Source organism: Carya illinoinensis, chromosome 5 (assembly GCF_018687715.1).
Source record: "Carya illinoinensis cultivar Pawnee chromosome 5, C.illinoinensisPawnee_v1, whole genome shotgun sequence".
Taxonomy (NCBI): domain Eukaryota; kingdom Viridiplantae; phylum Streptophyta; class Magnoliopsida; order Fagales; family Juglandaceae; genus Carya; species Carya illinoinensis.
In genome coordinates this window covers 49,503,510-49,573,655 of record NC_056756.1, presented here as the reverse complement: position 1 = coordinate 49,573,655, position 70,146 = coordinate 49,503,510, and the positions used below count along the sequence as shown (strand labels likewise).

General features: G+C 37.1%; 3 protein-coding genes and 2 pseudogenes across 14 annotated transcripts; 2 read left to right on the top strand and 3 right to left on the bottom strand.

The window, feature by feature from the left end:
- Positions 1-16,527: 16,527 nt before the first annotated feature.
- Positions 16,528-23,973, top strand: LOC122310650. 3 transcript variants are annotated; one of them, XM_043124739.1, is made up of 11 exons: positions 16,528-17,080; positions 18,713-18,908; positions 19,332-19,465; positions 19,877-19,921; positions 20,007-20,060; positions 20,707-20,808; positions 20,900-21,103; positions 21,196-21,281; positions 22,460-22,629; positions 22,702-23,349; positions 23,433-23,973. In XM_043124739.1, the coding sequence occupies exons 2-11, from the start codon at positions 18,713-18,715 to the stop codon at positions 23,543-23,545; spliced, it is 1,752 nt and encodes a 583-aa protein (XP_042980673.1). In that variant the 5' UTR covers positions 16,528-17,080; the 3' UTR covers positions 23,546-23,973. The 3 variants fall into 3 exon arrangements, with proteins under 3 accessions (XP_042980673.1, XP_042980674.1, XP_042980672.1); XM_043124738.1 differs by having other exon boundaries at positions 16,538-17,080; positions 22,460-23,349; XM_043124740.1 differs by lacking the exon at positions 18,713-18,908 and having other exon boundaries at positions 16,536-17,080; positions 22,460-23,349.
- Positions 23,974-37,837: 13,864 nt separating this feature from the next.
- LOC122310470 lies at positions 37,838-39,994 on the bottom strand (annotated as a pseudogene).
- A 431-nt stretch (positions 39,995-40,425) lies between these two features.
- LOC122310467 lies at positions 40,426-45,069 on the bottom strand (annotated as a pseudogene).
- Positions 45,070-45,334: 265 nt separating this feature from the next.
- On the top strand, positions 45,335-46,057 carry LOC122310466. Its single transcript, XM_043124340.1, has one exon. The coding sequence runs from the start codon at positions 45,335-45,337 to the stop codon at positions 46,055-46,057; it is 723 nt and encodes a 240-aa protein (XP_042980274.1).
- A 6,582-nt stretch (positions 46,058-52,639) lies between these two features.
- Positions 52,640-69,473, bottom strand: LOC122310862 (SKP1-like protein 21). Of its 10 annotated transcripts, none has more exons than XM_043125072.1 (11): positions 69,336-69,438; positions 65,251-65,359; positions 65,112-65,159; positions 64,170-64,391; positions 63,656-63,847; positions 63,466-63,576; positions 63,043-63,121; positions 54,543-54,607; positions 54,233-54,414; positions 53,284-53,387; positions 52,640-53,131 (listed from the first exon to the last, which is right to left on the bottom strand). In XM_043125072.1, the coding sequence occupies exons 2-11, from the start codon at positions 65,281-65,283 to the stop codon at positions 53,115-53,117; spliced, it is 1,053 nt and encodes a 350-aa protein (XP_042981006.1). In that variant the 5' UTR covers positions 65,284-65,359; positions 69,336-69,438; the 3' UTR covers positions 52,640-53,114. The 10 variants fall into 10 exon arrangements, with proteins under 10 accessions (XP_042981006.1, XP_042981005.1, XP_042981009.1 ...); XM_043125071.1 differs by having other exon boundaries at positions 53,272-53,387; positions 69,336-69,437; XM_043125075.1 differs by lacking the exon at positions 65,112-65,159 and having other exon boundaries at positions 53,272-53,387; positions 65,295-65,359; positions 69,336-69,471.
- Between the last annotated feature and the right edge of the window lie 673 nt (positions 69,474-70,146).

Below are 70,146 nucleotides of genomic sequence, written 5' to 3'. Positions count from 1 at the left end.
GATTTTTACATTAATTACAAAAATACATTAATTTCGGTCAGTACACTAAAAACTAGCTGGTATTGACTAAAACGCACATGTATGGCCGATATTTGACCCAATATGAAACACATACTTCCCCCATGCTGGTTAGTGTTTCAGCACGGTATTCAAAACCTTGCTTAAAACTCTCCGTGTATCGTATATGTATCTTGCAACAAATTATTAAAATATGATGAGTTCCTTCATTAAATCGGCAATTTGCTACTGCTCTGCAATATTGCCCATCAATTAGGTCAGATATTCCATTTAGTGGCAACCAACATTGACAATTTCTCAATGTGAAATGGATTTTGCGACTCTTCATTGGACCTGCAGACTCAACAATTGGGTCTCTACAACCAGCTATAGGTATTTATCTAGGTCCTTGCTTGGTGTCATTTGAGCTGCCAAAGAGCAATTTGTGGGACTTGTTTTGCTACTACAAATGCGAAATATCGGGTTATGGCTATTGCACTTACTAAGATATACGACTAAGTTTGGATGTTGAGGTAATTTCATATAATCTATAAATGGTAGTGAATAATAGCAAAATAATAGTGAATGTCTAAGAGGAATTGAGAAGAGGGTTGTTATTCTGGGTTGCTGAAGTGAAGGAGTTGAGGCAAGTTTGATGTGTAGGCAACGATATTAACAGACTGAAGGGAGAAAATGTAGCATTTGATTAAATGAAGTTGTGTGTTTTATATGGGCAATGGTATTAACAGAAGTGGAAGTTCAATGCAGTGCGTATTAGTTTTTAGTGAAACAGTGCGTCTTGAAGATGGAGGGAATGGAAACAAAAGGTTCGATGGCTGCAGTCTTACTTTCATTACAATGTCATTTTTACTTTCTTGTAAAGTCTTTTATAAAAGGACTAAACTTATGATACTCTTTTAAACTTTAGAATTGTTGAAAATTGATTTCACGTTCGAGGTTCAAGGTTCCACTAAAACCTTTTGCAAGAATTAATGCAAGGGATTCTTGGTTCATTTTTCTTTCTTGTTTCTTGATTGTGTGCCCTAGGTTGAGTTCCTGTGAGTCTTTAATGTATTCTTACGTGAATCTTAAAGTAAATCCATTATAATTGGTATCAAAGAGACTGATCATCTTATGGTGGAAGGTACTCGAGCAGTAACTTTGAAGATGTAGCAAGAAGGTTCACAGAAGCAGCAAGAGGCCTTACAAAGGCAATTGGGTGATCATCATCATGCCATTCATGATATTACTAACAGGATAGAGATTCTTATTAATATGATTAAGTCTCTTGTTGAGAATCGTCAAATGTCTCCTCCTAAGGATAATTTTCATGAGCATTGGAGTGGAAACAATGAAGAAAGATTTTCTTTGCCTCATGGAGTGTGGCTAGAATTTCCTCACTTTGATGATAACAACCCTCCTGGGTGGATTTTTAAAGCCACCTAGTACTTTGAGTTTCATCAAACACCCTTTAATCATAGGCTTCTGATGTCATCGTATCATATGGAGCGTGAGGCATTTGTGTGCTACCAAGATGCCATAGATTGTCGAGTTTTTACTAGATGAGATTCTTCTGTGAAGGCCTTTCAAGTGAGATTTGGTCTCACAGCTTATGATGACCCGATGGAGTCTTTGATTCGACTCAAAGAAACAGCATATGTTGCTCTTTACAAGGCTCAATTTGAAGCCATGTCTAACAAATTGAAGGGTTTGTCTGGAAGGCACAAGTTGAGCTATTTTTAAAGTGAGTTGAGGGATGAGATTCTCTTGCCAGTGCGAATGCTCAATAGTATTAACCTTTGGGCTGGTAAAAATTCAAGAGGAGTACTAGTTTGTATCTAGGAGATCATGGAAGAATGGAGGAATAGAAAAGGGGGTGCCTGTAACTGCCCGCTAGAAATTCAATGGTGGAATTTCTATAGACTTTAAGAATCTCGCGAAAACTCTGTAAGTTTTCACGAATCAAATAATCGCAAAGGTTTTAGTTTGTCAACATAGTCAGTGTTATCACTCACTATGGTGCCAGAAATACGATTTTAATTGTTTAAGGTAGTTAAAAGTGTCAGAATATATTATGATCTATGCCACAAGACTCAATTGATTATTTAGGATTTTATGGCGCAATAACCCATTTTCATAATTTCGAACGAAACGCCTGTTTGAAACTATGAAATTAATTTTAGGATACTTCAGGGTTGAGTTTTGGTAAACAATTTTCACTGTAGGTTAATATGAATATTTAGGATTTTTTAGTACTAAGTTTATTATACATTTTTTTGTAGTAAATAGTAACCTCGATTAACGTAATAAGTGCAGTGTTTTCAAAATCATAGTATGGAATGTCCAAATTAGGTTAGAGAAGTTTTATTTGGACACTTGGCAAAATCTTAGCCACACACAGTGAACAATATTAGACATTTGGCACAAAGAGAAACCATTAAATGGATTTATGAAGGAAATCAAGGTGTGAGATCATGCCATCTAAGCAAAACCTTTTTTCATCTGATCAACCAAATTGAGCAGATTAAAGAGGGTTTCAATCCTAGTGAAACCTTAAATGGTTGGAATTCAATTGAAAACCCCAAAAACTTGGTTGAAACCGAAACCCTAAACGGTTTCCCCAAACCCTAAAGCTGGCCTTCAAACATTTTTTTATCCAATTTCTAATATTGTGTTTAATCACTTGATTAAGTCACTTTCACATGCTATTAATTTCTCAAATTCTTGTTATGACATCATTATCCAACCTTTTAAACCTTGAAAATTTGATTGGACCAAGAAAAATTAGATTTGGACTTGATAGGATCTCAAACCCTAACCAAACTCCCTTTAAACCCCAAATTGAAGCCTACTTGGTTGAGACCCACCAAGGCCTACGAATTTGGCCACCTTGGCAAAGTTTCTTGAATAAGTTTCCTCCCCCACATGGAAAACCATCCACTACCCTTGGCTACACCCAATAGTGCATTGATGAGATGGAGAAACGCACCTCATCAACCTCCATACTTCACAGCTTCTGCAGGCAGTTCTTTTCCCTCACTATTCTCCACTTTATGTCACATAACCACCTCCAATCAAAGGTCATTCAAGCCCATATCTTGCCCCTCTAGAAGTTTAGAGTAGTGTAAGACACACTTCCTTCCCTTTAATTACTTCTTCACCCCGTTCTTAGAGAGAAACCCAAAAGAGTTCTCTCGGGCAGATTTTTGGGTCTTTTTGCGTGGAGAGTTTATACCCTTTATAAGTATTTTCATACGATGAATCCTCCTAAAAGTTGTTCATATTTGAGTATAGTTTCTGTAAATATATTATTAGTATCATTCCATGGTGATTTGGTTGGTCAAAAGTATTTTTAACTATGGAAAGGTCATTCCGGGCGTGAAATTGGAGAGTATGTTATGTTTTGGAATTTTTGACTAAGCTAATGGACATATCTTGGTCTGAAACTTTTATGGAGTGTTTTTAGAATTTTTTTAAGAGTTTTAATTGGGGTTTTGTTGCATGAATAAAGCTTTTGATCATAGATTTTCTAAGATCTAGAAACTTGAAAACTGGAAGTGGAAAAACAGTTTTTATTTGGAGAAAGTTTGAATATTTCGTGGTTTGATCTTACTCTAAAGGCTTTGATATTTTTATATGATGATTCTAAGTCTCTTATTTTCATGTTAGGATGTTATTTTGAAGATATTTAGTATTAGTTTCAAAGATATGATTTTTCTATATAAGAGAATTTCGGTTAGGCCTAAGATTTGATGTTTTTGGATTAGATCCATGTTTTAATGATTTTTAGCCATGTGATTTTAAGTTTTATGGTTGGATATTATTTAGTACACATTTTTAAACCATGTGATGCTTTAGTTTGAAGATCTCACATTCTTAAGCCATTGATCAAGAGATTTATCAAAGCTAGTTAAGAAAAAAAATTTCTGTTTTTGGACTAAGTGTAAAATCAAAATACTCCAAGTATTATTTTGTGATTTTGGTGACTTTATTTTGATAATTTAAAGTATGGTTGATTTTAGGATGATGTTCTGAATTTGTTAGAATTAAGATTTCATTTTTTTGGAATTCTTTGAGATGTTTTGATTTAGGTTAAAACTTGTGATTTAAGTGTTTGGATCTGTTTACAAAAAAGTTTGGTGTTGATTATTAGCTTTTTCTAAATGGATGTTTTAAGTATGGTTTTAAACTTAGGATAGGAAGATCTTTGTTACAAAATTTTAGTTTAAGCATGAGTTTTTAAGTTGGAATGAATTGCAACAAAAATCAAAAGAAATGACCTATAGATGTTTCAGCCATAGTGTGTTTTTCATAGTTGTGATTTGTTTTAAATTTTTCTAAATTGATATTTGAGTTTAGGACAAAATTTACATGAGAAATGTAAATTTTAGAAATTTTTGGAGTGGATGTGAAATCCTTAAGTTATGGATAAAATGGTCATTTTTCCACGTGTAGAGGGTAAAATTGTAATTTTAATCTAAGTTGTCTCTTTTATACATTTCTAATTGTTAGTAATTAAATTTCTAACTTTTAGAATATCCTCTTACAGTTCCTTGTGTTTCACACTTTTTTTTCATTGAATACGACAAACGAGCTATGTTAGCTTCTAACATACTATCAGTTTACTGTGTATGTATGATGGGTAAGAGAATTACAATTTATGTATGTATGTTATTATATATGTCATGCCATGCCACGTCATTACATGTTTATCTGTTATGCATGATTTATTCTATCACGAATATTTTTCTATTACACAATCTATTTTGTCACGTATTGCTATATATTATAAGTATGTCATGTTAAATATGCCACATGTTACATGTATGTCATATAATGTAATATTCACCATTGCAAGTATGTCATGTTAAGTAAAGAAATCAGATTAAGTTTATGTTAAATCAAGTTTCAGATCACGTTCATACTAAGTTATTCATGTCAATCACGACCCTAAGTGCTAGGATGGGGTAATATCCTAGTGGAACTTCTTTGTTCACGCTGGAGTGTCTAAATAGGTGTAAAATTCCCTGAGTTGATGAAGTATAGTCAACAGGTTGCGAATGGGGCCTAACTATCTGGTCACCGGAGCGTGCCAGACACTAACGTCGATGGAGTCATATTTTATTTTACATGTGTTCTCAGCAAGTGTGGCACAAATAATTCATAGGGCCACAACAACTATGGAGTATGAAGTATGAGGCCATAACAATTGTGGAACATACACTATGTGAGACACAACAATTGTAACACGCAGAATACGCGAGGCCACAATAATTGTGGATTATGTATTAACGCACTCACAGCTGGTGTAGATACCTATGTTGTGATGCGGTAATCGGCAGAGACACACGGCTCAAGGGGACCCGTGTAGCATCCATATGGTCACGTTATTAATTAAGTCTATTAAACAAGATTTCAAATTCATGTAAAGAAGTTAAGAATAAGCAATCATGGTAAACCCATGAGATAAGAATAAGCAATCATGGTAACCCCATGAGATAAGAATAAGCATCAAATCAAGTTCATATTATATAATGTTATGTTCATATTCACGTTAAGTTTCAAGTTCATGTTCATATCATGTTATATTCACGTTTATGTTATGTTCAAGCTTACATTCATATTATGTTATGTTCATGTTCACGTTATGTTTCAAGTTCACGTTCATGTCATGTTATTTTCACATACATGTTATGTTCAAGTTCACGTTCATATTATATTATGTTTATGTTTACATTATGTCTCAAATTCACGTTTATGCCATGTTATACTCAGGTTTATGTTAAATTCAAGTTCATGTTATATTATGTTCATGTTTACATTATGTCTCAAATTCACGTTTATGTCATGTTATACTCAGGTTTATGTTAAATTCAAGTTCATGTTTATGTTATGTATGTTCACGTTCATGCTATGATTCAAGTCCATGTTATGTTTCAAGTTCACGTTCATGTTATGTTGCTAGCCCATGTTATATTATAAGTTTAAGTTCATGTCATGTCAAGTCAAGTTCAGCTCACGTTTCAGTTCAGGTTATGTCAGTTATGTTATGCTATATGTCAAGTTATGTTATGCTTACTTACGACTTTAATTATACATTCATGCTTTTACTGTCATGCATGCATCATTAACTTGTGTGGTAGTTTCCAGTTAACTTACTGAGTTTTGTAATCAAATCTCACCGTGGTAGTCTCAACTATCATTCTCCCAAATGGTAGGTGATGTGTCAGGATCAAAGTAGGGAGCGGACATTGGTAGACTGAAGGAGGTTGACTAGACACTGCAGACACGACGCGGAGCTTACATCTTCCATAGTTAGTTTTTTGACAGTATTCTGGTCTCATTAGTCGAGTTACATGAGTTACTCGATGAACTTCCTCAATAGTGTATTTTGGTAATGTAAATATGGAGTCTGATATCCCATGTTTTTGAGATTACAGTCTTCTGAAACTCGTACTGAAATCGTGGATATTTATTTTTGTCAAGTATGCTTGGATTACGATTTAACTATTTGAGATATTATAAGTTTAGTGCATAGTATTGCTAAAAAAAAATTATCTGCTGCGAATATTACATAATACTAGATGCATGTTAGGAATATTGCATCTTATATCTCATGAACGAGGGCAGGTAACCTTGAGTTGCTTATCCCGATGCTTCGGATGTCTGTCCAATCCCAAACGGAATCTGGAGGTGTCACAGTGCCTAAGTCAATGGTAGAAGGGAGTAGAGTATAGAATACCACTGTCCTAGTCAAAAGAGTTTTTTCCTTCCCAAATGGATGAGAAAATGAGGAAGGTTTTATGCTACCATCGTGATGAAAAGTTGAATCCAGCACATGTGTGCAAAAACCCAAAAGTCTATCTGTTATATGTAGAGGGTTCTGTAGTAGAAGACTTAGTATTGAGTGAAGAAAGTGAGGAGAACAATGCAGTGGAGGAAAGATTAGTGAAGGAATAGGAGAGTTTGGAAATATCCATCCATGCCATCTCAGGGTGTCCCAACAGTAATTTCATGAGATTGCTTGGAATGATTGAGACATGTTCAATAGAGATATTAGCAAATTTAGGAAGTACACATAACTTCCTGGATACACTAGTGGTGTAGACAGCCAATCTTAAGATCCATAATGAGTCTAGTTTAAAAGTAAGGGTGGCAAATGGAGATACAATGTTGAGTAAAGGTAAATGTGAAGAGATCATTAGAATTCAAGATTCCAAATTCACAGTTTCCTTTCATGTGTTGACATTGGGAGGCTGTCATATTGGGATTTCATTACCATGTCTATGAGTTTTATGTAGGGGGTAGTCCAGAGTGACTTTACAAGGGAAAAAAATTTGATAATCTGAACGTGCATAATGTTGATAGGTTCTTGAAGTCTTCTTTAGTCAGACAATAAGGATAGTTTCTACAATTAGTGGTAGAAGAGCATATACAGCAGCTTAAAAGTCAAGTGAATGAAATTGCAGATGTGATTGAAGAATTTAATGATGTATTTGGGGAACCTTGGGTTTACTCCAAGAAAGACTTTTAATCATCAGATTCTTTTGAAAGGGGGCACTGGACCAATATCAGGGAGGCCATATCAATATCCACATTACTATAAAACTAAATAAAAGAACATTGTGCAAGACTTGTTGAAGTCTGGAGTAGTGAAGCCTAGCCAAAGTCCATTCTCTTCATCAGTTTTATTGGTTAAAAAATCATATGGTAGTTGGAGAATGTGCATTAGCTACTGTGCATTAAATTGAAAAACCATTAAAGACAAGTTTCCTATACATATCATTGATGAGTTGCTCGATGAATTGTTTGGAGCTAAAGTCTTTTACAAGTTGGACTTAAAATCAGGTTACCATCAGATTTGAGTGAAGGAAAGTGATAGAGAAAAGACTGTCTTTAGAACTCATGAGGGCCACTATGAGTTCTTAGTAATGTATTTTGGCCTTACTAATGCCCTTGCCACTAATGAATGATATTTTTAGACCATTTTTAAGAAGATTTGTGTTGGTTTTTCTTATGAAATTTGGATATACAGTAAAGACTTGTGTGAGCATGTGACACATCTAAGATCAATACTAGCAATGTTAAGGTAGAACACATTTTATGCAAAGATGTCTAATTGTAAGTTTAACAGGGAGGAAATTGATTACCTAGGACATGTTATCTCTGGCGATAGGGTTCAAGTTGAACCTCTCTAAAATTGCATCAATGTTGGAATGACGATTTCCATCTTCATTGAAGGCATTGAGAGGATTTTTGGGCCTTATTGGCTATTATAGAAAATTCATAAGACATTATGGGATATTGCCCCATTGAATAACTTGCTGAAGACAAATGCCTTTGTTTGGACTGAGGGGGCAACTCGAGCTTTTATGGCTTTGAAGAAGACAAACATTGAACCTTTTGTGTTAAGGTTACCAGATTTTTGCAAGACTTCACAATTGAATGTGATGCTTCTGAAGTAGGATTGGGGGCTATGCTTATGTAGTTGGGCCAGCCTATTGCTTCTTATAGCAAGACCCTTAAGGTTAAAGCATTGTTGTGTCTGCTGTAGGTAAGTGGAGGCCTTATTTGTTGGGGCAACCTTTTAAGATCAAGACTGATCAGCAGGCATTGAAATACTTGTTGGAGCAAAGGGTGAGTACTGAGGCTCAACATAAATGGTTGTCAAAGCTTTTGAGTTATAACTTCACCATTGATTACAAAAGGGGAAAGGATAATAAAGTTGCAAATGTTCTCTCGGGGAAATCTAAGAAAGAGTCATATGTTTTAACTTTAACCATTTTTCCAACTCCATTATGAATTGAGTTGAAGTAAAGTTATCAGTTATCTCTTATAATTAGCAACATTCATTCACAACTCTAGCAAGATTTACAAGCTCCAAAGCACTATACATTGCAGCTGGGTCTTCTATTGAGGAAAGAGAAGCTAATTGTGGTTCATAATTCTCCTTTTCAGTTGAAGATACTACAATATATACATCATAATCCTTAGACTGGTCATGTGGGTTAGCAGAAAACGGTATAGAGTGCAAAATTGGATTTTTTTAAGAAGGAATACGTAGAGATATCAAAAACTTGTAAGGGAATAAGATGTCTGTTAAGCTAATAAATATGAGAATCTCCATCCAGTTGGGTTACTGCAACCCTTACCAATTCCCAAATCTCCATGGTTGGATATTTCCATAGATTTTATTAAGGGTTGCCTTCATCTTGTGGATTCACTATTCTATTTTTAGTGATGGATAGGCTCACCATGTTTGCCTTTTTTTTTTCCTTGGCTCCCCCTATTCAGTAAGTAAAGTGGCTCAAGTCTTATATATATATATATATATATATATCTTCAAGTTGCATGGGATGCCTAATTCCATTGTATCGGATAAAGATCCAATTTTTACAAGTTCCTTTTGGAAGGAATTGTTCAAACGTCAAGGAACCTCACTGAATTTTAGCTTTATATATCACCCCCAAGCAAATGGACAAACTCTATTGTTGAATAAATGTGTGGGAGGGTATTTGAGGTGTTACACTGGTGACAAGCTAAAGGAATGGTGCTTGTGGATTCCTATGGCAGAATGGTGTTATAACGCCACTTGTCACTCTTCAATTGGATTATTTTTCCTTTTGAAACTCTTTTTGGTTATTTGCCTTCTAAGTTGTTGTCTTACATTTTAGAAACAACTACTAATGATGTTGTAGATTAACAGTTGAAATCAAGGGATCGACTTTTGATCATGTTAAGGGAGGATTTTGCAGAAAGCTCAGAAAAAGATGAAGCTATTTACTGACAAGAGAATGAATGAGAGGAATCTTGAGATACGAGATTGGGTATTTTTTAGGTTTCAACCTTATAAATAGAAGCCAGTCTCCCTGAGACATAACTTGAAGCTATCTTCAAGGTTCAATGGGCCTTTTCAAGAAATTGAGAAGATTGGGTTAGTAGCTTATAAATCGGACTTGCCTGCTTCTTCAAGGGTACACTCAATTTTTCATGTGTCTTCTTTAAAAGAAATTTAGGCCAGCACATTACTCCCCTGCCTACACTGCCTTAACTTGATCCACAATGTCAGATTCAACCTGAGCCTGAGTTGATTTTAGAAAGAAGGATGAAGAAGGTGGGTAACCAAGCAGGAACTGAAGTACTAGTTAAGTGGTTAGGGGCCTCTATTGAAGATAGTTCCTAGGTATTGTTGTGGAAACCACACAGCCTTTACCCACACCTTGCGGGCAAGATTCTTTGAATGTGAGAAAAATTGTCAGGACCTTTAAAGGGAGGAGAATGTAAGAGGAATTGAGAAAGAGGGTTCTTATTTTGGGTTCCTAAAATGAAGGAGTCAATGAAAGTCTGATGTGTAGCCAACGATATTACCAGACTGAAGGGAGAAAATGCAGCACTTGATTAAATGAAGTTGTGTATTTTATATGGGCAACAATATTAACTGAAGTGGTAGTTCAATGCGGTGCATATTGATCTCAAGTGAAATGGTGCGTCTTGAAGATGGAAGGGATTCTTGGTTCATTTTTCTTTATTATGTGTTTAGGATTGAGTTCTTGTGAGTCTTTATTGTGTTCTTGTGTGGATCCTAAAGTAAATTCATAACAGAATAATTTGTGAATAATAATGAGCTGTTTGTATATAGTAGTAAATTCAAACCACTTCACTTACCAAACATAACCATATTATCCACTTAACTGAGAGAGTTGAGAAAGATCTCTTTACTCAGCACAATTATAGAACATATATATTTAGCAAAGGACTCACCATCACTCCGTTTCTAGTTCTCTATGACAAGGTGATACTTTGACTTCTTGTTAAAACCCTTTTTCTATAATATAGATTGTAATATTGATATGTAAATTCGTAGGAGCAAATCTATGAGATATGAATGAAAATAACTTTCATATAATCAAGGGTTGCTGCAGATACACTGGGTATTCGAGTAAGCCATAACTCTAAAAAAGGGTATATTCAGAAACGATTACAATTCTAGATGATTCCTCTCTTTTTCCCTCACTCTACCTTATTCCTTTCAGAGCACTTATAGTATAACATTCTAACAGAAAAAGAAACTAGCTAAGGTGACTAGAAACAGTAAAGAGACATACAAAATGCATTACTTAAGACTCAAAATGCATAGTTTACTAAAATAACAAAACACATTGTTTTATCCTTGCATCCTCGTACAATGCCATATTTCTTCAACCTACACGACAATGTTTCTTTCTCAACAATCCACTTCAAACTCAAACACTTCCCCACTTCACTTCAATCTTCATTGCTTCAATGTCTAACTTCCCCTACGAATTGCAGTTAGGGTTGCTAACAATTTCGCCCTTCTAGAGCACCTTGCCCATAAGGTGGGGGTAGAGTTGTCGGAGTCTTCACAACATCTCCCAAGTATTTTCTTCATCTGTAGTCCCTGACCATTTCACTAGGACCTCTGTTACCGACTTATCTCCCTTGTGCCTCATCCTTCTATCAACTACAACTTCAGGGTTTGGTAGGACTTCACCACTCAAATCCACTGGAGGGAGGTTTGCCAGAGGTTGGATGTATTTTGGCCATTGGTGGTAGATCGAGTTGGTAGGCAACCTCCCCAATGCGTCAAACCACTTGGAAGGGGCCATAAAATTGTGGTGACAGCTTCACATTATGCTTATTTACAAGGGATTTCTATCTATAGGGCTGCAAAAGAAGGTAGACCCAATCACCCACCTCAAATTTCCTTTCTGTGAGTTTTGTATCTGCATAGTGCTTCATTCTGTGTTGAGCCATCTCCAAGTTTTCTCTAAGTAGTTTTAGGACCTATTCTCAAGTTTTTAGAAGTTGATCTACTGACTCGTTGGCTGAGGTACTGGGTATGTAGGATAGAAGCTTGGGTAGGGAATACTCATACAAGGCTTTGAATGGGGTTAGTTTAGTTGAGGTGTGGTAATTGCTATTGTACCACCACTTAGCTAAAGTAAGCCACTAAGACTATTTCTTTGGCTTGCTCCCTGCATAACAGCATAAATAGCCATCTAAACATTTGTTAAGGGGACTCTGTCTGGCCATCTGACTGAGGATGGTAGGTAGGGTTGAAATTTAGAGTGGAATCCTGTGGGGGTAAATAGTGTCTTCCAAAAAGAATTGAGAAACAAAGGGTCCCTGTCTGAGGCTATACTTCTCGGAAGCCCATGCAACTTCAAAACCGAGTCCATGAACACCTGGGCCACACCTTCAGCTGTGTAGGGTTGAGTTAGGGCTATGAAGTGCTGATACTTTGTAAACCTATCAACCACAACAAAAATAGTAATGTAGCCGTGTGATATGGGCAGACCCTCAATGAAATCTATAGAAATGCCTGTCTATGCTTGGGTGGGAATGGGCAGTGGGTGGAGGAGGCTTGCTGGTGGGGTAGTCTCGTATTTAGTGGTCTGACATACTTCACATTCCCTCACTAACCTCTTAATATCGTTTTTCATTCCAGCACAAAGAAGTCACGTTTGGCTCTTTGGTAAGTCTTTAGGTATCTCGAGTGTTTTGCTAGAGGATTAGCTTGGATAAAGTGAATGATCTTCTCTTTAAATGGTGAGTTTAGTACTATCACAATCCTTCCCTTTTTGAGTAACAACCCTTCCTGCAGCTAATTACCCCCCTCACAATTCAACCCTTACACAATTTTGAAATTATATTTGACAACTCAGTTGATTGCCTATGGGTAGTCTTAAGTTCTTCAACCCAATTGAAACTAGGAAAAGAAATCATGGCCAATTGTCCTTCAAATTTGTCTTCCCCCTCATGTTTCCTGGGGAGTGCATCCAGCACTAGGTTTTCCTTCCCCTTCTTGTAAATAATAACAAAATCGTAACCAAGTAATTTAGTCAACCACTTCTTCTAGACAACAGTGTTCACCCTTTACTCTAACAGAAATTTGAGAGCCTGTTGGTCGGTTTTAATAATAAATGACTACCCTAGGAGGTAAGAGCACCATTTTTGTATAGCTGCTAGTAAGGCTAACAACTCCTTATCGTAAGTGGATAGTAGTAATGCCATTCCTTTCAAACATTTACTCAAATAGGAAATAGGCTAGCCCAATTGCATTAACACAACCACTACACCCCTTCCACTTGCATCATACTCAATTACAAAGGGCTACAAAAAATTTGGTAACTTTAGAACATGAGGCTGTGTGACTGTTGGTTTTAATTTCTCAAAGGCCCATTGTAGCTTTCTCATCCTATAAAAATGCATTTTGTTTTTCAACAAATCTGTTAATGGTGCTGCTATGAGGCCATAGTTTCTTATAAACTTGCAGTAGTACACTTTGAGGCCCAAAAAACCTCTAAGGAACTTTGCATTCTTTGATAGTGACCAATCTAAAATATAACTTATCTTTGCTAGGTTAGCCTTGACCCCATTGGCTAAAATGATGTGCTCCAAATAATCAACTCGTTCAAGCCAAATTTACACTTATTTAACTTAGCAAACAATCGATGTTGTTTTAGAGTTTTCAGCACCTGCTTTAAGTGGGTCAAATGTTTCAACAAATATCTACTATAGACTAGGATATCATAAAAAAATACCAGCACAAATTTCCTCAAGTAAGGCCTAAAAGCCTCATTATTAACCATCAGAAAGTCGATGGGTTATTAGTAAACCCAAAAGGCATAACAAGAAATTCATAATGTCTCTCTTGAGTGCAAAACGTTGTTTTCTTCACATCTTCAGGTGCCACCTTTATTTGGTGGTACCCGGAGCGTATGTCCAGTTTGGAAAGACTTGTGCAACTCATCCAACAACTCATTTATTACTAGTATAGGAAGTTTATCCTTCACCGTTTCTTGGTTCAAAGCCCTATAATCAACACATAAGTGCCAGCTATCATTGGCCTTTCTTACCAATAAAACAAGGGAAGAAAAGGGGCTTGAGTTGGGTCAAATCACCTTGGATTATAACAGTTCAAATACTATTTTTTTGATCACCATTTTCTTATGGTAGGGGTAATGATAAGGCTTAGGTGGAGTCTCCTCCTTAAGCACTATTTTATGGTCATAGTGCCTTGGGCGTGGTAAACCTTGGGGTTGTTCAAAACCCCCCCTTAAACTCACTCAACAGTCTACTGATTTATGCATCTATAGGTAAATTTTGGTCCTTTTCCTCCTCCTGAAACATTTGCAAAAATAGAAGCCCTTTCCACAATATATGATGTCAATATAGCCTTATTCTCACCCTCAAATGTGAGCTGTTGTAACCTCGGCCCTTATAACATGATCTGTTTATGGTGGTATTAAACTCCATGGACATTTTAGAGAAATCCAAAATGATGGAACCTAAGGTTTCCAACCACTTCACACCCAACACAATATCACAACCCCCAAGAGCTAGCACATAAAAGGAAGTCAGAAATTGATACCCTTGCAGCTTCACCCTCACTCCATCACAAAATCCATTATTGTGAATCACTTCTCTATTTGCAATTTTAACTGAGAGATGCATGTTACAATTAGTTTGTAATTTGGTTTTGCTATCAATGGAAGGGTCTAAGAAATTGTGTATGCTACCATAATCAATTAGAACTACTACATTTTCATTTCCAATTCTTCCTATCAACCTTGTAGTATTAGAGCTAGGAATACCTGAATGGCATTTAATGATATCTCAGGCTCCCTTACCACTGGTGCACTGGGCACGACCTCCCCCCCTTTAGTAGCTTCAAGGTCTTTCTCTTCCAATTTTGTCTCACCCAAGTCTTCATGGGCTGGCAGCAGGTATATTTTAGAGCTTTCACAAATGTGTGAGGGGTTCCATTTTTTGTCGCAATGGTAGCATAGCCATTTTTTTCTTCGATCGTCCATGTAACTAGAGGAAATTTTCCTTACTGGTTGGAAAAGTTTTTGATCCATATTGCTGGTTTTTGCATGATTTGCCCATTGTGGAGGGTTGAGTGGTGTGACTAAGGGGTTCTTCTCGGAATTTTGCTTAAGGCCACACTTAGTACCCAGCAAGTACTCCTCCTAGATTATAGCAAGTCTGAAGGCAACACTTAAATTTATGAGGTTCAACATATGGATGGGCAACCGAATCTCATCCTTCAAGCCGCTTAAAGAAGTAGCTCAACTTGTGGTGGTTAGACAACCTTCTCAAGAGGTTCGATAAGCTTTCAAACTAGGTTTTGTAGGTTGAAACTATAGATGTTTACTTGAGGCGGCTGAGGGCCTCAATTGGGTCATCGTATGCAATGGGCCCAAAGCTCAATAGTAAGGTTCGAACAAAGGTATCCTAAGAGGTAAATTGCCTAGTGTCAAGGGAATCTTGATACCAAACCAAGACCTCTCCCTCTATATGGTAGGAGGCCATCAAAAGGTGGTGGGTTGGAGGTGTTTGATGGAACTCAATATTCAGTTGCCTTAAACACCCATCCAGCTAAGTTGTCCCCCTCAAAATGAGGGAAGTCCAGTTTGGCTCCACGGTTGAAGCCCCTTCTGTTGTCTTGGCCCTCTCCATCATGGACCATTTGGAGGCTTGGAGCTCTTGGTTGGGAAATTGATTCTAATTAGCTACTGGAGTTCTAACCATGTCTGTGACCTGGTTTATGCGCTCCCTCATTTCTTGCATTCCTTCCTCATGAGTTGCAACTTGCCTTTGCAATGCCTCCTATTGCTGCTACTTAGAACGTGTGCTCTCAGCCATGGATTGCCGGCTCTAAGATACTAGTTGTTAAGACTCCTTCCCCTAATAGAGATTGTAATATCGTAAATTCATAAGAGCATATTTATGAGATATGAATAAAAATAACTTTCATGTAATCAAGGGTTGCTGCAAATATATTGGTATTTGAGGAACCCATACATCCAAAAGGATATATTCAAAAACGATTACAATTTCAGATGATTCATCTCTTTTTCCCTCACTCTTCCTTATACCTCTAATAGAATTTACAGCATAACCGTATAACATAAAAGGAAACTAGCTAAGGTGACTGTACTAAACAAAGTTTTGAATACCGTATCGCAGGCCGTATCGATTAAGGCACTGGAACAAAATATTTTTGTACCAATACCGTTTTGTGTACCGTTTCAGAATAATCGATATATGAATAAATTATATATAAATATATATATAAATTATAAAAAGCCTGGTTTGAAATGAGGATAAAAAAATAAACTTACAGTTTAAAGAAATGAAAAAAATAAATAAATGTCGAAATATAAGTCGGTACAGGCCGAAACGGTTGAAATTTAGACCAATATGAAATTATATCCTTCTCTATATCTGCTAAGTTATGGAAACAAAATATTTCAATCATACCGGTTGGTACAGTATGAAATTCAAAACGGTAATACTAAAGGCAAAATGACAAACATACAAAATGCATCACTTAAGACTCAACGCATGGCTTAACTAAAATAACAAAACACTTCGTTTTATCCTTCCATCCTCGTACGATGTCGTATTTCTTCAACCCGCATCACACCGTTTCTTCTTCAGCAATCCACTTCGAACTCAAATACTTTCCCACTTCACTTCGATCTTCATTGCCTGTCCAACTTTCCCACGAGCTGAACGAGTTAGGGTTGCTGACAATTTTCCTCGTGAGCTTGAGGGGGGCTATAAGTGAAGATTATAAAGATCAGGCAGTGCAGATATCAATGCAAACAACAATCTCCCCAATTCGGGACAGGAAAAATTCTTCGATGATCAAACCCGGATAGTTCCGGAAGGTTCTGGATTCTTTTACCATGTTAGAGAAAGAGAACCCGATAGTGGTTTCCAAGAGAAACGGACTGTCATAGGGCCCAACTTATTTGGGCCCAAATAAACGTATTATAGGCCCATTTTCCTAACACCGACCACGCACGACGTACTACCGAATGGAGGGGGTTGGTTCACCCTTACATTTTTCTCTTGGGGCTGCTTCGTTTTTGGTTTCGATCACTCTTTTTGATCTTTTTCTTCTCGGCCGATCAGTTTCTCGGACTTTCTAGGCGATTTCCCTTCCCCCCCAGACGTTCCCCTGACGCTTTCTTTGCAGCATTTTAGTCCCTCAGATCTCCGAAGGCGAAGTTTCACTCGCCACATCGATCTCCACACATCACCACTGGTGCGTGAAACCGGATCACTCCACTCAGTCTCTTCTCGCAGATGCTTACTACACATGTTTATGCATATATATATAATTATGTAATACATACATCGCATACTCATCTTAGATCACGTGCCGCCAAACCCTAACGAGGTTACTTTCTCTGATTACGCCGATCTTTTTTTTTTTTTTTTTTTTTTTTTTTTTTTTTTTTTTTTATGTTTTCTCCTTTAATTGTTGTTAGCTCAATTTTTACTCTGGTTTTTAGCTTACAAAATTATTAGTGAACACTCGGCTTCAGAAAGGGGTGACGTTTTTTAAGGTCCAGCTAAGAGTTGCTTTGTGTTTGTGTTAGGACAATGAAAATGAAAGATACAAATTTTTTCGATTTTGATTCCTTCATTTTCCTGGGAACCTAACAGAGCCGGAGACTAATTTTGGAGATCTGGTGTATTCCTTTGGGTTTTGATATGATTAGCTCTCTTTTTCCGATAAAACTCAATTTCTCGTTTTTCTTGTAAGGTTTGTTTTGATTGTTTTGAATTTTATTGTTGTTGCGGATCAAGCAATAATGGTAAATACTTAGCTGTTGAAAAAAAGCAATAATGGTAAATACTTAACCATTGAAAAAAAGCAATAATGGTAAATACTTTGTTTATGGTTTAATTTTTTACTACTATTTCTTATATTATATATAGATATATATATATCTATATGATGTATTTTTTTTTTTTTTTTATCGTGGATCTTGGGCTTGTGAGGTTTATAGCTTACAGCCTTACATGATAATGTTGAGAATCCGGGTTTCAATTTTCTGCTTATAAGGTTGCCACAGTATTGTTCACGGCAAAGTTTATATAACATTGTTTTTACTTTAGTATTGGCGAGGATAAAATAGCTTATGTTGGCTTATTTCTGTTTATATACGAGGAAATTGTGAATTCTAGTGAAATTAAAGTGCTTTTCTAGTCTTCTATTTTGTGTGCCATTATTAAAATCTCATCATCTTAGGATGTACCTCATCAATAAAGTCTTTATTTACTGATAAAAAAAAATCTGGTAAATTGATGTCTCAGGATATGATAATATCTGTACTTTTAATTGGATTTAAACATGAATGTTCATGTCTAGACCAAATACTTGATTTTTTTTTTTTTTTTTTTTTTTGTCTTACTATTTCAGGGTTCATAGGTTAGTCTTAGTATATCTGGTGATTGGAATAGAGCATGATTCAATATGTGTGATTGATATATTTTTCAATTTGTGATATCTACTGCCACTGTATGTATCATCTTCGATTGTATGTTTAGATGCATAATATGGTACTTGTATAATTTAAGTTATAGCAGTGCTGGATTTATAAAGAGAGAAGTCCCCTGGCAGTGTTGGAAAGGGGGGAAAAGGTCAGTTTAAAAGTTTTTCCTAGATGTTGGCGTTCAAAGCTGGTGACAATTAACAGCATTTCTCTTTTTTTCTTGAAAATGAATATATAGTTGAAAATCACTATTCTGTTTTTGCAGTCATGCCTTTGTTTAGTACCGATACACAGTCTAGTCAATGGACCCAATTACTGCAGTGTGTAAAATAATATATCTATATATATATATTGTTCAGTCTGTGAGCTAGCAGGTTTAAACTTTGTGTGTGTAGATGACAGTTGCAACGCTCAAGGCCTCTAGTTCTACAGAATTGATGAAATCAGAGGGAAATGATACCGTAGACACCATCATCAAACAAACAATTGGAAAAGACCCTCTTTTATCTTTCTCGAGGGCTGTGGACAGCCCAGCACAATGGATCCAATTACTACATGCTTTGGATCAGCAACATGCTTTGGATCAGCAAGGTACTTGAGATTTGTCAATTGACAAGTTCTTATAGAAGGGGGAAAAAAGAGAAAAAAGGGAGGGGGGGGGGGGAGAGAGAGAGAGAGAGAGAGAGCATTTCCGAAAGCATTTCAGTTACGTTAATATGTCTCTTGGGTCTACTTATTAAAAAATGTTTGTTTGGTTACTGAGTCAAAAATTTATTAATCACATTGAAAGTGGTGGCCTCCATGTAAAGAAACAAAGGATGTGAATTCATTCAAATCAAATACTCTTGTTTCTTTTGCTTAGGCCATTGAGCTTGCAACTGCTAAGGCCAATGGTGACTCTAGTTAACGAACTTCATAAGTTGTGAGTAGGATTTTGGGTTTTAGCTACCTCAACGCATTGTTTGATGTCATAGCCATGTATTTTGATTGTATGCCTTCTATTATTTTTGGCAGAATTCCAAGGTTGGCCCTTTTCCTCTCTGAAGGTGCAGATGCAGAATTGTGACAAGTGCTCTCAAGAATTCTGTTCGCCCATCAACTATAAAAGGCATATACGTGTGCACCACCGGTTGAAAAAGCTTGCTAAGGTTTCTTCACTGTCTTACAGTTGTGGTTTTCTGTGTATGCAAATTGTCATGAAAAAGGTTAGGAGGGAGGTGGTGGAGCCTCTAGCCCTGGCTCCAAGAAGCCATCCCTGAGAAGGGTATACCTGACCGACCCTCTAGAGCTAGGTATAAACCTGCTGAGACATGTGTAATGGGGACTGAATCTAGACATAAAGCATAAAGAACCAGCACATTTTATCCTCCTACAGACGTGTTTTATTCATACAATTCTTTCATTTTTGAATGTTTTCTTTTTTCTTTTTCTTTTTTCCCGAGGAATCTGGGCATTTACCAATTGTGTGTAATTTTGATGAGCATCGTCTCATTGTGTATAAATCTTGTTTCTTCGTTTTGATTGGTTCCTCAACTATGCCTGATGTCAAAATCTTGTAGGCTTCTACTAAAGATAGGGATCTGCTGGGAGTGTTTTGGGATAAGGTAATTCATTCTGTTGTCAGTTCTTTATAAGATAAGGTAATACACGTTCTTGGATGTCATGCTTGTGTATTTATACTGTATGCAGCTCTCTTTGGAAGAGGCAAAGGAAGTTGTGTCATTCAAGAACGTGATTTTTGAGGTAAAAAAGTCTTTTTTTGGTTTCATGCCTGTGTTTTTTTATTTTTATTTTTATCTGCAGAAGTTGTGTCCAAATTGCTTTCTACTTATTAAAAAAACAAACAATATATTATGTCCATGTTGCTTTCCGGCATGCATGCTGTCGTTATACCATATCCCATTGTTTTAGTTGGTTTGGCACCTGTGCTTGTGAACAGAAACCAGAGCCATGGGGACATATTCTTCTAGTTTGGAAAAAGGGTCATTACAAGTTGATATTTGTGAAAATTTTAGGTTTATTATTTCTTCCTTTTCAACCTATTGAAAAAAATTAGGTTTACCTTAAATTATTTTGTGAGATGAAGACTTTCTTCTTCTAAGGGCATTCCCTTCCTCTAAAAGTTACTTAATTCTAATGCAGTTTACCTGCTAGAAGAATTAACATGTTTGATGAAGTAAATAATTTCCCAAAATCCTTTATTTCCTATGCTTTCAATATGTAAATCTACTGCTGGCTGATGATTCCTGATTAGTATATTTTCTTACGACAGAAGACTTGTACATTGTGTGGATTAATATTTTCTGACTTGCAATCCTTAACTAGTTTTTTCCAAGTTTGTTCTCTCTTCCACCCAATAATTTGTTCCTAATTGAATTTATCTTTCTAGGGAGTTCCAGGGTCTTCAATTGTAAAGTCATTGACAACACTTGTGAGATCAGGGGTTGCAACTTTGCCACAAGTTTATTTGAGGGCTGGTTCTGCCCTTTTGGTGAGGGGACATATTTGTCTTGCTTATCAATTTCTAGCTTCGTTAGCCATATATCCTATTCTATGTTTGTGATATATCTGAAGCGTTGCAGGATGTCATCCATGCTCGGCCTTCTAGATTCCCTATGTCATCCTTGGAGTTATTTTGTATCCTTGATGATGCGAGTGAGAAAACATTTCTGTGTGGGACAGCCGATTTGATGCAGAAGTATGTTTTTCATGGGGAAGCTGGGAAGAGTGGCTTTGAAACAAAAAACTTAGTTGCTTGCACCAGCTTCTTGCTGGAACAGAAATTGGTGTTATTCTTTTTTCCTTTTTCTTATTTGAGCTGCTTGTGATAATCATGTTGTTCCATCATCATGATTAACTTGTTTTTGTTCTCGATTAGGTCAAAGCATGGCTTGCAGATAAGGATGCAGAAGCTTTAAGGTGCCAGAAGTTACTGGTGGAGGAAGAAGAAGCTGCTCAGAAAAGGTAGATAACATCTTGTACATTTTCAACCATTTTATGTTCATTTTCAATTTATTTCTTTCTTTTTTTACCCCTCATTAGTTTCTCGTTGAGGTCAGCTTTCAGTAGTTTAGAACAACCTATTCTAGATATCAAACTGAAATTTTTGGATCTTTAAGTGGCGACATAAATGCATTTTGTTGGGAAAAGGAACAGAAGTTTTTTGGTATAGAAATTGAAAAAGAAGTGTTTTGCTTGCTTCTCTTGTGTTTTATACAACCATGATATTGTATGGTCATAATTTAAATACTTGTTTTCAAGTAAAAAAATTTTACATGGTTGAATTAAAATATTCCCAGAAGGCAATGACCAAGAAGGCACAAAACTTCCCAGAAGGCAATCCTAAAGTATATAGGCATCTTCATTATCAAGCAACAGACCATCATCATTGTCATTTGAAGAAACCTATAAAAAGAAACCATTGTCATTAGAGGATCTGTAACTATCATCATCTTTCTTGTCTACTTCATTTAAATTAATGGTCCAGACAAACAGTGATAGTTAAAACTGACATTTTATATATTGTTTTTTAAAAACTAGAAAAGCACACTCTTGCCCTTTAATCTTACTAAAAAAAAGTGTGCTTTTATAAATGCGCTCTGCTTTTCATAACAGAAGCATTTTGGCCTTATACTTTAAGCTCGGAGTTACAAACGGTGTTCTGAGTAGCACAGGCACAGAACTACAAATTTTTATTTTTTTAGGTAAAAGAGGTTTTATTGATCCAAGTAAATAGGCAAAGCCTGAGTATACAGGAGGTATACAAGAAAGAGCCTAATTACAAACTATGTGCTACTGATAGTAGCATACAAGTCATTAAGACTCGTTCCATTCAATACAATATAATAGGCCCAAAGCAATAGAAGAGGCACAGAACTACAAATTTAATTGAAGTTGCTTGCTGAAGCTTCATCTGAACATAAATACCCTCTCTTTTTAATGGTGAAACTGCTGAGAATCTACAATGTCTTGCAATGTTCCAGTTCCACGGGGTGAAATTTAACTGGTCTTATCTGACTCCTAGTGTTACAGTGACCACTAGTGGGAATTTGGTTTGCAAATCTGCCTCTCCATGAAAAGAGTATTCTATGGAAATTGAGATTCTTATTCTTTATTATTTCTGGTTCTTGAACCACTTTTAGGAAAGCTGAGTTGTTGGAAAGGAAAAGGAAGAAGAAATTGAGGCAAAAAGAGCACAAAGCAAAGGAGCTTAAACATGTGGAAGCAGATGTTAACGAATGCATCAGTAATACTCTGGAGGCACCTATGATGCCTGCTGAAATAACCAGCCCTTCAGCCATATGTGATTCTGGTATGTCCGTCCCAGAAATGCTGCCAGATCAAGTTCACTTATCTTCTGAACCATTCGAACTCTCAAACTCAGATGAAGAAGCAGGTCCTGAATCTCAATCTGGGTATGGCTGTGACTGTACCAGTCGGAATGTTGAACGGCAGACAGTGCCAGGATGTGTTCGTCGGCAAGGAGTTGTTTCTCGATGGCAATTGCCCGCAAAATTGCAGAGGGGAGTGCCAAGTGGCTACCATTCAGGTCAAAATTCTCAAGCATCAAAGCTTGGGGCTATGCAAAAGCTTGGGATCTACCGGGGTTTGAGGACTTCTCCAGTAGCCAACACCAATAAAGTATGGAGTCGAAAACCTAAGCCTGAAAGTGGTGGGGAGGTTATGAAAGCCAGAGTACAGGAAGAGGAGATAAACCGACAAGAGCAAAGTAAGACTAATGAGGTTTTGATTGGCTCTATATGTGTTACACTTAGAAATTGTAGCCAAGAGGGTAATAATCTGGCTAGAGCTGGTGAAGATAACCTGTCAGAGCATCAAATACCAAAGAAGGCTGACATTCAGGAGAAGTCCGCTAAACCTGATTCTCTTCTGAGTGGCACAAATCGATCAACAGTTAAGCTCTGGAGGCCAGTGAATGGTAATGGTGGCGGTAGGAACAGTGATAAATTCTTGGAGGAAATTGTCTGTCCTGGAAGCGCTGTACGTGCTGCAAAAGTTTTTCTTGCACAGAGTAAGTTTGTTATTTTAGCTATGCAACTGTGTTTGTGCGGTAACTTGGCTTTGGCCATTAACTGGTTACAATCTCATGCACAGAATGGAAGGAAGCTATAGCAGCCGACCATGTGAAATTGGTTCTGTCCCCGCGTTCCTCCAGGATGCCCAGAGGCAGGATGTGGAGTAGCGATTCAGTCATCAAATTTCCATAAATGCAGCATTCTCGGCATTGCAAACAACTGGTTGGTTAATGCAGGTGGTTTTGAGTCTTCAACAGCCAGGAATGTTAATAATTACAGGACTAAGTCTGAAAAGGTTATGAACAGAAAGTACATTCCCAAAATAAGCAATGCTACCTAGTAAGGGGGAAAAGAGGAGATTTGTTTCTTTTACAAATGTGCACAGTTCAACTCACCGTCGTGTTGTTAGCAGATGTTCCAGTTTTACAGATGGTCTTCTGTCGGAAAATTGAAAAGAAGTTTTGCCGGAAAATCTTTGTACAATTCCGTACTTTTTCTGCAGATTTATTAGTGAGTATTTTTTTTTTTTTGGTAAGTCTTTTCTCTTTGGCTTAATAGTCTATTTTATTTTGTAATAAATTTGGTGTTTAATTAATGCAAAGGTCAACCCTTTTTGTCTATTTTTGTGTACTCCCTGCTAATTGCCTACGGAACTTACCATGGAAAACACCTGTTCATGTTTTTCCTTCCTTCCCATTTAGAAAGGTTGAGAGTATTTTTTAATCTTAAGCAAACGTTTCAATAAATAGAGTTCAGATATAGGGGGTTGGGGTTCTTTAAAGAACACTCAATTATGACTAAGGGTGGTAATATAACATGACTCGTTAATTCAATAAGAACACGACACGATAATAGTAGGATTAAGTTTAATTTTAACAGATTCAGGTAAAAATGGATTAATCTATTAAGACACGATTGTGTAACGGGTTAACTCATTTCGACATGTTATAATTCGTTATGACTTGTTAAGAAAGTTAGAGTTATAATTATATCATTATACTTAAAAGTAACATTTTTAAAATTTTAATTTTGATATTTTTATTGTTTGAAAAAAAATTTTTGGACTTATAGTTAGTTTTATAATTTTTATAGATATTGTGATTTTAACATTTATATAAAATTGTATTAAATTTAATTAAATCAAATTAATTAATTTCGGGTCTATTTAATCCATTTACATAAACGGATTGTAACGGGTTATACTACTCGTTATGTTAATAGGTCGTGTTAGCAATTGATATTTTAATACGACAAACTTAAAGGGTCAGATTCGGGTTTACCCCATATGGTATAATAAACATGTCTTGACACATATTGACAATCCGTTAATATGATTTGACACTCCTAATTATAACTTCTATTGTTGGAGAAAAATGTACAAGGTAGCCCAATTGAAACCAAGTATGTTTCTTGGGCCCAAAGCTAGGAGGGCTTTGGGAAACAGTGGAATGCCAAAAGTAAAGGACCAAATAAGTGTTCGTTAGGAGTGAACCTCATATGGAAGTGCTCGCTAAGAGTGAACCTCACCCCGTGATGCTTGTTTATGATGAAACTTAGCCAAAATTGTTCGTTGGTGAGGAACTTCACTTTGAAGGCTAAAAATGAGTTTGTATCCTAAAACTCCCATTGTAAGGAGAGGCTTTTCATAGTAGAATATTCTCTGATACAAGGCAAGGAGGTCCCTAAGTCCACGACTCATGAGTTGGTCCTCGACACGCAAGCTAGACAAACAATGCATATTTAATGCAAAAGTGACCTAATGACATATTAAATGAATACAAACATAAAACTTACTTAACATTAAATGAGACCTGGATCCAATTGACCATAAGCATAGGAAACAAAGGTGGCGGTAGTACCTCCAAGCATGATCCAGAGGGGTCACCTAACTCGTATGGTCATAATATATGAGCTACCATTTTAATTTTATCAGACCCTCTAGGAAAGTGGCCCCGAGTCAAGCCTCGACACGCTCACTGACACGCCTAGTCAGCATCACTAACGAGCCACCGGCATGCCATGGCAATGGCATAGCATGCTCATGCCACAGCCAGCCAACAACATGGCCAGCATGCCAGCGAGGCTGTTGGCCTACCCCGCATGCCGCACAGCATGCAGCAGCACGTTGGCGAGGTTAGTGGGCTGGCCTCCCAGCCTAGCCCAGCCAGCGTGCAGCATAGCATGCTGCACAGCGTGAGCAAGCAGGCCAACCAGGCCTACCCAGCGCGCACGTAGGAGCAAGCCAGCCTGCACAGCGCATAGGCCATGCCAAGCCTAGCGCATGAGCTGGCCACTTGCTTGGCCAGCACGCCCATCAGGCAGGCTAGCACACCCAACAAGCAAACCCACCTGGTCAACCAGCATGCCCAACAGCTTGACCATGCCAGGCCATGCGTGCTGCCCATCAGCCATGCGGTTTGACCAGCCTAGCCAGCCAGCCAGCGCCTATGGCACCAGCCATGCGGCCTGACCAAGACTAGGCAGCCAACGCCCATGGCTCATGCCATGGGCCATTTTCAGCACGGGCCAGCACCAAGGCAAGCTGTGGGCCCCCATGGGCCCCACGGCCAGAATTATTTTATTATTTTATATTATTTTAGTACTACTAGGAATTATTTCCTTATTCTAGTATCATTAGGAGTCTCCAAATTGTAAGCCTATAAAAAGGCCACCCTAGCTCTATTTTTATCATCTTTTAACAAAATTCCTTTGTGGACGGCTTATTTGTTCTTGATATTTCCTTCGGTGTTTGGCACTTGGACTATTTGGGTGCAACCCGTGTGAATTCCAAATAGAGATTCAACACCTTGACGTTTGTGGATGGGTGTTGATTCAATTATCAATCTTATGAGCAAGTTTGTTTCTCTTTTCCATTATTGAGTTGCAATCTTGTTATTTATTTGTTGTTTACAATATTCTTATTGCAATTTCCATTATACAACACGCCCCATCAATTCCCTTGATAGATTCACCATTCCAACACACTAGATCTACTTTTCCAAGAAGATCTAGCTTTGTTGGCCTTTTCCCTTCACTTTTCCTTCACTTTCCTACCATCCAAACAATGTATTAGACTCCATACAACCTTCCATTATCCTAGATCTAATTCCTTTCATAATAAAACCCTAGATCTAGTGCCTCCATACTTCCCACACAAAGCCCTAGCCTCCATAAGGATTTCCTATATTTTAGGAAACCTTAAACGCTAACCTCACTTCCATATTTATCAAAATACCACCCAATGGGCACCTACCATAAACCCTAGATCTAAATATCATCAAGTGGCGCCAACTCCATAGTGAGATCTCACCATTCCGCCATCATCATCCTATACACCATATTCATTCCTTCAAGATCCCAATTCACAACCACAACACAAATCATCCATATTCACAAAATCTCATCACTCAAGTCAAGTACTCAAGTAACGGGCAAGCAAGAAGGATAGGCTCTTCGGTCATAGTTGGAAGAAGCGGATCTAGAGAACCATAGTGTTTAAGGACTAGACCGAGATCCCTAACACTAATTGGTGCTTTCATTGAGAGTTTTGTTTTGCTCGGAGATCTAGAGAAATCCTCACCATGCAAGAGGGCACATTGGGGCCTGAGAGGCCAAATGGTTCCCATAGGGACCGAATACAAGTGCTTGAAGAACAAAATACACGGATCCATAGCGTCCTTGATGAGGTCATGACTACCTTGGCCGAATTAAGGATCACCATGAATGTGAGCAATCGAAACAATGAGGAAAATAGAAGGGTCATTGAAAGTTTGAGAAGAGAAAGGTATGAAGACATGGAAAGATTTGAAAGGAGATTAGCCAAAGGGCGTGGCCAAGGGCCACCACCTAATCCCAATGAACCAAGGCATGATGCCTTTGTTGATGGGGTTGAGACAAGTGTTACCGAGTCTATGCATGAGCCACAAGGGGGTGAGTTTAGAAGAGGTGGCCGTGTTAAGAATGACCGGGTAGCGGTTGAGAGATGGATCTGGAATCCGGATCAACGCACTAGATTCCCTAGTGTAAGAGAAGAACCACAAGATGTGAGATTTCAAGGGCCACAAAGAGAAGAAGACCATGAGGCCGAATATGCTCATGAAGGAGAGAGGCCTTACAACCGTGGAGATCACCATGAGAGAAGACGTCATCACCATGATAGAGATAGAGGACATTATGGGAGACGATATGATGATGAATTCCATGATGATAGAAGAAGAAACCAGGCTTATGACCGGAGACCAAAGAGGCCAAAGGTAGAATTTTTCAAGTTCAATGGGGGAGATCCATATGAGTGGTTGGACAAGGTAGATCATTACTTCCGCTCCTATGAGGTACCTAGAGAAGAGAGGGTATCGACAGCTTGTTTCTATTTAGAAGGAAGAGCAAGCAAGTGGTGGTGTTGGATCTGGGATCAATATGAGAAAGAGAGAAATAGATTGGGATGGACGGCTTTTGAAAGAGAAATTTTGATGCAATTTGGTCCATCGCCCATCATTAACCATCATGGGCGACTTGCTAAGTTGAAGCAAGAAGGGAAAGTGCACCACTGCATCGAGGAGTTTCGACAACTCCAAACCTTGGTAAAGGGTTGGTTGGAAGAGGCATTAATTGGCACTTTTATAGATGGTTTGAAACCATGGTTGGCTAAATAGATTAAATTGAAGCAACCCACAAGGCTTCAAGAAGTAATGAGGATGGCGAAAATTTTAGAAGAAAGCACACGCATGGAGAAACGTCAATTCAAGGAAGTGGGGAGAAAATTCTCCAAACCATTGCAAACCAAAATTCCTTGGAAGGGTAAGAATGATGGTGGAGGTGCTTTGAAGACTAAGCCATATGAAGTAAAGAAGTTGTCTCGTGAGGAAGTGCAAGAAAGAATCAAGAAGGGCTTATGCTTTAAATGTGAAGAAAAGTGGAGCAAAGAGCATAAGTGTAAATCCGAACAAGCTTATGTCTTGATTGAAGATGAAGAGAATGAAGATGAAGGATCACTATGAAGAACCATCTCATGAGGAATCCGATCAAAAGGAGGCCGAATCTAGTGAATCACTAGAAGAGGCCGAGTTGTATTTGAATGCCATCTCGGGTGTTCAACGACCTACATCTATGAGAGTTATGGCGTGGGTTGGAAAATTTGAGGTGAATCTATTGGTGGATAGTAGATCCACTCATAACTTCATCAACGCCAACATCGTCACCAAGATTGGGTTGAGGCCGTGTGCCATAGAGCCATTTGAGGTGAAGATAGCCAATGGTGACAAGTTGAGATGTGAAGGGCTTGTCAAAGAAGTGAAGATGAACATACAAGGCGTGAGGATTGTTGCCGATCTTCATGTTTTGACACTAGTGGGTCTTGATGTGGTATTGGGCAATGCTTGGCTCAAGGGCCTTGAAAGAGTAATTCATGATTACCACAACATGACCATGGAATTCAAGATCGGGGCAAAGAAAAGAATATGGACAGCATTACCATCAAAGGAAGTCAAGTCTTATGAGGCCATTATGTTCGAAAAGTTGTGCAAGGGTGGAGGCCATTGCTTTGCTATTGTTGTGGCCGAGAATGACTGTATTTGCAATATGAGAAAAGGTGAAGAAAAGGGCAGCAAAGATGATTTGATGGGGCTGCACATGGAGATCCGAGAAGTCTTGGAGGACCATAGAGGGGTCCTAGAGGTGCCCACTTCATTACCACCTTCTAGGATCTTTGATCGTCGGATTGTGCTTGTTGATGAAAAGAAGCCGGTAAATATTCCTCCCTATCGTTATGCCCACTTTCAAAAGGGAGAAATAGAGATACAAATGGATGAGATGATGAAGAATGAGTTGATAAGACCTAGCACTAGCCCATTCTCTTCTCCGGTATTGCTTGTGAAGAAAAATGATGGATCTTGGAGGTTTTGCACGGATTATAGGGCCTTGAATGAGGCCACGATGAAGGATAGATTCCCTATCCCAATGGTGGATGAAAGGCTTGATAAGTTACATGGGGCAAGATTCTTCTCCAAACTTGATTTGAGAGCCAGGTACCACCAAATAAGAATGAAGGAAGAAGATGTTCACAAGACCGCTTTTAAAACCCATTCCAAGCACTTTGAGTATTTTGTGATGCCCTTTGGGTTGTGCAACGCTCCATCTACTTTCCAAGCTGCCATGAACACTATCTTCAAGCCACTATTGAGAAGATTTGTCTTGGTCTTCTTTGATGACATCTTGGTTTATTCCAAGACCATTGAAGAACACAAAGACCACTTGAGAATTGTATTGAAGATTTTGGAGAAGCATCACTTTTTCATAAAGGCTTCCAAATGTGCCTTTATGGAGAAGGAGTTGGAGTACTTGGGTCACTTTAGCTCAGGTGATGGGGTAAAGGTGGACCAACGGAAGACTGAGGCCATGGTTGATTGGCCATTAACCAAGGATGTTTTGGCCTTAAGAGGTTTCTTGGGACTAACCAGTTACTATATACAGTTTGTAAAAAAGTATGGGCTTATTGCTAAGCCACTCACCTCTTTGTTAAAAAAAGACAATTTTGAATGGACACAAGAGGCAAGGGATGCATTTGAAGAGTTGAAGAGGGTCATGACAAACACACCCGTATTAGCATTGCCTAACTTTGAGAAACCATTTAAAGTATACACGAATGCAAGTGGTGAAGGAATCAGGGCTGTTTTGGTGCAAGAGAAGAGGCCTTTGGCCTTTTTTTCCAAAGTACTTGGGCCAATGAAGAAAACTTAGAGCACATATGCAAGAGAGATGCTAGCAGTGGTCCATGCTGTGAAGATGGGGAGGCCTTACCTATTGGGCCGAAAGTTCACCATAGTAACGGATCAACAAGCTTTGAGGCACCTACTTCATCAAAAGATAGTCACTCTCGAGCAACAAAAATTTCTTGTCAAGCTACTTGGGTTTGAGTATGATATTGTGTATCAACCGGGTAAGGAGAACAAGGTAGCTAATGCCTTGAGTAGAAGATAGGGGAGTTCTATCTTATGGCTAGTACATGAGGAGGATAAGTCCTCTATGTTGGCTTTGAGTGGGGCCGAGTGGAGGATATGAGACAAGATACGTGAGGCAACAAGGATTGATGCACGATCCCTAGAGATTATTGAGCTTTTAGAAGCACAAAGGGAGGGTGTTGTGAACTTCAAGGTAAGAGATGGTCTTATCTACTACAAAGAGAATGTGTATGTGCCAAATGTTCCTAATTTGAGAAAAGAGATATTAGATCACTTTCACAATAGTAAGGAAAGAGGACACTCGTGTTGGTTGAGGACATACATAAGGGTGAAACACTTCTTTTATTGGAAATGGCTCAAAAGGGCGGTGAAGACTTTAGTAGCCGAGTGTGATGTATGCCAAAAGAACAAGTATGAGACAAGACCTCCATCCGGGCTCTTGCAACCATTGCCAATTCCAAACTTGATTTGGGAGGATTTGTCAATGGACTTTGTGCAGGGGCTACCCATTAGTGGTGGATTTGAGGTGAAATTCGTGATAGTGGACTGCCTTAGCAAATATGGTCACTTTATTCCACTTACTCACCCTTAGACGGCCAAGAGTGTGGCCAAAGCTTTTGGGGATAATGTTGTGAAGCTCCATGGTTTTCCAAAGAGTATTGTGACTGATCGAGATAGGGTGTTTATGAGCACCTTTTGGAAGGAACTCTTTGAGCTCCAAGGGAGCAAGTTGAAGGCAAGTTCATCTTACCATCCCCAAACCGATGGGCAAACCGAAGTGGTGAATAGAACACTTGAGCAATATTTGAGGTGTTTTTACCATGAAGAACAAAGGAGATGGGGAGATTACTTATCATGGGCCGAGTATTGGTACAACACGACATTCCATGCTTCCATCCAAAGGAGTCCTTTTGAGGTAGTGTATGGAAGACCACCACCTATCTTGGTGAATTATGAGAGAGGCACGGCCAAGAGTGATGAAGTGGAGAGGGAATTGATCACTAGGGATGAGATCCTAGTGAAAGTAAAAAAAGAGCTTAAGATAGAATGTAAAAGTATTATGATAAAGGAAGGCGTGTAGTTGCCTTTGAGGTAGGGGATTATGTGTACTTAAAGCTACAAACCTATGGACAAATGACAATGAGGAAGAAGCTTAATTTGAAGCTGTCCAAGAAGTATTATGGGCCTTTCAAGGTGATTGAGAGGTTAGGAGATGTGGCATTTAGGTTGAAACTTCCACCAACATCAAAACTACATCCGGTTTTTCATGTAACCGTGTTGAAGAAGAGAGTGGGTGACCCGAATCTCATTGTGGAGGAATTGCTGAGATTTGATGAAGAGGGGAGGATGCTTTTGCAACCAAAAGAGGCACTCGACTATAGAATGATCACACGAGAAAGAAAGAGGAGGAAAGTGTGGCAAGTATTAATCCAATGGGGTGGAGTGCCAAGAGAATAAGCTACTTGGGAAGACTATAAGGATATGGAGTCGAGGTTTCCTCAATTTATCCTTGAGGGCAAGGATGTGCTTGAAGAGAGGGGGAATGTCAGACCCTCCAAGAAAGTGGCCCTGAGCCAAGCCTCAACACGCCCACTGACATGCCTAGTCAGCACCACTGACGAACCACCGGAACTAGCCAGCATGCAATAGCTAGCCAGCAGCATGGCCAGCATGCCAGCAAGGCTGTTGGCCTACCCTGCGTCTGCACAGTATGCAACAGCATGCTGGCGAGGTTAGTGGGCTAGCCTGCCAGCCCAACCCAGCCAACGTGCAGCACAGCACGCTGCATAGCTTGCGCAGGTAGGCCAACCAGGCTTGCCCAGCGTGCACGCAGGAGCAAGCCAACCTGCACACTGTGCAGGCCATGCCAAGCCTGGCACATGAGTAGGCCACCTGCCTGGCCAGCACGCCCAGCAGGCAGACCCACCTGGTCGGCCAACATGCCTAGCAGCTTAACCAGTAAGTAGGCTATGCGTGCTGCCCATCAGCCATGCAGCCTGACCAGCCCAACCAGCCAGCGCCCACGGCACTAGCCATGCGGCTTGACCAAGATTAGCCAGCCAACGCCCATGGCTCATGCCATGGGCCATTTTCAGCACGGGACAGCACCAAGGCCAAAATTATTTTATTAATTAATTATTTTATGTTATTTCCTTATTTCCTTATTTTAGTACTATTAGAAATTATTTCCTTATTCTAGTATCATTAGGAGTCTCCACTTGAGATCTCCTTTGGTACTTGGCACTTGGACTATTTGGGTGCAACCTGTGTGAATCCCAAATAGAGATTCAACACCTTGACGTTTATGGACGGGTGTTGATTCAATTATCAATCTTATGAGCAAGTTTGTTTCTCTTTTCCATTATTGAGTTGCAATCTTGTTATTTATTTGTTGTTTACATTATTCTTATTGCGATTTCCATTATACAACATGCCCCATCAATTCCCTTGATAGATTCACCATTCCAACACACTAGATCTACTTTTCCAAGAAGAGCTAGCTTTGTTGGCCTTTTTCCTTCACTTTTCCTTCACTTTCCTACCATCCAAACATGAAACACTATATTAGCCTCCATACAACCTTCCATTATCCTAGATCTAATTCCTTTCATCATAAAACCCTAGATCTAGTGCCTCCATACTTCCCACACAAAGCCCTAGCCTCCACAAGGATTTCTTATATTTTAGGAAACCTTAAACCCTAGCCTCACTTCCATATTTACCAAAATACCACTCAAGGGGCGCCTACCATAAACCCTAGATCTAAATATCATCAAGTGGTGCCAACCCCATAGTGAGATCTCACCATTCGGCCATCATCATCCTATACACCATATTCATTTCTTCAAGATCCCAATTCACAACCACAACACAAATCATTCATATTCACCAAATCTCATCACTCAAGTCAAGTACTCAAGTAACGGGCAAGAAAGAAGGATAGGCTCTTTGGTCATAGTTGGAAGAAGCAGATCTAGATAACAATAGTGTTTAGGGACTAGACCGAGGTCCCTAACAAATTTGTGAAGGGCATAGGGTTCCGAGCATATTCTAAGTTCTTAGAACCTAGGTTTAACATTTTTTATCGTCACACGGTGGTGAATGATATTATTAAATTATGTTGTGTAAATAAAGATTTGTTGAGAAATCAATTGAAGGGTCAAAGAGTTTGTCTCGCGACTGATACGTGGACATCAGTCCAAAACTTGAATTATATGTCTTTGAATACCTGTTTTGTAGATTGTAATTGGAAATAAAACAAAGAAAACTCAAGTTTTGTTTAATTCTCAATCACAAATGTGAGACAATTGGGAAGGCCTTGGAGGCCACATTAAATGAGTGAGGTTTGGAACAAGTTATGACAATAACGATTGACAATGTCTCGTCTAACGATACTGAATTTGAGTAATTTAAGAATTAGGTTAGAAATGACAATAAGGGTAGGAGGTTGTTTTTGGTCTGATTTCTTCCTAACAAAATATGTTGGTAATTCACATATTTCGCTTGCAATGCTGGCTAATAAAGGGTTGTTTTTCTGGAAGGGGATTATGAGGATCATGCCAAAAGTCTTACAAAATTCTATATGGATGGTTTGTGGTGGTAATCTAGATTTTTGGTGTGACAATTGGTTGGGAGATGAAATTCTTGCGCAAGGGTAGGATGTGGTGGTGGAGCCTGGCCTTAAATTGTTTTTTATGTGTACTATTGCAGGTTGGGATTTTGAAAAGTTACAGCTACTGGTGAGTAATGTACAAATGGAGAGGATAGTTAGCTCTCAAGTAAGATGCGTGAGGGACTTGATATGCATATGGAAACATTCGACTAATAGAACATTTTCCTCCAAGTCTGCTTGGCAGCTAATAAGAAATCGAGGTATTGTGTGTTCATGGAAAAAGTGGTTATGGCAGCAATATTTTCCTAAGAAAATGTATTTTTTGTGCTGGTAAGCTATACAACATGTTATTCCTATTGATTAGGTGATTCGCCTTATTGGTATTCAAATGTTCTCAAAGTGTAATTGATGTGTCTCTCCTTAGATTGAAACGCTGGACCATGTATGTGATGGGGACATAGCGAGACAAGTATGGTATGGAATTATTTTGCATCTGTTTTTGGGATTAGCTTACCTCATGTTCGTGTATGGTAGGATGTAGTGAACAATTGGTAGTTTGGGGCATCTTCATCATCACAAGTTGGTTGGTTTCGTGGGCTATCCCAATTATTATTATCTGGGCTTTATGGTGTGCTCGTTGTTCAACACGGATGGAAGAAGTGTTTGATTGGAGGGGCTTAGTTCGTATGGTAAAAGGTTTCATTGTGCATATTTCTTTGTCCTTATGAAAGTTTAAAAAATTGGGCACTAATGAAAGTACTATTCTCAAGTAATTAAACTATCATACCAGTTGTCTCAAAGCCTCCTACGATTGTTGCGTGGTCTCAGCCTACTCAATGTTGGTTTAAATTAAATGTTGACGGCGGGTCATGTGGTAAACCCAAGTTTCTCGAGTGAGGGTGGTATAATTTGGGATGTGCATGGCTGTGTGGTTGTGAGATTTGCTCATTCTTATGGGCATGGTACAAATACAATAGTGGAATGTAGTGCTTTTTTAGATGGATTGAGGATGTGTCACCAACTCAGTTTGAGCAATGTTTTAGTAGAATCTGATTCAAATGTTTTGGTAGGTTGGTTTCTTTTGGGGACTTGTAATTATTGGTATCTTAGGGATTATTGGAATAAACTTTTGAGTCTTTCTTTTTTGATTGATATCCGAGTTCATCATATATCTAGAGAGGCTAACATGATAGCTAATTTATTGGCTAAAAAAGGGTCGAATGGAAGGGTTATGGATTTTTTTGGAGAAGTTTTTGGTCCGGGGACTTCGTGGACTTGTACGTACGAATAGATGAGGCATACCTTATATTTGTTGTTAGTAGTTTGTTTGGGTTTGTGGGATGGCTTATTGATGTACTCATGGTTTTCCCCCGCTTGAGTGAGAGTTTTATCAATAAATGGAGGTACCGCCCTGCTTTCTTTTTTTCTTTTTTCTTTTTTTTAAAAAAAAAATCTATCATGGGTGGTGAGTGTTTAAATGTTTGATGTGTTGTACATGTCCTCAATCTTATTATGATTGAGGGTTTGAAAGATGTTCATGATTCGGTTGCAAGAGTTATAAGTGAGGTGAGGCTTGTGAGATCTTCACTTACTAGGCTTTAGAAATTCAAGGTGTCTATTCGTGCTAGGTAATTGAATGCAAGAAGGGGTTGTGTCTTGATATTCATACAAAATGGAACTCAACCTTCTTGATGTTGGAGACGGCCCAACAATATAGAAGGGCCTTTGACCTCTTGGGTGACGAGGATATGCAATATGTCAAACACTTTGAGGATGATGGTAGATTAGGGCGGTCCAAGGATGATGATTTGGATGTAGTGTGGATTTTTGTAAAATTTTTTAGGTTTTCTATGAGGTTACATGCACTATTTTCGGGTCTTTGTATGTTATATCTAATGAATACAAGTTTGTCAAGTGAAAGAACAATTAGATGAAATGTGCATGAGTGTTGATCATACTTCGCGAAATATGGCAACAAGCATGAGGACCAAATATAAGAAGTATTGGGAAAATTTGACTAGGATCAACATTTTCCTATATATAGCTATTATTTTGACCTGCAGTACAAAATTAAAGACATGGTGTATGGCTTGAAAAGCATCAACGAGAAGGCATAGGTGGATCATATTGTGGCAAAGATTAAGGAAACCCTCAACCTAATCAACATGAGATTTGTCATTTTTGGCTTTCTATTTAATCACACATTTAAGTATTAAGATAAAAGGATAAAAATGACAAATCACATGTTGATTAAGTGAAGATGTGTGGTACAAGGCTTTCATATAAAATTTTTCTTTAGTAGAATTATTATTTATGACTTAGAACTTACTATTTAGAACTTATAACTTAGTAACTTTATTAGATATCATTAAATTTTTCATTTTATGCTTTAGCTTTTGAGTTTAATTTTTGTATTATGTATTTAATTGCTTTTCAATTATCTTTTGTTGGATTAGACAAAACAAAAAAAAGAAAAAAACAAAAAGGAATGGCATCTAGGCTCAAAATGGCCCGGAAACCTGTTATGGACTGAGCGGTTCGGTCCGGACCAAAACAAAGTTGGGACCGGTTGGTCTTGGTCCCAAAATGTGCGGATCGATTGACATTCTATCCGGTCCTGGGGTTTACAAATTGTGGACCGGACCGAACCAAATGGATTGAACACTATAAATATTTTAAAGAAATTATTTTTAATAATTTAATATATTATTTTTATATAGTAATTATATAAGTTAATGATGTAATTGTCATCTAATTTATTATCATTGACCGTATAAAATATTTTTTAATTAGTTATATAATTTACATTAATAATTCATTTAATTTTAATTTAGTAATTTAAATATGTTTTTTAAATTTATTTAAAAAAAAGAAGAAAAAAAATAATAATAATTGGCCCAACGGAACGGACCGATCGGACTGATAGCTACCAGTCTAATCCAGTTACTATAGATGTTTAGTCCAGTCCAATCCAGAGAAAGTGATGGACCAATCATCCCCCAGACTGGACTGAACCGATTTACACTCCTAGATGGACCCATTGAGGCCCAACGGGTGGTGGGGAGCAGACGGTCCTCTCAATATGCCCCCCGCCCACGGGATGCGGGGTCAAAGTCAGGGGCAAAACCTTCCCCCACCCATGCGGGGTGTAAGAAGGGGGTACCTCGTTTGTACCATACAGGTAGCACCCTAAAATTATTAAGCCGAAAAAATGCTATTAAAAGTATTAAAAGAGCTGCATTTTCTTCTTCAGTCGTAGGCTTAGAAGGAGTCAAAGTTGAAAGCCCACATATACAAAAACTAACTATTACTGTCATGGTAGATAGGAGTGGAATGATCATTACGAACTCCAATATCAAAATTGAAGTCCAAGTATGGAGCAACTGTAAGGATCCGTTTTATAGGGTCAAAGGTAGATGATTTGTTTGTTTGATGTGTTTTTCTATTACACCCAATGGCGAAAATCCTATAGCTTATCTTGTCAAATCTACTAGCTCAGAGCCTTAGACTCACCTGACTTGACGACTGCAAATAGAGAAAGACTAATGCCATGCCTTTCACTCCTCCCAACATAACATGTGGGCCAACTCCCATCAAAATGTAGAGAAAATGACAAACCAAGAATTAAGAGCAGCCCAAAGAAACCTCAGTTTTCACAAATGACAGAATTCTATAACGCTACTTGAAGTTAAGCAAGTAATGTTACTTTCACAAACTTCTTGTGCACAAAAATTCACCACAACACATCTCGACCTTTGATATTTTTTTTTTATCAGAAAACAATATTTTATTGATTATAAGAATAGATAAAGGCCCAAGTATGCATAGTAAAATTGCATAGATGGGCAGTCCTAGATAGACACAGCTTAGATATGCTCATAACATTAGCAAATAATGATACGGACATCTCACTAGTCAATTAGGTTGCGAGACTTGATCATAACAAACAAAGTAAGTCAGCATAGTATAGTAATAATGCAATTTACCAGGTTTCACAACTTCTCCACGTTGGGATTTAATGGGGAGCTACCTACCATCCAAATGGGTCACTATAAATTGGAAATATAAAAAAATTATTTTTTACCACATTAGCGCTCCATAAACAACAAAAATATTTTAAAACGTGAAAAAATGCACAAAAAAGAAATATGAAAAGGACACATCAGCATTGCCGCTTCATTAGCTTCTCCAGAGAATGTAATCCTATGTCCATTCTGCACACCCTTCTCAACAATAACTTCCAAAACCTCCTTCTCCTGGACAACCTTCTCTCCCTTGCATTGTAGGCAGCAGTTCTTGTCTCTGGTCTCACCATTGCCCTTACACTCATTGCAAGCATGCTGAATTTGTTGGATCATAGAGGTCCTAAGGTGTCTGATGGAGATTTTGGTTCAGAACCTTGACAACCAGGACATTCCATTGAAGCACTTAACTTGGAGCCTTTACTGCCAAATACCATAAAAATTTCTCATACAAGATTAATGGAAAGAAAATACCTCACATGCTAAAATGTATAAATAGGTACTAACCCCTTGCATTTGGAGCAGATCATGTTATGAGAGGGATACCTTTTTGGATGTGCCATTGTAGAGGTCCTCCAAAGAAACCTTGAGACGATGGATCACATCATCTCCCCTCCTTTGTCTTCGGCCTCTGTTGCTTTCACCACCTGGATACCAAAAAACTTAGGAAAATGTCCATATATTATGTTTCATAAACAATCGCATGTATTCCATGGCTCAAGATTCATACCTCCAAAAGGGCTGCCACCAAACAAAGATTGGAATATGTCAAATAGGTCATGTCCACCACCTCCACCTCCCATTCCTTCCTTGAGAGCATCCTTTACATTCTGATCATAGATCGCACGCTTCTTTGGGTCACTTAGAACCTCATAAGCTTGGGCCAACTCTTTAAACTGAAAAGTGAAAGTCTGCCCAAATTTGGCATGATTCAATATATCCACTCACAAAAAAATAATAATAAGGCTAAAATGAAACTAAATACAACAATAAATTAACGCATAAAAGAATCATATTCTCAGCTTCTCAATGAGTCAGTACATCGCAGCGAAAAGACCAAATTAAAAGTAACCATAGGTCCATAACATCACCGAAGCATTGGCTGCCTGCTTAGCCATAACCGAATCTACAAAGGTAGAGCAGGGTAAATTCATTCTTGCATAACCGAATCTACAAAGGTAGAGCAAGGTAAATTCATTCTTGAAAAATTGTTTCATCACTGGTACTTCGAGCCATTCAAAATCCAACCAATAACACACCACAATAGATTGGAAAACATCTCCTATAATCAGCAACACCATCTACTGCTTAAATCAGCTCCCTTTGTCTTACTTAGAAGAAAAGGATATCGTATGTTATCGCCTAGAAATAAGTTTGATGCCAATGCAGTGAGCTCGAAGCAAGGTGCCATGCTTTTCACAAACATCACAACTTTACAAAACCAATAAAAGCATACATATTGGCAATAACTAATTCTCCACAATTCCCTCAACCTATAAAGCACAAACAATCAATTCATAGATCCATGATCTCCATAATGACATTCATTGACTTTCGTATAAGTACCACAAATTTTAAAGAACCAAAGCTTAGCAGTTAGCACTACAAAATATATAAATCATAAAAAGGAGAAAATTACAATCACAATAGACTTGTACAATTCGACATGACAAAACTAACGCCAGAACAGAATAAAAAAAAAAATAATTGCACCAAACCGATAAATAATTCCCAAATTTGATTAGTCACAAATTGATAAAAAAAAACCACATTGTAATCAAAAGAAAGAGAAATCAAAACGACCTTTTCCAGGTCACCAACCTTGTCCGAATGGTTGCTTTATATTAAGCCTTTCTTGAGATCATCTTGCGAAGCGTTTTTCAACACTCCAAGAACCTCGTAGTACTTCATGTTGTTGCTTTTCTTTGGTGCCCTCCCAAAAATTTTCTCTTTTTTCTAAAAAACGAATCAAATCTCATCGTCATACAAATTCTAATTATACAGACGAAACCCCAAATTTGAGATCAGATAGGAAAAGAAAGGAGGGCATTTACTGATCTTCAACTGAATAGATTGTAAGGGAGCAAAGAGAAGAACCACAAGAGTGCGCAAGATGGCTAGGGAGACAGAAAGGAGAAATTCACTCCTTTTGAAAAAAATGAGTAAATATGATATTTACATAAAAAATTAATATTTTAATAATAAACTCCATTTTTTTTTCAAAATAAGTTCGGGACATTTACAAAACCCATGATTGTTTTATTACTCAATAGAAATGGGTATAATCATGTTCGTATCTAGTTTTGTAAAGGGAAGAATGGACAAAATATATTGATTTCAGAGAAAATCTTAAAACTGGACGAGGTGAAAATGCAAGATTTACACCCTCCAATAAGAAGGAAACACGTCAACGGTTTCATAATCTTATCCTAAAATCATATATATCTTCTTTAGTCTCTCTCTCTCTCTCTCTCTCTCTTCTCACTCTGAGAAAACTCTCTCGGGTTCTTTATCAAGTTGGAGATAAGAGGGCACCCCATCAGCTTCAGTTTCCATTCCTATGCCCGCTTCCAAAGTGAAATTTTCCAAGTACTTTTATATATATACGAAATTGTCTACCAATTTCCTTGAACAAATTGGTTAGATCTCAATCTTGTGATTATTTAATAAATCAAATACTTAAAGTAAATAAACAAACTTGCATAACACAACAATTGATTACGAAGGGAAACCCTTTAAAGAATTCTTTAAATGTAAAACTTTACGGGACAACTAAACTTAGGAAAGTCAATCTTATTATTTGAAAATCAATTACAAATAATCATCAATTACAAAACATTTGCAACTCAACTCTCTTACTTGCTCAGACAAACGAACTGATTGTCTTCTATCGTAGTAGCAATTAGAACCCCTGACGATTTTCAAATATTGCCTTTCCTCCTAGAACTCTAGTGGCTAAAATCTAATCAACGATCCTCCAAACTTAGAGCACAATCACACTCAATGAGAGATAAAAATACGAAAATTCTCCAAGGAATTTTCTCACCAAAATATGCACTAGAAAGTACTAGAAAATATGTAGATCTGAATCTCAACCAATCCTAACCAATAGGATCCCTTAAATAAACAATTTGAAAAGAGTTATGGTTGAAGTAGGATTCTATCTGTCGCGAGGACTTCTCCTGACGAATTGCTGACATTTTGCGATAACTCTTCACTGTATTGACTAATTTCTATTTAGCTTCTATTCTGGATAAATGTAGATCCTTATGGACTTGAATTTTACCTAAATGACGTATCTAAACAAGCTCTAAGATTTCTAGATAAACCTAATGTTGTTTAGAGATAAAATCAATAATTATTTTACATTCATCCAAAAATTACAAATATAATGATAAGATAAACTTTGTCATTTAATCTTAGCCAACTGTTGCATTTACACAAAGCATCAAGCTCTGTGCCCAAAAAAATTAGTTAGAATAGATCAATCCAGAGGATGAAAGTACTATGCCTGCCCCCTCTTCTTTTGGAATGAAGGGATCTTTCCCACAGAAAAGAAAGTGAGGAATGGCTATTGAATGAGTTATGACTTTCCTTGCAATATTGGTCATACGAGTTACTTAAGAATAAGCAGATTAGACTAATGAAGCCATTTCATCCTACTAATGAATGACCCTAATGCCTACAATCTTGTCCTGTGGACACATTAATAAGAACGCTTTCAACGGTACCTCCGGGATTTAGTAGTTCTGACATCAGATAGTCAATGGGCAAATTCATATCAGGAACATCCTGTGTAATGTTTTAAAACAATCCTAAAGAATATTTCCCTCAAACTTTAACCTTTACATATATAAAAAGCTTACCACCCATGAGTTCTTCCTCATCAATGTCATCCGGCACACTATAACTTCTACCAAGGGTCTCTTGAATTTCATTACTGACATCCGTTAGTCCATCATCTCATCTTTGCAAGTTCTACGGAAAACAAAGATATCTGTTCAGCACCAGAAAATTTGAAAGGAAAAAAAAAGAAGATCAAAAGATTACATACATCTATATCTTGGATCTTCACAGATTTCATCATTCCTTTCAGCTCCTGGTTTGCAGATTTCAAAGCTGACATCTGGAGAGAAGATAACTAAATAAATTGTGGCAAAATACAGAAGTGACTTCACTATCTGGTTCCCTAAACATGACCCAGAGCATTTGACTAGTAATGAGTGTTCGGGCCTAGAGCCTAGATTAATAACATAATTATAAAGAATCCCTCCCTAGTGATACATGTTTCCTCCCCTACCTCTTGTGAGGTCGGCAGTCGGTTCTAGTCAGGTTACAGATTAAGCTCCACCTGAACTGCTTGAACCATGCTGCTTAGGGCGCCACCAAGAAAAACAAATGTTTGGAGGTGAATATAACACAACCCCAGCACAATGGAACGTAATGCAGCATATGGAGAATCTTTTACTTCAATAACCGGGCAAGTTCACTGGAAAGTTAGTCCAAATTGATTAATCATCTAAACCCAAGTTATAAACAGTGAAGCTGAAAACAGACTTTGTCATCATAAAAGTACATTTTCTGCGTGTCACACTATATAAATCAGACGGTATTATAAATTACGTTTTAAATGCATTTAACTATATAAATTGCACCCAGGGATAGAATTCTATATACGGTGTGGCCCATTCCATAGCATTAGTTTTCTGTAGTCCATGTAATAGATAAACATAGCTACAAATTTAACAGCTACCGATCCTAACATTCAGTTGCATTTGCTCAGGCAATGGATGACACGTAAGATTCACTAGTCTTAAGGTCAAGTCAGTCTGTGAAGACCCTCCAGTTTTAAGTACATTCTTAGGAAGCCACTCAATTGAATGACATAAATTTGGAAACCACCCCCCACTCCCCTCTCCCTGGTCTCCTATTATAAGACATCCAAAAAACTTCCACGCCACCCCCTTCCCAAAAAACTTGAAATGCCCCGCTAAAAGCCTTTTTAAACCTCTTTTTTGCTTAGATGTATATCCTTCACACTTCCTATGTACCTTTAGTACATCCTTTTTCATTATCGATAAAGCTCAATTTGTTAAGAAAACAAAGATCTTTATGGTTATAAAAAAAATTTGGAACCCCATAGTCCCTAAAACCCATTAAAATTTGGAAAACTCCCATTTGTCCCCCAAGAAAGTTAGTGTAATAGTCCCCCAAGCCCCCACATATTAAAAGAAAAGAAAAAACCATAATTTCACCAAAAAAACTGAAAACAGTTGTTTATAGATTGTGGCTAACACTCAAAAGCCTAGTACCAGCTCCAAATATATATAAAAAATATATATATACTATAAACTAAAAATCTGGTTCAAAGTTTGCTAAAAAAAGTCGAAACGAATATTTTTCTGGAACCCCATAACTTATTCCTCTCCTAATCAATTCATCCTCCTTCTTGAGTCTCTTTAACTCTTTCCTTGCTATCTTGTTTTCTTCTCTTCCTCTTTGAAGAGAAGCATGGAGCTTTCGCTGTCATCTTTCATTTCTATAGATGCGCACCATGTAATCTTTCGGTGTCATCAATGCACATTTACATAATATGTTTTGCATCTTGAATTACGTTAGATGTATTTCTTATTACTATACATAACGGTACATGATGTAAACTTGAAAAAAATGATTAAAAGATCTCGTTAAGGTCAATATTTTATAATAAACAATATAAAGAAATAAATGAAAACTTGTTAGGAAATACGGTTTGGTGGGCATCTTTAATACCCTCAGAAGCTAAGGCAACTTGATCAAGATTGAACGTCTGATTGTACAGCATGTCCCGTTGTCCTTCATACCAGTCAAGAAGATTAATGGATTGGATAAATTCAAACGCTATTATACACCATACAGACCCACAAAACAAACCATATATCATCCGCATATTATCCATTCTCAACAAACGAAATTAACTTAAATATCAAAAGGATCTGTCTTCACTCCGATCATATCCTTAGCAATTTTACTATTCATAAATCAATCAAAAACCTTAGGAATAACTTTTTTGCAATAAATTTCTTTAACCTATCTCAGATGGAACCACAGATAGTCTAGTTTTAGAATTGAAGTGGGTACAAATACCCGGTGAGCCAAACATATGATTTCCATATCTCAGAGTAAGTTATTAGCCAATGTCAATTGTAACACCAAACTCGATGTGTCCTGATATCCTGAACCAAAGGGACACCATACGTATACCGAATTGTATCCTTTAAAAAGACATCATAAAATAAACATGTCGTTTTCCAGTAAGATTCAAAAAATTCCTTGTCTGGCGTTCTGCCCACTAGATGCAAATTTCTTCATATAAACTACCAGCGGTTACAGAATCACATGCACCAATAAAATTGCAAAAAAGAGGAAATTACATTATAAAAGACACCTACATTCGCTTTTGCTTGATAACCCTCGTGGCTCGAGCTTTAACAGTTAGTTTCTCGAGCAGGACTAGATCTTGTTCTTTTTATCTGTTCTTTATATCTACTAAGTTCAGCATCAAGCTTTTTAATCAACGGTTTCACCTCTTTTATTGATCTGGGAAGAACATATCTTCTCAGATATTCAGCCTTTCCATTGTTTCTTTGTCGGAAGTTTATTCAGATATATTAATTTTTTTAATAATTAAAGAAGTAATTATTAATAAAATTATATTTTTTTAATAATTAAATATGTTCTAAAAATGTTAAAAAAAATTTTAAAAAAAATTAAATGCACTGTATACGCCCAGCGGTACATTGCCCCTAACATTTGTCCATTTGAGAATGTAATAAAAATTAAAAAGGCAGGAAATTTCCAGCCCGATCATGCTAGAGGCGATGACCTGATTTAATTATTGTGACTTTGGTTATATATATAGTTATTTTTATATATTTTATTAATGTAATTAATTAAAATAATTATTTTATATTAAAAATATGACAACCCATCACATAAATAAAATATATAAATAAATATCTATGCATACAATTTTTATCCAAGAAAGTATGATCCAAATGATGCCACGCGTCTTCCATACACTACTCCTACAAAACTGCCACTTGTCCACCTTCTTCACCTTTAACCACGTACAGCCCAACTCATCCGTTAACTCCCATTTCCGTGCACTTCCCTTGCCCTTTAAACTTTCTCCTCATCCCCTTTTTGTTTCGTCTCCCGATCCCTCCCATAGGAGCTGCTGATCAGAAGCCTATCTAAGTCCAATTCCTTCTTTCTCCCCCGTCCTACCCTTAGAAGAGGAGAAGAAAAAGAATAAGCCAAACTCTTTCTCAGCTAACCAAACTCTTTCGTCCAACCCGTAATCAAGAAAAGCAGATCAAACACGATCCTCCCCAAGAAAATACAGAAAATGTCCGGCGAGGTTGGTCCAACAAGCAATGACATTAGCTTTCCAAAAGAGCAAGAATACGAGGCCTCGAATATTAATAACAAGTTCCACTCAAGCAGTCCACGGAAGGTCGGCTTCCTCTCTTTCCGACATCTCAACGCCGTCGCTCTCATAATCATCTTATCGGCCAGCGGCATGGTAAACCCTGAAGACTTAGCTTTTGTGTTATTTTCCCTCTTCTACATGTACTTTATCTCCATGGTTGCATTCCCAACCCTCCACACTTCAAAGGAACCTACAGTCTTTAGCCCTCAAAACAAGCTTCTTCGCATCTACGTACTGGTTGGTGCCATCATTGGTCTTTTCCTCCCTATAGCATACATAGTTCATGGCATCTACGAAGGTGATAAAAAAGGAATCGAGGCCGCTACACCGCATGTTTTTCTTCTCGCTAGCCAAGTTTTCATGGAAGGAGTAGCATTCTCGGACATGTTTTCGTTGCCAATAGGTGTGTTTGTGCCGGTTTGCTTTAATACAAGGAGGGTCTTTACCATCGTGGACTGGATGAGGAGTGAGTTCTCGAAGGTTGAGGAGTCGTCGGGAGGGTTTAGAAGGAGATCACATGCCGGCAGAGGGCTCGCCGTTGCTAATATGGTCTTTTGGTGCTTCAATCTTTTTGGGTTCTTGTTGCCCGTCTATCTTCCTAAAGCTTTCAAGAGATATTACTCTGGGGATAAGGTGTGACTGAGAGGCTGAAAAATATTGGCGCTTTAAAATAAAATAAAATAAAATAATTGACAAGTGTTTGGTGATGTGAGCGTCGATTTATTTTTCCGCATTTAAGGAATGAGTTGTCGTCTGATAAATACATTTTATTGTTATAAAATCATGAAAATAGAGAAAGAAATTTAACGATAGAAAGAGAACTCAGAGAGGTTAAGAGAGAATGAGAGGAGATTCTCTTATTGATTTGTAGATCAAACTTATGAATTTCTTAAAGAATTAAACGATATATATAGGCGTACAAAGGGGACTATGCTAGCTCACTATGCTAGCACTATGCACTATGCATTTGACGACTAGATAAATGTGGTCATACAATTCAAGATAGTTTATAACACTTCCCCTTTGGATGACCATATTTAAAGAATATGCCTCGTTAAAACCTTGCCAAGGAAAAATCCTATGGGAAAAAACCAATGACGAAGGAAGAAGAGTACAGTATTCATATGTATCGCCGAGTGCTTTAGGATTGCCTCATTAAAACCTTGCAAAGGAAAACCCAGTGGGATAAAACCTTAGCGAAGGAAAAAGAGTACAATCAGCACAAGTCTTCAAGACATTACTTCCCCTAAAAAGTGCATGATAACAGGTCTTCAAACCTCCGCATTCCAATGTTCTGCATAATCTTCTTAAATGTTGCAGTTGGTAATGTTTTAGTGAATAAATCTGCCAGATTTTTTTTTTTTACTTGACCGTACCTTCTTGATATCAATTTCAACTTTCTTATCATGAATTGCAATGATCTTCTTGTGTGTATTTGAAAGATAACTCGCATTTGTACATCCAACTAACTGTGGACTTGATCCATGTTGATAAAATAATCACAACTAGATCTTTCTGCTGATCACTACTCTTCTGGAGTTGTACTCTTCTGGAGTTTTTGTAAATAACACAGTTAGTGGAAAATTCATCAACATTAAACCGCTAACCTCATTTTTAATAAAAACGGTGGCCAGTCTTTTGAGATCAGACAAGCACCGCAGATTTTCAACTCCTCTGTAGGTGTCAGGCGTGCTGTTAGATGCTGCAGCTGTCAGGCGTGCTGTCAGGCGCCTCAGCTGTCAGGCGTGCTGTCGGGCGCCGCAGAGCTATGAATCTATATTTCGTCTCTTTTCTCTTGCTTCACGAGAGATGTTGTATAATAATTTTCTCTATAAAAGAGATATTCAGCTTATCTTCATTCACATCTCATCTTCTTCACTTTTCTGTAATCATACTGCATTTTTACTCTGCAATCTCTTTCTGCATTTTTACTCTACAATGGCTCAGCGATCTTCTCATGGCCAATATATGAAGTACTCTGCACCTCGTTCATCAGCTGTTCCTGCTTTTACCACAGGTGCTATCATGCAATATAATGATCTGACTCGTAGGGCAAATAATGAAGCTATCTATGAGCTTGTGAGTCTCGGTACCCGATACTCATCATCCATTGTCGCATTTTCTCAGCGACTGCAATCCAGAACTTGTGGAGTTGACGATCTCCACGAGAATATTGCTATACTTCAGTGACTTCTTCTGGAGTCCAACATGAAGATAGAATCAATAAAGCAAGAGAATAGGAATTTAAAATCCTTGCTTAAATCTTCTTTTCGATTGCCCACCGCTTTAGATAGGGATGCCATGCAGATTCTTGAAGAACAAGAGCATTTGAAGAATGAGGCAAAGTGCCTTAAATTTCTGTAATTCTTGTTTCAAGATAATAAAATAATATTTCACAAATATTCATATTTGTGTTTCTATCTTTTGGTAAATGTTCTGTGTGCTTTATTTCTTCTTTAATAATGCACATTTCATATCAAACCCATAATATGAATCTGAAATACTAATTGTATTAAAAGATGGCATTTCATGACTAATAACATCATCCATCTTCCCCTTGAAGCCGCAAGGGTTTCAGATTTATATTTCAAATATGTGCAGTTTTTATGAGCTCTTCTGGAGTTTCAATGACATTTAAATCATATATATAAACTGTAATAATAGCTTGTTTTCATTTGCGTTTGGATTGCTTTAGATCATATAAGGATTTTTGAAACTTGATAGAATACATATTTCCAGATGTATTCATATTAGAAGTTTCAGACATTTTCTATCCTTCAGGGATTTTCATATATATATATATATATCATGATCCAATGATCCATATAAATATGCAGTTAATCATGCATATCCAAACTCTCGGTAACTTTCAAGCTAATAAAAATCTCAATCGTTTCAACCACTTTAAAAACATATCAATATTGTTTTTTCGAGAAACTAACTTGTGATCTCTATATCACATTTTCATATTAAAAGTTTCAGGCTTTTTATATCATGTATATAAATATCCACTGATATTTAACAAAAATCACCTCTTTAGGTATTTGGACTTCAAGTCAATATTTATCACATTTTACTTAGTGATATCAATTCTGCATATCAATTCTGTAGGAATTGAGAAACTGACTCGTGATTTATATATCACATTTTTATTTCCTTTCTATAAATACCCACTGACATTCAACAAGCATCACCTCTTTAGGTGTTTGGACTATAAGTCCCGATGCATCATATTTTACTAGTGAATCAATTCTGCAGGAATTGTTTCTTTCAAATTTGGCCAATATTTTACGTCGTATTCTTCGACGATTCTTGATTCACTTTCATCATTACTTCTGGTAATGTCAATTGCCATCTCATATGGAAATACGTTGTTGACAACGATTTTATTTCTATTCATAATTTCTCCATTATTCATGAAATGTAACGAGATCTCGTTATTTTCAGGTACCTGTCCCTCTTCAAGGGAAGACATTTTCATGAAAAACCTCTTCAAGAGACACTCTTCAGGAGATTTATACTCTTCAAGAGTTTATATAGGAGAATTTTATACAAAAAAAAAAATTGGATGGACTTTATTGCTTGTTCTGTGGGTATGGCCTCTTCAGGAGCGCCAATTATTTATGCCTTTCTCTTTTGAGATGCTCTATCTTTTGTATCAATACGTCTCACATGCCTTTAGACATGTCTTTCGACTGCTAAATTTCTTAATTGTCCTACAGGGACTTCAATCCTCGCTGGGATTTTAGCAGCTAGAATATGAGACATTTTTATCTTATTGCATCCAAAATTTAATTATTATCTGAACTTCTGGTTCACATATGATAATTAAGATAACGTCGAATTATTTCATCTTATTTGCTTCTGACAAATTTTTCTTTCCACTTCTGGTGGTAAGACTTTATAGTAAAAGAATCTTCTGGTTCTTTTATGGACGTCCATATGAAAATCATTCGACTTATCGTAATTGATTTTGGATAATCAAGATAACCATGAAAAGATACAAATATTTTGAATCATATCACCTTTTGATGCATCATAATATTTGATTCAATAATTGTATAATTTCATCTCAAAGAGAAAGCTTATAGCTTTTCCAATACGAGCTTCTGGCCCGAAAACATATTCATTATCACGTCCAATCTCTTAGTTTCTTTGAATGAAACGCATCATTCTTTTCACTTCAAGGAATAGAATGATATAAATTCATTATCATTCACTTCAGAGAATGATGTAGATCTAGTAAGACGTGACTAATGATTTTTATCAAAAAAAAAAAACTCATTATTTTGCTCGGTCACTGAAAGACCAGATATATATTTAGAATATATTGTGAACGTTTACATTTCATATTGCTACTTCAGGAGCATACTCGATATTGCTACTTCAGGAGCATATTCGAGACGTTCATTTAAATATATATTCTTTCCACAATTTCAATTATGCAACTTCAGGTGCATAAATTATAATGAGTTTTTGGTACACGTATTACTCATTTAAACTATGAGGTACTCAATAAAATTATTGATTTAGAGCGATCCTTCAGGGATGCTCTATTTCCATTCTAAGATAAATTATATCATTAATAATTCATAACAAGTACAAAAAGAATAAATAAAACTTGTATATAAATTATGTGAATAAATATAGAATTTATCAAGTAATAATAATGAATATAATTATTAATATTCACCTCAGCAATTGTAAATAATATATTAAAAACTTACTTGAAATAGAAGACTATTATCTTCAGTATCATCTGAACTTTCATGCACTGTAAAAATTAATAAGATTAAAAAAAGATCACAGTACATAGCTCATGTCTGAAAAATTAAAATTATTAGTCAAATATATCATGCATATCATAAAAAAAATTTATCTCTATCTCTTATAAAGAGGGAACCAAACCAGTCAACTATTACTATAGTAATCACTTACCAAATCGTTAGTTTCCACCCACATACTTTTTACAATTCCCACCTACCTTTCACAGTCCTTTCATAGTTTCACCCACCTACCTTTCACAGCCATCATTCTATCGGAATCTCCATTCTCATCTACAAGCTCATCTTAGTCAACGTGGCTGCCTTGAAGTGTGTGGTTGGTGGTAAAAAAAAAATGGCCAAGTGAGTCGGTGTACAGCTTTACGTAAAGCTGCTACATCGTTTAGGTGCCCAAACAGAGTCGTGGCGAGGACGTGTGGAAAGAATTATTCCTCCGTCCCACACCACCCGTTCGCCACGCCTTAGTTGCAGCCGTAGGTATTCGATCGGGATGGGACCCATCACGTGGGTGTACAGCTCGGAGGTCTTCCCGTCAAGGCTAAGAGCGCAGGGTGCGAGATAATACTTCTGTGCAAACTCCTTCGAAGGAATCACTATTTTAATGGCCACGAGCTTAAATCCTTTCTGCTTCTGCTCTTGGAGCATGTAAGCTGAAAATAAAAAATCGAAACAAGTGTGTATAGGAGGCACTTGTTGGATGGTTTTGGTCCGGATTTCGGTGGTCCGACATCGCACAAGCTCAGATCCAGGATGCTCGGAAGGGGATGAGATTCGCAGCCATATAGAACGAGTTCGAAGAGATAAAGCTTAAGACATTCAGAGAAGCCAAGATCGGGTTGGTGATTGGTCTCCGCCATCCAAAATTAAGTTGTCGGAGAACTCGGCATGAGATTTTATTTTGGGAGCTCAGGACTCGGAGGTTATGTTACGGACTCGGAAACTCAAAACTCGAATCATGCATGTTCAAGGTCTAATAGGTGAGGATCTACAGGATCCCCGTGTTCAAGGTCTGGGACGTGAGGATCTACATGATCCCCAGCACCTGTTGAGTTCTGTCGACGATCATCCCGATCCTTTGTTTAGCCACGCAACTGGAATATGGAATCATCTCCGATCTATAGGCTCCCGCAGGACACTCTCCACCATATCTTCTCGAGTCGTTCGCTCCGTCAGATCATGATCTGCCGATCGGTTTTGGTCATCTGAGAAAGAAGGAAAAGCTCAACAGGAGACGAAGGAAGAAGATGAAGTTTTTGGAGAGAGGAGGAAGACGATGAGAATCGTGCTGATAACGTGTTATAAAATCATGAAAATAGAGAAAGAAATTCAACGATAGAAAGAGAACTCAAAGAGGTTAAGAGAGAATGAGAAGAGATTCTCTTATTGATTTGTATATCAAACTTATGAATTTCTTAAAGAATTCAACGATATATATAGGCGTACAAAGGGGACTATGCTAGCTCACTATGCTAGCACTATGCACTATGCATTTGACGACTAGATAAATGTGGTCATACAATTCAAGATAGTTTATAACATTTATGAAGTATTAAGGGCATTTATTTTTTTGTTTTTACTTTTATATAACGAAGCAAACAAGTAAACAGTATCCAAAAACTAAGTTCAAATACAACGTGCTCAGGAAAAAATTAAAAAACAAGTACAACTTAAACTTATGTTCCTCTACATCAATGTTCTAATGAAACAAAGAACAAAAGACCGTATTTTGGAATATCATATCAGAATGTTCAAGAATGTTGCTCGATTGACTCGAAAAATTTAGTCTCCTGATCCCCCTGCTAGAATCTGATCTCCAGGTTAGCAGGATCAGTTTTTGCAGCTTAACCATACTTCCGGTGAAGACCTGTGAGCTTCCTTCCGTTTTAGGCATATGTATTTTTCCCAGCAATGTAATTTTTTTGTTATTATTATTATATATAGGCAATAGTCTTATTTATAATAATCTAAACTATAGTAAGTATGGCTGGGGACTCCTACTATATATAATTGCCTTAAGAAATTCAGTCCTAGATGCTTAACAGTCAAATAAATGTAGATAGAAAATACGAGAAATTGGGATTAAATCAGTAGCATAAATATCCAATATATTGTTAAGATCAGAAGACTGATCGTCATTAAGGGGTTGGTTTTTATTGACGAGGCCTATCCAAGGTTTCTCAGTCGTGAGGTGCTGCAGTACACATGATTGCACCAGTCATAAATAGATTGTTTCGGCTGTAGATGTACTCCACAGATCAGGCAGACTCTTGATTTTAAGGAAATCGATAAAATATTAAAGTTAAGCACTGAAATTGTTTGGGCCATCGCATTATGTAAGATGAACGGTAGTTTTTCAGTGTTCCCCGCTTTGCTCATTCTCGCTTGCAGTTGCCACCCAAACACAACACCTTTTATTTTTCTCTTCAGCAAAATTGCATTTATGAATACTTACCCGAAAACATTATATTGCACTCTTTGTATAACTACTTAATTTTCCATTAACACAGAGGCTAGAAGGGCCTCAAAGGTATAATAATTTAAATAAATATAATGAAATTGACATATTCTAAAGAAGTACATACTACATGAACCACCCAACGGCAATTGCAGAAAATTACAAACCACCTGATACAACAAATAACGTTAAAACAAAATAAACAGATCATGCTAGATTACCAACTATATTTTCCATTAATCTTATTTTTCCCTTTCTTCTTTTTCCACAATACAATACACCTATGGAAAGAGATTGCATTTGGGTAATCGCAGAACGAACAAAAATACTCACATGATGTACACACGGAAAAATGTGAACTCTTCTAGCCTTTGACAGCAACAACCTCCACATCGCCATCTGCTCCAAAACACCCAAGCTGCTGACCAATGGTAGAAACGAGTTATCTACCATTTCATTATCTCTGGTCTACACCTGTTCACATGTACAACTAATTAATATAAAAAAATAAACGAGTAAACCAAATAAGAAACGTTTAAACTGAAAGCTTCTGCAGCAGCAAGTAAAGAAATGATAAACTATAAAAGAAGTTGAAGAATGAAGAAGCAACATACTCATATATTTACCCATGCATATAGGCATCAGCCTTCTTTCTTGGCCCAAAGATAAAATTTCTTGCATTCTTTCTGGCCAATCTGAATTCAATCTTCGTGCAAAATCCTCCACTTCCCTGCATAAAACAATACAATGCAAGTTTAGATGAGATAATACTCATGCTTAGAAAAAAAAGAGATTACATAAATACTATTAACAAATGATAAACTTTCTATCCAGGGAAAGGGTGTCATCCGAGATATGAGCAGGAGACTTGGGCTTCAGCCATTGTATTTAATGGAAATACTGTCCATGATTTTCTTGTTTCTTTTTCTAGTTCCGGACTTGTAACTAGGTTCAGTATTTGTATACTTCCTGTGTACTAGGCTTTGCCTTGTTACTAGTCTTAATTAAAAAATTTCTTATTCATAAAAAAAAAAAAAAAAAAATAGAGAGAGAGAAGAAGAAGAAAGGAAGAAAAGAAAAGAAAAGAAAGGTGAGCAGGAGACTGATACATGAGACGAGGGTGCAAACCAAGTTACCTCTGACAGACAAAAAACAACCACCAGTCCTTCATACATGCAATATTCTAACCAATGAACACTAATAGCATCTATACCCAAATTACTACTCCTTAATTCAATCTCCACAGATTAACCTGTTAAATCTGGGCCTTCATGAAGTTGATGTCTTGATTTGTGGTGGGAGAGAAACCAGGGTAGCGTCAAAATTATTTGGACTAGAAACATGATTGAGGTGGAATTTAAGAAGTAAAACTAACTCTTCTAGTAAACAAAGATAATTTTGAGAAGCAATTCTGAGGCAATGAGTTGTATTGGCAATTTTGCACTAGATCTGATAGTCCTGAACCTAAATAATCTTCTGTTTCGCCCAGAAATTAAAGAACACAATTGAAATAATCTAATTGAAGCAAAAACCCAGATTCATCATCTTAATCTAGATACCTAATTGATATCTAACCTGTCGAGTTCTTCCTTCATAGCAGGATCTATATCATCATCAATATCACCATCATCAAACTCGACGTTTGGGGAAAAACTCGTAACTGCAGAATCTTGCAATTTTGAACATGTACTGGAAGATGCCAACAAACCATTGCTAACCTCACCAACATGGCAAGCAGAAGAAAGATCGTGCAACACCTAAAGCATCAAAAGACACCCAGCAACAAACAATGAGATAATAAATTAGGCACAAAGACAGAACCTCATAATGAATGCACATCCATTCACACTAGCACACACACACACACACACACAGAGGTGACAACCTTTGATTGATCTTTTCTCCTCCGATTTTTCTTTTTACTCCTGTTGGTTCTGGCCACCTTTGTATCTGCAGAACAGAAAGATTAGGTAACAAAACAATTAACAAAAATAGGCTATAATAGAATACGCACTCTCAAATGTTCCAACAAGCCAATGAATGCAGACAAAAGCAACAACGTCATTAAGTATCACCAAGAAATCAACGACTTTGATTGCATGCAGGCAATGCTTTTGTATATGTCTTGTATACTTGGGCCTTTGTCTATTTTTATGATCAATAAAATTTGGTTTACCGTTTAAAAAAGAAAAAAAAAAAAAAGGAAATCAACGAACTGAACCATTAACAAAAATTTTTTTTTAAAAAAATCAGTTAATTACTTATGGGCACAGGCACGCAGTTCATTGAAGGAAAAGTTGCAGCTATGCCCAAATCAATATTTTCCATATAATGGTCAACCTTAGCTAGAGCATGATTGCCAAACTATATAAATTTACAATTGGACTACATCAAATGCTACAGAAAGCATAAACATTGAACATTGTACAATTTGTCAAAATAATAACAGTAACCACAGCCCTCTGTGTCAGTCATAAAAAAATCCATCTGCAATGCTAAATATATCGTGCATAGTCGAACTGAAGTAAACATATTGAAACCATGAATACCATACAATTCGACAACGAGAGAAAAGTTAATTCTTGTTAATCAAAATTATTTTAATCAACTAATCTGCATGCAAATGCAGCTACAGCCCAAAACTTGTTCATTATTCTGTTATTATAAGTTTTGATAGCATCTAAGGTTTACATGCAAATACAGAAAAATTAGTTTTTCTGTACCATTCAACAAGATTGAGAGTGTTATGGGTGCTATCCCACAAGATTCTCCACCTGAACCAGTTAACTATCTCACAATTGTCTCATTAACATCCGGAATTCATTTATAAACTATGTGCCCTTCTTTCTTCTTCCTCCATTAAGCATGGGAATTTAAAAATCCATCAAATTCCAAAAGACAATTGTCGTGGAAAGAATTGGCAGGGCTCCTTAGTTGGTGGGAGTTACCAAGCTGTAGAGGGGGACTTTCATGTCACCCACTTCCCAAGTGAAAGATCGGGTTCATATCACATTAACCACACTATGAGGGATTATTCTTTCTTCATTTTCAAACATCACCTTATGGATATTCCTTTAATTGGAGGCACATTCACATGGTCCAACAGTCGTGAACACCCCATCTTTGTCGAGGATTGATTGGTTTTTAATAACTCCCCATCTTTGTCAAGGATTGATTGGTTTTTAATAACTCCAGATTGGGAGTTACATTTTCCGGATGTACTTAAAAAACGACTACCCAGGTTATGCTCATAATTTCCCTATCATCTTTAATGGTGGAGGCATCCAAGGGGGCATAAGGTATTTTAAATTTAAGAATATGGGGCTTAAAACTGACAGTTTTGTAGATAGGATTAGACAATGGTAGTCGTCATATTGCTTCCAAGGTTCTCCAAGTTTCATAATGGCCAAAAACCTAAAAGCGCTGAAGAATAATTTGAAGCAATGGAACGAACAAGTTTTTGGGAATGTGGCCCACCAAAGGTGCTCTCTCTTAAAGGAGCTACAAGGTCTGGAGGACGAGAAGGAGGCAAGATCTGTCTCTGAATCCCAAAGAATCCGTAAGAATCAGGTAGTCACAAAACTTGAAAGAGCAACATTGATGGAGATCTCTTGGAGACAAAAATCGAGGGCACTATGGCTAAAGGAGGGAGATAAGTGCACTAAGTTTTTCCATCAGGTGGCAAATTCCATAATTCGCATAGGAGGAACAATGCAATCGAGGCTTTGATGGTAGATGGTGTCCATTCATTGAACCAGCTAGTCATCAAGAACCACATTGTACAGTATTACGAGCACCTCCTCTCAGAACAATACACATGGAGACCAAAAGTGGATGGATTAACTTTTGAATCATTAGACCGATAGGGTTTAGGGTGGCTTGAGAGGTTGTTTGAAGAAGATGAAGTGCGTAAAGTGATTTGTAGCATAGCTAGTGACAAGGCTCCAGGCCCTAACGCTTTTACTATGGGTTTCTTCCGAGTTTGTTGGGAAGTGATCAAGGATGATCTCATAAGGGTGTTTCAATAGTTTCATGCTACTGAAAGGTTTGATAAAAATCTAAATGCTACTTGTTTTAGCTCTCATTCTAAAAAAATTGGGGTTCTCAATCTAAATGTCTTTGACATTTAGCTCTCAATCTAAATGTCAAAGACTACCGCCCTATTAGCTTAGTGAATGGGGTATACAAGATCATTTCTAAAGTCCTAGTGAATATATTGAGTGCGGTGATGGAGAAGTTAATTTTGAAGCCTCAAAATGCATTCTTCAAAGGTAGACAAATTCTTAACTCAGCATTAATTGCCAATGATGTCTTGGACGGAAGACAAATCTCTAGAACTTGAATTATTGTGCAAACTAGATATGGAGAAAGCTTACGATCACCTCAACTGGAACTTCTAACTCTGTCTTCTTGCAAGATGTGCCAGGAGCACAATGAACGGGCATTCGAGGACAAAAAGAGATCGATGGAGGAACTAAAAGCTTTCTTTATTAGAACTCTATGTACTTGGACCATTGCTGTTGATTTTAATGGCCTAGATCTTCATGATTTTCTTGTCTCTATTGCACCTACTTAGTTAGGGCATTCATTGTATTGTACCTGTCTATGCCTATTCTTTGATTTATATAATTTGTTTACTTATCAAAAAAAAAAAAAGATGTGGTTTTGGCGTGAAATGGCGTGCTTGGGTAGCATTTTGCATTTCTACAGCTCGCTTTTCGATTTTAGTGAATGGTTCGCCAGTGGGTTTTTTTACTCCTTTCATGGCTTGAGACAGGGGGATCCACTCTCTTCATTACTTTTCATTATTGTCATGGAAGCTCTTAGCAAGATTATTTCGGGCCTTGTGGAAGGTGGCTTCCTCGATGGCTTCTCAGTGGGAAGTGGTGATTATGGCTCTATTGATATTTCTCATTTGTTTTTTGTCAATGATACTCTCATCTTTTGTGGAGCAAATCATGGTAACATTCAATCTTTGAGGGCTCTCCTCCTTTGTTTTGAAGTTGTCTCTGAATTGAGAGTGAATCTTGCCAAGTCTGAATTGGTGCTAACGAGGGTTGTTCCCAATGCGATGAATTTAGCTCGCCTTCTAAAATGTAAGGTATCTTCTCCACCTACGAAGTATCTTGACTTACCGTAGGTGCTTCATTCAAATCGAAGGGGATTTGGAATGCTCTGATTGAAAATGTGGAACGTAGATTGGCTTCTTGGAAGAGTTTATACTTGTTTGAAGGGGGTAGGCTTACTCTTATCAAAAGTACCCTCTGTAATTTACCAACATATTTTCTGTCCTTGTTCCCAATCCCTACAAAGGTAGCCTATCGTATTGAGAAGGTACAACGGGATTTCTTGTGGAATGGAATGGGAGATGAGTTTAAATTCCATCCATTGGTCAATTGTTTGCACACCAGTATCTAGGGGCAACTTGGGGATCCGTAATTTGACAAAGTTTAATCAACCTATGTTGGGTAAATGGTTGTGGCAGTACCAACGAGAAAGGGGGGCCCTATGGAAGTTAGTTATAGATTCGAAGTTTGCGGAGTCTTGGGGAGGATGGTGCTCGAATGTGGTACGTGGACCAAATAGGGTGGGTTTGTGGAAACACATTAGAAAAGGGTGAGAGACTTTCCTAAGCCATGCACATATTGAAGTAGGTGATTGCTCTTGGGTCAAATTGTGGCACAATGTGGTGAACAAAGCCTCATAGAAACATTCCCTAACGTTTGTTACCTTGTACGGGCAAAGGATGCTTCAGTAGTTGATCTCTTATTCTTCTCTCGTGGCTCCCATCAATGGAATGTAGATTTCATTAGGGTGGCACAAGATTAGGAGTTGGGGCTTATCACCGAGTTCTTTGCCTTACTATATGTAACACCCCGTTCCCGTAGGATAGAGACGTTACTAACAAACATGATAAAATGCCCGGTAAAGAGACTCATTACTCTGAAATACCTCATTTATTGAAAGAAACTTAATTGGAAGGATATAAATAGTCTTGAAACTTGAAACTGAATAAAGCAAAACATGAGCTAGTCTTAAACAAGACTAGTTATTGAAATGACATAAAAGAAACTTAATCCTTGTGTAAATGACACTTATTCATCTCTAAGTCCTTATACTAAATCTACTCCTGGCCATCCAGCTCTGCATCATCATAATCACCATCTGTGGCAATCAACATAGAAGAAAACAAAAAGACAAACAACAAAAAATGAGTCGAATACTCAGTAAATAATACATCATACCGTAAAATACTATATAGCTTAGCATAATTTGATTTTTAAAGCCTTATCATAACTTTCATATAACATTCATGGATTAACATGAACGGAAACATTCATAATCGTGGCAAACATGAAGCGTGACTGCATGAGTAACTTGTTTATCTTGAATTATACTTATTTCATGGTAAACCACGCTTGAGTCCATGGCACCACATAACTTGTCATGTAGTGAAACACACTTGAGTCCGTGTTTCACTTAACTTGCATAACATGAAGTGAAACACGCTTGAGACCGTGTTTCACTTATCTTGCTTGACGTGGGGTGAAACACGCTTGAGTCCGTGTTTCACTTATCTTGCTTGACATGGAGTGAAACATGCTTGGGTTCATGTTCACTTAACTTGCATGACATGGAGTGAAACACGCTTGGGTCCGTGTTTCACTTATCTTGCTTGACATGAAGTGAAACATGCTTGGGTCCATGTTCACTTAACTTGCATGACATGGAGTGAAACACGCTTGGGTCCGTGTTTCACTTATCTTGCTTGACATGAAGTGAAACATGCTTGGGTCCATGTTCACTTAACTTGCATGACATGGAGTGAAACACGCTTGAGTCCGTGTTTCACTTAACTTGTGGTAACCACGCTTGAGTTCGTGGTACCGTCTTAGCATAACTATGGTAAACACGCTTGGGTCCGTGTTACCTTAAAATGTTTATCTTTCTTAATGCATGATAATTTTCTTGGACTTCATAGACTTTTCTAGCATGGCATATTCTTGTACATGGCATGGCATAACATGATATATTCTTGTACATGGTATAGCATAGCATGACATGACCTAACATGATTTAATCATTTTATGACATTTCATGGCATGCATGATCTCAAAACTACATGAATATGGCATACATGATCTGGCTATTTATTACATGGCATGCTTGACTTAAGTTATTGCATGAACAATATATGGCATACATGGTCTAAGCACTACATGAATGAAGCATGCATGATCTGGCTATTTTAATTCATAGAATACCTATCTTAAATTATTATATGATCATATCATGGCTTCCATGTGATTTTAGTAACATTCAATCCATCAATCAACAATCCATAAAAGCATAGCATATATATAGGCTTACTTTCATGTAAATCATCATAATTCATAGAAGTTCATGAAAGCGATCTAACCTTGACTTGGCTCTTAGCGCAACGTAGATAACCATCAAAACCATATCATATTATCATACCCAATTATAATATTTACATTACACATACATTTATATAATCATATTATTTACCTCTTAGCGCTGCTTTTGAAATCTCACGTCGTAGCTCGTGACCTATACGAGGCACTAGACGTTACTAATCTTTCTAGAAAACGTGTCATAGCAATCTAATTACTTAAAATCTTACTATAGAGATAAATTAATAAAAAGAATAAATATAAAAATAACATAACTAAATCATTTCTAACTGAATTAACCTAAATTCTAGGTTCGTATGTTACACTATATTTTGCCAAGGTGACTGAGGGCAAAGAAAGGTAGATTCACAATTAGATCATTCTACCAGGTTCTAACTAGCCAGGGCATGACACCTTTTCCATGGAGGAATATATGAAAGACGAAAGCCCCTTTGAAAGCAGCTTTTTTTGTTTGGACAACATCCCTAGACAAGATTCTTACTACAAACAATTTGAGGAAATGTCAAGTAACGGTGTTGGACTAGTGTTGCATGTGTAAGAAGAATTGGGAATCAATAGATCACCTGCTTCTACATTGTGAGGTCAGCAGAGCCTTGTGGGATGATTTTTTTGTGGGAATAGGATTATCTTGGGCTATGCCTTGTAGGCTGGAGGATTTTCTAGCAAGCTTTTTTTTTTTATAGGTAAAAAGAGATTTTATTGATCCACGTAAAAAGCCAAAACCCGAGTACACAGGAAGTATACAAGAAAAGCCTAATTACAAACTACGTGCTACAGATAGTAGCATAAAAGTAATTAAAACTCATTCCATTCAATACAATAGAGGAAGCCCACAGCAACAAAGTATGAAAGAAAAAATCCCTAAAACCAGCCGGGGAGCGTTCCCTATCCGCAAAGCAGCGGCCGTTTCTTTCGTTCCAAGTGCACCACATTAGACATAACGGTACCATTTTCCAAAAAGCAGCAATCTGCCGATTGCTTCCAATCCTTTGCCAGCAGTACAATAAATCTATTACCCTCTTTGGCATAACCCATGCGATACCAAGTCTTGAGAGAATTTCGTCCCATAAGACCTTGACTACTTCACAGTGAAGGAGAAGGTGATCCACTGATTCACTGTCATGTTTACACAAGAAGCACCAGTCCATTATAATTAGACCGCGCTTTCTTAGCTTGTCTATAGTCAGTATTTTGCCATGAGAAGCCAACCAACCAAAGAAAGCAACCTTGACAGGGGCATTACTCCTCCAGATACTCTTCCACGGAAAGGTATTAGGGGAGTGGGTTGTCAAGGTCTTGTAGTATAAGCAAACTGAGAATTTCTTGTTCCTTGTGCGTGTCCATACTAATCTGTCCTCCCCTCCTGCCCTGTGTTTCAGTGCATATAGCACGCTATAGAAATCAGTGATGTCTCCCACCCCGCAATCCTGAGCAGCGCGAGTAAATCTCATAGACCAATGAATGGAATCAGCAATATTACACATATTCTCAGCCACTGAGGAGTCCAGATCAAACGCAATCCTATAGAGAGAAGGGAAAGCACTTTTCAAAGCAACATCCCCGCACCAAATGTCATGCCAAAATCTTATTCACATGCTCCTTCCCATCTCATATTTGCAGTTGCCGAGAAAGTGGCAACTGGAGAGGACTCAAAGGCAATCCTCAAGTGGCAGCAATATGGAAGATTATATGTATGTGTGGGGTGCATTTGAGGGGAGCGAAATGATAAAAGCTTCGAGAATCCCGAGAGGACAATGGATGAGCTTAAATTTCTCCTCCTTAAAACCTTGTCTTTATGGGCAAGGGTCCTTGATTTTAATGGTCTAAATGTCCATGATTTTCTACTTTCGATTGTAAACCCTAGTTAGGTACTTCTCATGTATACTTCCAGTGTACTTGAGCTATGCCTCATAGTTTTAAATTTCGTTTCATCCAAGCTGTTCCGGCCAAAATTTTCCGTTCTGGTGTAGTATCCAATACACTATACCTCCTCGTTCCGTTTCACTCTAAATTCCGGTCCGTTTCGGTCAAATTTCAGCCATTCTGCCCAAAATTGGCATATCGGCCGTATTCCATTTCGGACAGTTTTTGTAATTTTCTTGTGCTTGGACGGCATTTTTGTAACTTTTAAATCTAGATTGTATTTAATTAGTTATAGAATTTAAAATGTATTTATATAATTTTAATTTGTTTAGTAACTTTAAATATGTCCCTTCATTCTCTTCTTTTTTTTTTTTTTTAAATATCATTATTTTTAATAATTTCTCTATTCTTTTTTTTTTCTTTGTTTTTGTGCCTCAAGTTTGTGATTTTTTCAAAGTACATTCCTTTTTTTTTATAAGTATTTTTTCAAAGTACATTCATTTTATAAATCTTCAATTCTTCTATATATATATATATACACATATACATGATACACACTTGCATATATATATATACACACACACACACATATCTATTTATTCTATTAGTTGTTAGTTTATATATACATATAAATATTTATATATAATATATAATTAATCCCGAAACGGTACACCAGAATGCACACATACTGCAATATTCCGTTCTAGTACTTGAACCAAAATGATCACCAGAACGGAATTTAAAACATTGCTATGCCTCCTTTTCTTATGAATAAAATTCTTGATTACCTTTAAAAAAAAATCCATCCAAAGTGTCATGCTTGTCTTTATCACCACAGAGAGATGCAGAAAACATTTACAAAGTGGTCTTCATATCTTCAAAAAGTGAGCATATACACATAACTACAAGCATCAAGTGTTGAATCTTCACAATTCATCAATTGCACCATTGCAAAGTCTAACACAATCTAGGGATTGATAAACAAATAGATAAGATGCAGGAGGTTAAGAACCCCACACAAAAGAAGAAGAAGAGAAGTAAGCTATCTATAATTGAAATTAAGAATTGATCCTTTATCTCATATACCTCCATCTCCACCATTTATAAATGACAAGAGATCATCAACTGAGCGGTCATCCAACTGCTCCTCCACAGTTTCGACATTCTGAAACATACAGGATCCATTTTCTATTAATGCCAACATATAAATGGGCATTCAAGTGCTTCAACCACATAATTGGAATGTGACCATTTCAGTTAAAATTCAAATTTAGAAAATTCAGCAAAGAAAAAAAGAATGCAAGAACTCAATTATATCAAAAAGTAATGCTAGATACAAGACTTTTGTAAAAAAAGTGGGTCCCACTAATAAAGAATTGTTTCTTTCACACTTTTTTAGATGGGGTCCACTTTTTTACAAAGGCTTGTATGGGGCTTGTCTGTTTGGGACTTGTACAAATCATTTCTCTATATTAAAAGCAGAAAACAGGATGAAAACAAAATAAGCACCTTTAACTTCTCTCTCTCTTTTAATTCTTTCCTCTTTCTTGCATACAATCGATTCAAAAGCCGGATACGTGGATCATCAGTGATGTTTCTCAGGGGCTCTAACTTCTCCTCCTGGAGAAAACTGAATATATATGAAAAACCATTCACAGAGAAGGCATTAGAACATTGACTTTTTGCTAGCAACACACACCTCTGTTAGGTCATCAGGTAAATGAAATGTTTCACGTATCTCCTCAGGAGTTTTTCCTTCAATAATTCGAGCAAGTGCTCGGCTTGTGATATCAACTAAAGGTTTCAATTGGAGGCTATCAGCTGCAGACGTCAACTCACATAACCTTTTCGTATCCATCCGAATAAACTTCTCGTCAAAATTTTTGCATTCCTATATCAAGAGATGTCAAATTAAAATTTAGTTTAAATAGTCAGTTATAAGATGTACCATCTACTGCAGTCGCCATTGCCACAAATAGTTATATAAGCAAGTAATCTTTTTTTAACAAACTTCAGGGAAAAAGTGATACTAAATTTATAAACGAATTAACTACAAACCAAATAGTAGGAGAACCTCCCTGTAGGGATCATGATAAAAAGTTTTCATTTTTGAAGATTACTTAACTGTCAGAGCATCCTTAATCATAAAGTGGGGAATAAATGTTGTCTAAAAAGTGCAAAATACATCACCATAGTGGAACAGTGCATCTGACCTTATTAGAACGACCTGGTACATGGTGAAATCGACAGTAATCAAGAACTAAGCCCAAGATAGCAGGATTGACTCGTTGTGGAAGTGATATAGCATAGTTTTTGGAAGATCCCATGCCTGTCTGAATTACTTCCCGGCATATCATAGGGCAAAACACAGCAACCTCTTCTTCTACTTGTTGAACTGAACCATCGGCAGTTTGAAGCCAAATGTAAGACTTCATCTGGATAAACAATGCAATAACCATAAACAAATCTAAAAGGAGAAAATGACTACAGTAAAAAAAATAAGCCTCACTAAGGCTAGGTTTGGATATAAAGATGGTTTCAACTCATCTCATCTTATCATTACAACTTTTTCAAATTTCCACACAAAATATAATAAATTCAACTTTTTCAAATCCCAAAACAATAATAATATTAAAAAATAATATTCTAACAATATTTTATTAAACTTTTAACTTTCATCTAAAACCATCTCATCTCATCTCACTATCCAAAGCTCACCTAAGTCTAACCTGGACACACGCCTGCCATCCCAAGTGGGTTTAGCCTATGGAAGAAATATTGGTTTCTAATCAAAGGGCAACAATACCTTCAATGGAACAATGCAACAGTTTTATGTCATTAATTTTATACCTTATAGGAACTTATTATTATTATTATTATGGTTATTGTTATTATTATTATTGTCATCGTTGTCATTGTTGTTGTTGTTATTACCATTTGAAACTTGGATTTATAAAAAGTTCAACATAGACAGGTCCAAATAGACCCCAGTCAAGCCCTCCATCAAATTCAGGCTAGGAGTAGCCCCAACAGACACCATGGCTCTGAAGCAACGAGCTGATGGAAATATCAGTGTCTTCAAACAAAGAAACTTATCTGGCTTTTATCTGCATAATAAATCTAACATCATCATAAAAGAAATTATAAAAAAATACCTCAGGTTTAACTACTGCCATTACAGCTTCTGACATTTGACAAAGACACTGCAAATAACTTATAAGAGCTTTGAACAATCAATATTTGCACCTCCAGTATTAAAAAAAAAATGGAAGTCCTAAGCGAATGAAACACTACCTTATTCAAAATCTTAACTTCATTAGGATGCATAAACTCTTTACCAGTGCTTGTTGAATCTCAATAATGTGTATAAGCATTCTTATCTGACTCCACAGACCTTATAGCTCTGCTCAGAAGTGAAAAACAAGATAAAGCAACACAAGGTATAATGATGTGCCAAAAATTGAAAGGTGATTGCCATAATCAACTGAAAAATAAATGAGATTTTCGTCAAAAACGAAAAGAAGGAAAATGAAAAGGAACTGTGATACTCCATATGATAAGGATAAGGGTAGGTGATGTATGGAATCCCACATTGCTTAGAAAGGAGAAGTTCTTGCGCTTTATAATGTTCCAATGGGGCTCCAATTGTATCATTAACTTGTCCTTTTGGAGTATAGATCATATTGTTTGGGCCTTCCATTAGGGCGTTACAGGAACTATCTCTCTTTTGATAGGTAGGAACTATCTCTCTCTCAATTCCTAGTCTTCTATTTCTTCTATTTACATTCTTATATAGATTATTTTTTTTTTTTTTTTTGGATAGGTAAAAGAACAATTATATTAATGAGAATGAAATAGGCAAAGTCTAAGTACACCAAAAGTATACAAAAGAAAAGCCTAAATACATTCTAGAGGCGCTAAGAAAACGAAAAGAAATTGTGGACAGTAGTTCCATTAAGTACAATGGCTGAAAAACAAAGCAATAACGTATGTAAAAAGAAATTCTGAATCTCGGTGCACTCCCTATCTTTAAAGCACCATGCATTCCTTTCTGACCAAGTGCACCACATAATGCACAATGGTATCACGCATAAAGTCCTTAGAACCTTCCATCCACCATCTACAGCTCAACTCAACTCAACTCAATCCCAACTAATAGGTCCGTTGTTTGATTACTTGTACATATATTTTTTTAAGTAAACGATTATATTAATATTAATATTAATATTAATAAGCATAGCCCGAGTACACAAGGGGTAATACAACACCTATTTAGGAAAAAGACAGAGAAACAAGAAATCATGATAATTGGGGCCATTGAAATCTACAGCTTTGGCCCAAAAGAAAAAAAAAAAGTTCTAACAAAAAGTAATCTAATCTCCTCCAATGAACGCTCTCCATCCTCGAACGTCCGATCATTCTGTTCCTGCCAAATGCACCAAAGAATACATATAGGAATCATCTTCCATACAGTTGATATTTGTGGAATACCGCCCAAGGTCATCCAACATGCCAGAAGTTTGACCACTGTTGCTGGCATAACCCAAGCTAGCTCTACCCGTCTGAATACATCGTCCCATAACACTCTAGCAACCTCACAATATAGTAGAAGATGGTCCACAGTCTCAACACTTTTTTTGCACATACAACACCAGTCCACTACTATCACCCTGCATTGTAAATTATCCATTGTCAAGATCTTTCCCAGAGACGTTGTCCAAACAAAGAATGCCACCCTAGGAGGCGCCTTATTTCTCCAGATCCTTCTCCATGGAAATTGATTATTCTGTAGTTGCGTGAGGGCCTTATAGAAAGAACAAACCAAAAATATACCTTTCTTGGCAGGTACCCACCATAAACTGTTAGCTCCTTGAGTACTCGATCTCATGGAGTATGAGTCGGAAAAAATCTGCAAAGCTGCTAGCTTCCCAATCTTGGGCCGCCCTAGTGAAACTCACATTCCATTGGACTAAGTCACCAGCCATCTCCTTAAGGTCCGCCACTGAAGCTTCGCAAGCCTGAACACTATAGGGAATGAGTCCTTGAGGGTGCTATCTCCATGCCATATGTCATGCCAGAATTTAGTTCTTGAACCATCTCTTATCACAATTCTAGTATGACGAGCAAACAACACCCACCCTCATCTAATGTGCTTCCATATTCTATATATATATAAAGTAATTGGGGTGGCTACATGGATCCTTCTACATCATTTGTTCTCTACTGTTCATATCCAGTTATATTTCTAACAATCATTTCCTTTCCACCTAAATTCTACCCACATCATTTTTGGCCTCCTTTAAACCCTTTTTGCTCCTTCCACAGTAATATCATCACCCTTTTGTATTGTTCGGTCTTAGGCTTTTGTTTCACAACTTCTCAGTTGCGATCCTTTCACCCTCTCATTCTTTAAATGATACCCATGCACACATAAATATATGTATTTTTTTCTATATTTACTTATGCATGCAGGTATTATGTATGTATAGAACTCTATGAAGCTAGAAGAAGAAATGGAGAAAAAAAAAAAAAGAAACTGAATGAATAAGAATGAAACTCATATATAAACAAAACAGGCATTTATGAGATTTGAAAAATAAAAAATAAAAAATTAGAGACTATCCTATTTGGTTAAAAAAAACTGCTTATCAAAATAAAACTGTACAATATTAAGAAATGTTAGGGGAACAAATAAGCAAGGAATAATTGTGCTACCAATAACTTCCACATTGTGTTCCAAATTCCAATTTGGTTCTCATCTTTGATTGACATGCATAAGCCACAATCTCAACCCTGGATTGATAGAGTTACAGGCTTGTAATGATATTTCCATACATCCCACCATTGCCGTTCAAGCCTCTTATGCAAAGATCAGTCGCCTTGAATGGGCAGTCGAGGACAATTATTATGCTGCAGATCTTGACCCGATACGGCTATAACCAAAGTCAGGCTCCTGTACTTAACTTTCTAGAGATAGATAAGAACAACAGAATTGGATGCCCCCAGGTCCATATCAGATTGTATGACCAAACTCTACATCCCATGTCTCTTAGGCCTTGTTTGGCAACAGAGACGAGAATGTCTCATCTTAAAGCTTCTCACAATTTCCTTCCCAAACATCAATCAAGCACAAAACACTTCTCAATTTCAAATCTTCAACTTTTTCATCTAATCATTATCCAAAAACAAAACACTATACAAATTTTGCCAAACTTCCAAACAAAACAACAACAAAAAAAAATACAACTTTTTTCAAATTTCAAAACAAAAGTAATATTAAAAAATTATATTTTTAACTTCATAATTTTTTTTCAAGTTTTTCTCTCTCCTTTTCCAAAACCCAATAAAACATATCAAATCAAACCACTATTCACAAACCATTTCACTACTATTCATAGAATTATCACAATTTCTCATCTCATCTCATCTCATTGCTCAAGCATGCCCTTGATCATTTTTATTCTCAATCAATAGTGCTATCTCTTAAAGGAAGATGTTTAAGTTCCTAATCCTCCTCAATGTGGGGGTAGAAGAGCCTAGAAACAAATTCTAGCCCTTTAATATAGAGTCTGCAACTTTGGCTAGGAGATGAACCCAAAATTCTAAGAAATTCAGAGGTCACTCTAATCCACGGCAGCAAGTTTATAACACCCTTTCTTATTTTCCAATTATTTTCTTGTTTTATCTTCTTCTTCATCATCTTCCTTTTACATAAGTCTCTTGATAAATAACATATTAATGCCCAAGGAAAAAGATTCAACAAGCTCTATAGGAAATTAGATGGAGAAGGAATAGTTCTCCCCTTTGATACTTACAGAGCAAAGGTCAATATTTAACCAAAAAAGACACAGCAGCAAGTAAGACTTATCAACTACCTCATAAATGGAAAAATATAATACGAAACACATTAACCATGTCGGTTAGTTCATATGGAAAGCCAGTGATGTAGAGCTCTGAAGCTCAAAACTTGCAGATGTGGTTCTCATTAGGCATTCTCAATACACGGGGCCGTTCAGTTGGTTCCATTATTAAGTACCGGCATTCTCCATACTTATAAAAAAAAAAAAAGTTAATGCTGAGTTTGGTTGCTTATAATTAGTTTCAAATAACGAAAATCCAAATTCAACTCTCGCTTTCATTATCCGGGACTTAGTCAGAAACACCCAAATGACCCTGCCACAACTACTCTGAACAGAAAAAAAAAGAAAAAAAAAAAGAAGTAACTAAATATATACACATCCATCCCAATGCAATAGTGAAGAAAATTAAACTAAAGCACATAGAATAGCTAAGCTCATAATTTGTAAGAACAAAATCAAAATGGAAATACAAAATTGTGCGTGTATGAGAGAGAGGAGGAAATAGAGAGAGATGCGTACCTTGAAGATGAGACTGTAATGCAGATGCCAGAGCAAGAGAGGGAGCTAGGGTTTCGAAAAACGTCTGTTTCTTCTTCCTTGTGCGTGCTCTACTGCTCTCTGTTTTTTTTGCCCTTTCTGTAATTAACGAATAACGATTAGTGTCCCGCACGTGACTTGTATCTAAGGTGCCGTCGCACGTGGTGGTGGTAGTTAGTGTTAGGGTTTTGAGTTGGAACTGCAAGAAGGGAATTTGTATTCAAATAGAATTTGGGCAATGATTAAGTGCGTGTTTAGAATTGCGGTAGAAAATATTACTTTTAACTTAAAACTTATAATTTAGAGCTTAACGCAATAAGCTCTATTATTAAAAAGCTATTTATTATTTGGGATCCGTATGTCTATAGCACTTTTAAACATACTAATTTGTTTGGAAACAAATTTAAAAAGTACTTTTTGACATAAAAGGGCATATACTTGATAAAAATAAAATATTATAATAAAATAATAATAATAATAGTTTAATAGATTTTTCAATAATTATAATGAAAAAAAAAATTTCTTCAACGATGCATAAGTGATAGGAGAAGAATGAAAAAAATTGATGGGCAAAGTCTTGAGTAGATTATACGGGAATAATAAAAAATATAGATTGGCAAAGTTGTCATTGTGCTAAAATGATGAGGGTCATTTCGTAATGTACATAGCACGGTAAAATAGGGATTACTTTTTCTGAAGTTCTTCTGACAAAAAGTATCACTTTGGTACTTTTGTTGAAACGTAATTTTCTGTTTTTTTTTTAATTTAGAAGTACTTTAATGTAAAACTACCA

What these genes read in the sequence shown, in the direction of transcription:
- LOC122310466 (XM_043124340.1), top strand. Translation starts at nt 45,335, where the DNA reads ATGTCCGGCGAGGTTGGTCCAACAAGCAATGACATTAGCTTTCCAAAA.
- LOC122310650 (XM_043124738.1), top strand. Translation starts at nt 18,713, where the DNA reads ATGACAGTTGCAACGCTCAAGGCCTCTAGTTCTACAGAATTGATGAAA. An exon ending in GGGCTGGTTCTGCCCTTTTG is followed by an intron (nt 20,809 to 20,899) that starts GTGAGGGGACAT and finishes GAAGCGTTGCAG; the next exon opens with GATGTCATCCATGCTCGGCC. An exon ending in TCTTGCTGGAACAGAAATTG is followed by an intron (nt 21,104 to 21,195) that starts GTGTTATTCTTT and finishes GTTCTCGATTAG; the next exon opens with GTCAAAGCATGGCTTGCAGA.
- LOC122310862 (XM_043125071.1), bottom strand. Translation starts at nt 65,283, where the DNA reads ATGCATCCTAATGAAGTTAAGATTTTGAATAAG. An exon ending in AAGAGAGAGAGAAGTTAAAG is followed by an intron (nt 63,122 to 63,465) that starts GTGCTTATTTTG and finishes TGTATGTTTCAG; the next exon opens with AATGTCGAAACTGTGGAGGA. An exon ending in GGAGAAAAGATCAATCAAAG is followed by an intron (nt 54,415 to 54,542) that starts GTTGTCACCTCT and finishes TTGATGCTTTAG; the next exon opens with GTGTTGCACGATCTTTCTTC.